Source organism: Aegilops tauschii, chromosome 4 (genome assembly GCF_002575655.3).
Source record: "Aegilops tauschii subsp. strangulata cultivar AL8/78 chromosome 4, Aet v6.0, whole genome shotgun sequence".
In the NCBI taxonomy this organism is placed as follows: Eukaryota; Viridiplantae; Streptophyta; class Magnoliopsida; order Poales; family Poaceae; genus Aegilops; species Aegilops tauschii.
The window spans coordinates 111,489,667-111,561,755 of NC_053038.3; the positions used below are offsets into that span (position 1 = coordinate 111,489,667).

Here is a 72,089-nt window from a genome sequence, read left to right on the forward strand (position 1 = left end):
CTGGCCACTGGCCTATACGCACTAACCAACTACGCGGGAACAGTTATGGGCACTCGATGTCGTGGTATCAGCTGAAGCCTTCTTAACGTCAGCGACTGAGCGGCGCGCGCCGGATTGGACCGTAAGCCTGCACTTGTATTAAGGGGGCTAGGTCTGCTTCCGGTCGCGTTCGCAACATGCAGGTGTGCAATGGGCGATGGGCCCAGACCCCTGCACCATAGGATTTAGATCGGCGTGCTGACCTCTCTGTTGTGCCTAGGTGGGGCTGCGACGTGTTGATCTTCCGAGGCCGGGCATGACCCAGGAAAGTGTGTCCGGCCAAAGGGGATCGAGCGTGTTGGGTAATGTGGTGCACCCCTGCATGGAAGTTTATCTATTCGAATAGCCATGATCCTCGGCAACAGGACAACCCAGAGTTGTACCTTGACCTTATGACAACTAGAACCGGATACTTAATAAAACACACCCTTCCAAGTGCCAGATATAACCCGGTGATCGCTCTCACACAGGGCGACGAGGGGAGGATCGCCGGGTAGGATTATGCTATGCGATGATACTTGGTGAACTTACCATCTACTCTCTTCTACATGCTGCAAGATGGAGGCTGCCAGAAGCGTAGTCTTCGACATGACTAGCTATCCCCCTCTTATTCTGGCATTCTGCAGTTCAGTCCACCGATATGGCCCCTTTACAAATATACCCATGCATATGTAGTGTTGATCCTTGCTTGCGAGTACTTTGGATGAGTACTCACGGTTGCTTTACTCCCCCTTTTCCCCCTTTTCCCTTCTTCCTGGTTGTCGCAACCAGATGCTGGAGACCAGGAGCCAGACGCCACAGAACGACGACGACTCCTACTACACTGGAGGTGCCTACTACTACGTGCAGGCCGTCGCCGATGATTAGGAGTAGTTTAGGACGATCCCGGGCAGGAGGCCTGCGCCTCTTTCGATCTGTATACCGGTTTGTGCTAGCCTTCTTAAGGCAAACTTGTTTAACTTATGTCTGTACTCAGATATTGTTGCTTCCGCTGACTCGTCTATGATCGAGCTCTTGTATTCGAGCCCTCGAGGCCCCTGGCTTGTAATATGATGCTTGTATGACTTATTTTATTTTTAGAGTTGTGTTGTGATACCTTCCTGTGAGTCCCTGATCTTGATCGTACACATTTGCGTGCATGAATAGTGTATGATTGAATCGGGGGCGTCACAAAAACTGAGGGAAATACTTACGCTACTTTGCTGCATCACCCTTTCCTCTTCAAGGGAAAACTAACGCATGCTCCAGAGGTAGCACTATCGCATAGCGATAAAGTAAAGCGATTACATGGAGCTTGCATCTTATGCAATAAAGAGACAACCATAAGGCTTCTGCCAGTTGCCGATAACTTTAACAAAACATGATCATCTCATACAACAATTTATATCTCATCACATCTTGACCATATCACATCACAACATGCCCTGCAAAAACAAGTTAGACGTCCTCTACTTTGTTGTGGTAAGATTTGCGTGGCTGCTATGGGCTTAGCAAGAACCCTTCTTACCTACGCATCAAAACCACAATGATTTTTCGTCAAGTGTGTTGTTTTAACCTTCAACAAGGACCGGGCGTAGTCACACTCGAGTCAACTAAAGTTGGAGAAACAGACACCCACTAGCCACTTGTGTGCGAAGCACGTCGGTAGAACCAGTCTCGCGTAAGCGTACGCGTAATGTCGATCTGAGCTGCTTCATCCAACAATACCGCCGAATCAAAGTATGACATGCTGGTAAGCAGTATGACTATTATCGCCCACAACTCTTTGTGTTCTACTCGTGCATATAACATCTATGCATAAACCTGGCTCTGATGCCAGTGTTGGGAAACGCAGTATTTCAAAAAAAAATCCTACGATCACGCAAGAGCTATCTAGGAGATGCATAGCAACGGGCGGGGAGAGTGTGTCCACGTACCCACGTAGACTGAAAGCGGAAGCGTTTAGTAACACGGTTGATGTAGTCGAACTTCTTCGTGATCCAACCGATCCAAGTACCGAACGTACGGCACCTTGCTACCTCTTGAGCACTGCGTTGGTTTTCCCTTGAAGAGGAAAGGGTGATGCAGCAAAGTAGCGTAAGTATTTCCCTCAGTTTTTGAGAACCAAGGTATCAATCCAGTAGGAGGCCACGCACGAGTCCCTCGCACCTACACAAACAAATAAATCCTCGCAACCAACGCAACAAAGGGGTTGTAAATCCCTTCACGGTCACTTACGAGAGTGAGATCTGATAGATATGATAAGATAATATTTTTGGTATTTTTATGATAAAGATGCAAAGCAAAATAAAAGGCAATAAAAATAGCTAAGTGTTGGATGATTAATATGATGGAAAATAGACCCGAGGGCCATAGGTTTCACTAGTGGCTTCTCTCAAGAGCATAAGTATTTACGGTGGGTGAACAAATTACTGTTGAGCAATTGACAGAATTGAGCATAGTTATGAGAATATCTAGGTATGATCATGTATATAGGCATCACGTCCGAGACAAGTAGACCGACTCCTGTCTGCATCTACTACTATTACTCCACACACCGACCGCTCTCCAGCATGCATCTAGAGTATTAAGTTCGTAAGAATAGAGTAACGCTTTAAGCAAGATGACATGATGTAGAGGGATAAACTCATGCAATATGATATAAACCCCATCTTGTTATCCTCGATGGCAATAATAAAATACGTGCCATGCTGCCCCTACTGTCACTGGGAAAGGACACCGCAAGATTGAACCCAAAGCTAAGCACTTCTCCCATTGCAAGAAAGATCAATCTAGTAGGCCAAACCAAACTGATAATTCGAAGAGACTTGCAAAGATAACCAATCATACATAAAAGAATTCAGAAAAGATTCAAATATTGTTCATAGATAAACTTGATCATAAACTCACAATTCATCGGTCTCAACAAACACACCGCAAAAGAAGATTACATCGAATAGATCTCCACAATAGAGGGGGAGAACATTGTATTGAGATCCAAAAAGAGAGAAGAAGCCATCTAGCTAATAACTATGGACCCGAAGGTCTGAGATAACCTACTCACACATCATCGGAGAGGCTATGGTGTTGATGTAGAAGCCCTCCGTGATCGATGCCCCCTCTAGCAGAGCTCCGGAACAGGCCCCAAGATGGGATCTCACGGGTACAGAAGGTTGTGGCGGTGGAATTAGGTTTTTGGCTCCGTATCTGGTAGTTTGGGGGTACGTAGGTATATATAGGAGGAAGGAGTACGTCGGTGGAGCAACAGGGGGCCCACGAGGGTGGAGGGCGCGCCCCCTATCTCGTGCCCTCCTGGTTGATGTCTTAACATAGGGTCCAAGTCCTCTGGATCACGTTCGTTCCGAAAATCACATTCCCGAAGGTTTCATTCCATTTGGACTCCGTTTGATATTCTTTTTTCTGCGAAACTCTGAAATAGGCAAAAAAACAGCAATTCTGGGCTGGGCCTCCGGTTAATAGGTTAGTCCCAAAAATAATATAAAAGTGTATAATAAAGCCCAATAATGTCCAAGACAGAATATAATATAGCATGGAACAATCAAAAATTATAGATACGTTGAAGACGTATTAAGCATCCCCAAGCTTAATTCCTGCTCGTCCTCGAGTAGGTAAATGATAAAAATAGAATTTTTGATGTGGAATGCTACTTGGCATAATTTCAATGTAATTATTCTTAATTGTGGTATGAATATTCAGATCCGAAAGATTCAAGATAAAAGTTCAATATTGACATAAGAATAATAATACTTCAAGCATACTAACTAAGCAATTATGTTTTCTCAAAATAACATGGCCAAAGAAAGTTCATCCCTACAAAATCATATAGTTTAGTCATGCTCCATTTTCGTCACACAAGAATGCTCTCATCATGCACAACCCCGATGACAAGCCAAGCAATTGTTTCATACTTTAGTAATCTCAAACCTTTTCAACTTTCACGCAATACATGAGCGTGAGCCATGGATATAGCACTATGGGTGGAATAGAATATAATGATGGGGGTTATGTGGAGAAGACAAAAAGGGAGAAAGTCTCACATCAACGAGGCTAATCAATGAGCTATGGAGATGCCCATCGGTTGATGTTAATGCAAGGAGTAGGGATTGCCATGCAACGGATGCACTAGAGCTATAAATATATGAAAGCTCAACAAAAGAAACTAAGTGGGTGTGCATCCAACTTGCTTGCTCACGAAGACCTAGGGCACTTGAGGAGGCCCATTGTTGGAATATACAAGCCAAGTTCTATAATGAAAAATTCCCACTAGTATATGAAAGTGACAAAACAAGAGACTCTCTATCATGAAGATCATGGTGCTACTTTGAAGCACAAGTGTGGAAAAAGGATAGTAGCATTGCCCCTTTTTTTTGGGCCTTCCTTTTTTTTATTTGGCCTTTCTCTTTTTTTTATTGGGACAATGCTCTATTAATGATGATCATCACACTTCTATTTATTTACAACTCAAAGATTACAACTCGATACTAGAACAAAATATGACTCTATATGAGTGCCTCCGGCGGTGTACCGGGATGGGCAATGAATCAAGAGTGACATGTATGAAAATTATGCATGGTGGCTTTGCCACAAATACGATGTCAACTACATGATCACGCAAGGCAATACGACAATGATGAAGCATGTCATAATAAACGGAACGGTGGAAAGTTGCATGGCAATATATCTCGGAATGGCTATGGAAATGCCATAATAGGTAGGTATGGTGGCTATTTTGAGGAAGATATAAGGAGGTTTATGTGTGAAAGAGTGTATCATATCACGGGGTTTGGATGCACCGACGAAGTTTGCACCAAATCTCAATGTGAGAAAGGGCAATGCACGGTACCGAAGAGGCTAGCAATGATGGAAAGGTGAGAGTGCGTATAATCCATGGACTCAACATTAGTCATAAAGAACTCACATACTTATTGCAAAAATCTACAAGTCATCAAAAACCAAGCACTACGCGCATGCTCCTAGGGGGTAGATTGGTAGGAAAAGACCATCGCTCGTCCCCGACCGCCACTCATAAGGAAGACACTCAAAGAACACCTCATGTTTCAAATTTGTTACATAACATTTACCATACGTGCATGCTAGGGGACTTGCAAGCTTCAACACAAGTATTTCTCAAATTCACAACTACTCAACTAGCACAACTTTGATATCACTACCTCCATGTCTCAAAAAAATCATCAAGCATCAAACTTCTCTTAGTATTCAATGCACTCATAGGAAAGTTTTTACTAGTCTTGAATACCTAGCATATTAGGATTATTTAAGCAAATTACCATGATGTTTAAGGCTCTCAAAATAATCTAAGTGAAGAATGAGAGAATAATAGATTCTATAAAACAAATCCACCACTGTGCTCTAAAAGATATAAGTGAAGTACTAGAGCAAAAACTATATAACTCAAAGGATATAAGTGAAGCACATAGAGTATTCTAATAATTTCCGAATCAAGTGTGTCTCTCTCAAAAGGTGTGTACAGCAAAGATGATTGTGGTAAACTAAAAAATAAAGACTCAAATCATACAAGACGCTCCAAGCAAAACACATATCATGTGGTGAATAAAAATATAGCTCCAAGTAAAGTTACCGATGGAAGTAGACGAAAGAGGGGATGCCTTCCGGGGCATCCCCAAGCTTTGGCTTTTAGGTGTCCTTAGATTATCTTGGGGTTCCAAGGGCATCCCCAAGATTAGGCTCTTGCCACTCCTTGTTCCATAATCCATCAAATCTTTCACCCAAAACTTGAAAACTTCACAACACAAAACTCAGCAGAAAATCTCGTGAGCTCCATTAGCGAAAGAAAACAAAAGACCACTTCAAGGTACTGTAATGAACTCATTATTTATTTATATTGGTGTTAAACCTACTTTATTCTAATTTCTCTATGGTTAATAAACTATTTTACTAGCCATAGATTCATCAAAATAAGCAAACAACACACGAAAAACAGAATCTGTCAGAAACAGAACAGTCTATAGTAATCTGTAACTAACGCAAACTTCTGGAACTCCAAAAATTCAGAAAAAATAGGACGACCTAGACAATCTGTTTATTGATCAGCAGCAATTGGAATCAGTATTTTATCACGTTCTGGTGATTTGTAACAATTGTTTTCGTGAACAGAAAGTTTCTGGAATTTACAGCAAGATCAAATAACTATCATCCAAGAAGATCCTATAGGTTTAACTTGGCACAAACACTAATTAAAACATAAAAAGACATCTAACCAGAGGCTAGAACAAATATTTATTCCTAAACAGAAGCAAAAAGCAAAAAAACTAAAAATAAAATTGGGTTGCCTCCCAACAAGCGCTATCGTTTAACGCCCTTAGCTAGGCATAATAGCAAGGATAGATCTAGGTATTGCCATCTTTGGTAGGCAATTCTTCAATGAGGCATATATCATCCTTAGAAGTTTCTTTCTTTTTATTAATTATCAAATTTTTAGATACAAGATCAAAAAATTCATTTGTAGCAAATGGTTCCTTAATAATAGCAAAAAGATTGGGATGAATACTTATAGATTTGAGATCTGCAGTTTCCTTACTAGAGGATTCACCCTTATTTTTAGGAACATACATAAGCTTGGAAATTTTAGTTGGAGGACTTGCAGTATTCTTTACGGAAGAAAAAGCGGTTCCCAAGTTGGTAATGATATTTTCGATTTTATCGATTCTAGTGGAATCCTGATTTATTTTCTCATTAACTATGGGTTCCTTCTCCTTAATTTTTTCAAAGTGACTCCTACTTTAGATCCATATTGGGTAATTCAGTTGTGAATCTTTTTATCCAAATTTTCAATTAACTCTGCGGTAGCAACTTTATTTTCAATAATTTCAAGTCTTTGCATTACATGCTCCAAAGTTAACATAGTTCCATTAACCAAAAGAGGGGGTGAGCCAAACAAATCTATAATAGCATTATAAGAATCAAAAGTATGGCTACCCAAGAAATTCCCTCCGGTAATGGTATCAAGGATATATCTGTACCAAGGAGTAACGCCTACATAAAAATTGTGGAGAAGAACGGAAGTGGATTGCTTCCTGGTGGATCTATTTTGAGCATTGCAAATTCTATACCAAGCGTCTTTTAGATTTTCTCCCTCCCTTTGCTTAAAATTAAGAACTTCATTCTCGGGAGACAATGGAGAAGAAAGAGGACTAGCCATAACGACCAAGCGAGCGGTAAAGAGGCGAACGGAAAAGAGAGGGCGAATAAAACGACAAAGGTGAAGTGGGGGAGAGGAAAACGAGAGGCAAATGGCAAATAATGTAATGCGGGAGATAAGGGTTTGTGATGGGTACTTGGTATGTTGACTTTTGTGTAGACTCCTCGGCAACGGTGCCAGAAATGGCTCGTTGTCGGAAGTCCAAATCTTGACTTGACCTTGCGTAAGCCTCCCCGGCAATGGCGCCATAAATCCTTCTTGCTACCTCTTGAGCACTGCGTTGGTTTTCCCTTGAAGAGGAAAGGGTGATGCAGCAAAGTAGCGTAAGTATTTCCCTCAGTTTTTGAGAACCAAGGTATCAATCCAGTAGGAGGCCACGCACGAGTCCCTCGCACCTACACAAACAAATAAATCCTCGCAACCAACGCAATAAAGGGGTTGTCAATCCCTTCACGGTCACTTATGAGAGTGAGATCTGATAGATATGATAAGATAATATTTTTGGTATTTTTATGATAAAGATGCAAAGTAAAATAAAAGGCGATAAAAATAGCTAAGTGTTGGAAGATTAATATGATGGAAAATTGACCCGAGGGCCATAGGTTTCACTAGTGGCTTCTCTCAAGAGCATAAGTATTTACGGTGGGTGAACAAATTACTGTTGAGCAATTGACAGAATTGAGCATAGTTATGAGAATATCTAGGTATGATCATGTATATAGGCATCACGTCCGAGGCAAGTAGACCGACTCCTGCCTGCATCTACTACTATTACTCCACACATCGACCGCTATCCAGCATGCATCTAGAGTATTAAGTTCATAAGAACAGAGTAACGCTTTAAGCAAGATGACATGATGTAGAGGGATAAACTCATGCAATATGATATAAACCCCATCTTGTTATCCTCGATGGCAACAATACAATATGTGCCTTGCTGCCCCTACTGTCACTGAAAAAGGACACCACAAGATTGAACCCAAAGCTAAGCACTTCTCCCATTGCAAGAAAGATCTATCTAGTAGGCCAAACCAAACTGATAATTCGAAGAGACTTGCAAAGATAACCAATCATACATAAAAGAATTCAGAAAAGATTCAAATATTGTTCATAGATAAACTTGATCATATACCCACAATTCATCGGTCTCAACAAACACACCGCAAAAGAAGATTACATCGAATAGATCTCCACAAGAGAGGGGGAGAACATTGTATTGAGATCCAAAAAGAGAGAAGAAGCCATCTAGCTAATAACTATGGACCCGAAGGTCTGAGATAACCTACTCACACATCATCGGAGAGGCTATGGTGTTGATGTAGAAGCCCTCCGTGATCGATGCCCCCTCCGGCAGAGCTCCGGAACAGGCCCCAAGATGGGATCTCACGGGTACAGAAGGTTGTGGCGGTGGAATTAGGTTTTTGGCTCCGTATCTGGTAGTTTGGGGGTACGTAGGTATATATAGGAGGAAGGAGTACGTCGGTGGAGCAACAGGGGGCCCACGAGGGTGGAGGGCGCGCCCAGGGGGGTAGGCGCGCCCCCTATCTCGTGCCCTCCTGGTTGATGTCTTAACATAGGGTCCAAGTCCTCTGGATCACGTTCGTTCCGAAAATCACATTCCCGAAGGTTTCATTCCATTTGGACTCCATTTGATATTCTTTTTCTGCGAAACTCTGAAATAGGCAAAAAAATAGCAATTCTGGGCTGGGCCTCCGGTTAATAGGTTAGTCCCAAAAATAATATAAAAGTGTATAATAAAGCCCAATAATGTCCAAGACAGAATATAATATAGCATGGAACAATCAAAAATCATAGATACGTTGGAGACATATCACACCTCCGCGTTCAGCACACATTCAGCTCGATGATGTCCCTCATGCTCTTGATCCAGTTGAGGACGAGGGTGAGTTCCGTCAGCACGACGGCGTGACGATGGTGATGATGATGTTACCGGCACAGGGCTTCGCCTAAGCATTACGACGATATGATCGAGGTGTGTAACTGTGGAGGGGGGCACCGCACACGGCTAGAAGATCAACTTGTGTGTCTTTGGGGTGCCCCCCTGCCCTCGTATATAAAGGAGGGGAGGAGGAGGCCGGCCAACAAGGGGCACGCCAGGCAGAGGGGAGTCCTACTAGGACTCCAGTCCTAGTAGGATTCGGCCCCACCCTTTTTCCTTCTACCGGAGGGGGAAAAGGGGAAGGAGAGGGAGTAGGAGAAGGAAAGGGAGGTGTGTAGGACCGAAAGTATGTCTAGAGGGGGGGTGATTAGACTACTTGACTAAATAAAAATCTAGCCTTTTCCCAATTTTAGTTCTTGGCAGATTTTAGCAACTTAGGACAAGTCAAGCAATCAACCTACACATGCAATTCTAAGAGTATAGCAGCGGAATGTAAAACAATTGCATATGAAGGTAAAGGGGAGAAGTTTGAGGGAGCAAACGCAATGTTGACACGGAGATTTTTTTTATCCGTGGTTCCGATAGGTGGTGCTATCATACATCCATGTTGATGGAGACTTCAACCCACGAAGGGTAATGGTTGCGCGAGTCCACGGAGGGCTCCACCCACGAAGGGTCCACGAAGAAGCAACCTTGTTTATCCCAACATGGCCGTCGCCCACGAAGGACTTGCCTCACTAGGGTAGATCTTCACGAAGTAGGCGATCTCCTTGCCCTTAAAAACTCCTTGGTTCAACTCCACAATCTTGACGGAGGCTCCCAAGTGACACCTAGCCAATCTAGGAGACACCACTCTCCAAGAAGTAACAAATGGTGTGTTGATGATGAACTCCTTGCTCTTGTGCTTCAAATGATAGTCTCCCCAACACTCAAGTCTCTCTCACAGGATTTGGATTTGGTGGAAAGAAGATTTGAGTGGAAAGCAACTTGGGGAAGGCTAGCTATCAAGATTTATGTGGTTGGAATGGAATATCTTGACCTCAACACAAGTGTAGGTGGTTCTCTCTCAGAAAATATGTGTTGGAAGTGTAGGCATGTTCTGATGGCTCTCTCCAAGAATGAAGAGTGGGTGGAGGGGTATATATAGCCTCCACACAAAATCTAACCGTTACACACAAATCACCAAACTCGGTGGGACCGATTCAAAGAACTCGGTCAGACCGATTTGGTTCATAATGTGACCGTTAGGTGTTTCGGTGGGACCGACACATCAACTCGGTGGGACCGATATCATTAGGGTTAGGGCATAACATAATCTCGGTGAGACCGATTACACAAACTCGGTGAGACCGATTTTGGTAATAGACTAACAAAGAGTTGGTCAGGCAAACTCGGTGGGACCGATTTGCTCATCTCGGTTGGACCGAAACATTACGAAAAGGAAACAGAATGTTTGCATTGCAATCTCGGTGGGAACGATCGCTCATCTCGGTTTGACCGAAATGTTACGAAGGGAAATAGATAGATTACAATCCCATCTCGGTGAGACCGAGATCCCTATCGGTGAGACCGAAAAGACTAGGGTTTCTGGCAGTGGCTATGTCAACTGAACTCGGTGGCTCCGGATATGAGATTTCGGTGGGGCCGAGTTGGACTTTTGGTTTGGGACATATGTGGATGTGAGAAAGTAGTGGAGGGTTTTGGAGCATATCACTAAGCAGTTTGAGCAAGAGCCTCATTAAGCAACACCTCATCCCTTCTTAATAGTATTGGCTTTTCCTATGGACTCAATGTGATCTTGGATCACTAAAATAGAAAATGTAGAGTCTTGTGCTTTGAGCTTGAGCCAATCCTTTGTCCTTAGCATTTTGAAGGGTCCACTTTCTAATCCATGCCATGCCAATCATTGAGCTTTCCTGAAATATTCATCTTGGAATAGCATTAGCTCAATGAGCTATATGTTGTTAGGAATTACCAAAACCACCCAGGGATATTTGCACTTTCAAGGTGGCGCCCCCTTCCCAAGTCCAATCAGGCCTCCTCCCTTGTGGGGGCGCACCAGCCCCTTGTGTGCTGGTTAGCCTCCCTCCTATGGCCCATAAGGCCCATATCTTTCCTCGGGGGGTTCCGGTAACCTCCCGGTACTCCGGAAAAATGCCCGAATCACTCGGAACCATTTCGATGTCCGAATGCAACCTTCCAATATATGAATCTTTACCTCTCGACCATTTCGAGACTCCTCTTCATGTCCGTGATCTCATCCGGGACTCCGAACAAACTTCGGTACATCAAATCACATAACTCATAATACAAATCGTCATCGAACGTTAAGCGTGCGGACCCTACGGGTTCGAGAACTATGTAGACATAACCGAGACACATCTCCGGTCAATAACCAATTGCGGAACCTGGATGCTCATATTAGATCCTACATATTCTACGAAGATCTTTATCGGTCAAACTGCATAACAACATATGTTGTTCCCTTTGTCATCGGTATGTTACTTGCCCGAGATTCGATCGTCGGTATCATCATACCTAGTTCAATCTCATTACCGGCAAGTCTCTTTACTCGTTCCGTAATGCATCATCCCGTAACTAACTCATTAGTCACATTGCTTGCAAGGCTTATAGTGATGTGCATTACCGAGAGGGCCCAAAGATACCTCTCCGACAATCGGAGTGACAAATCCTAATCTCGATCTATGCCAACTCAACAAAACACCATCGGAGACACCTATAGAGCATCTTTATAATCACCCGGTTACGTTGTGACGTTTGATAGCACACTAACTGTTCCTCCGGTATTCGGGAGTTGCATAATCTCATAGTCAGAGGAACATGTATAAGTCATGAAGAAAGCAATAGCAATAAACTTAACAATCATGATGCTAAGCTAACGGATGGGTCTTGTCCATCACATAATTCTCTAATGATGTGATCCCGTTCATCAAATGACAACACATGTCTATGGTTAGGAAACTTAACCATCTTTAATTAACGAGCTAGTCTAGTAGAGGCATACTAGGGACACTCTGTTTTGTCTATGTATTCACACATGTACTAAGTTTCCAGTTAATACAATTCTAGCATGAATAATAGACATTTATCATGATATAAGGAAATATAAATAACAACTTTATTATTGCCTCTAGGGCAAATTTCCTTCACAACGATGAGCTGACACGTGCATTATCCGGCGAATGAGAATTTTACACGTGGAAAATCCCCATTGGTCGGGGCTGTTAACGGGTTATCGGATCCAAACCGGAACCCGATAGCTTAACGGCGACCCGTTACGGTGGATGCCACGTGTCGGTTACCCTTGATGAAAGCACTTCTATGACGCGCGATTTATCATCATGGAAGTGGACACTTCCGTGATGATAATTTTGGTAATGTCATGGAACACTTATATGACAACACATATATGACTATCTTGATTCTGTCATAAAATCGTCATGGATGTACATGCATGACAGAAAACATGACCTACTATGACAAACACGTATCATCACGGAAGTGTATTTTTTTTGTAGTGCATGCAGAGCACACATTTAAAAAAAAACAGAATAGATAAATCCCGAACGTTCGGAATTTAAGCATGTCATCCAGAACGTTTTTTGATGGCAACTTTAGTTGCTGCGAGGTGGCAACTTTAGTTGTTAACACATGGCAACTTCGTTCCAGTTCGATATTTTGTCAGAAAATTGCCATGTTTGTCAACATCGCCTTTAACTAAAGTTGCCATGAAAAGAGTTCGGATTAGCATGCTTAAATTCCGAACGTCCAGGACTTATTGAGGTCCTAAAAATGGAACTCACCAGAAAGAATCCTGAAACAACATTGTACTTGCCCATCACAGCAAAAAGATGGAAATCTATGAGTCCTTCTGAGCCAAAGTTGGTTTGGTCTTGTGGGCAGTAATGTAACCATCCTTCAGTTGCTCCTTCTGATGAGAAGATAGACTGGGCTTCTTCATCCTGGCATAATTGGAGCTAGGCACTTCACGTACTCCATATTCTTCTTCGGAGGAGGATGATCCTGTTGTGCAAAGACAAGAGAACAACTAAATGCTAGCATCCCCGCTTGCTCGAAAAAAAGGAAAGGAAATATTTAAAACAACCATTACACTAACAATGGGAGTAACTGATGAAATGTATAGTCACAAAGAGATGCATCCTCATTATCCTCATAGGAAATGATATGATACCAAACACAATAGCTCAACTTGAACTGTATTATTACTTAATTTTATCAGTGGCTATAATGGTGGCAAACCGGTGGCTCGATTTATTAGCAGCCTTAGATTAACATGTGAAACAATACCACTTTGTCATGACAGTAGCTAAACAGTAGCACAACACCAATCGAGATGACAAAGCTAAATCATATGGATGAAATCCGTGGGCCGGTACCAACCTTTGTCAGGAGGCTTATTGTGTAGAGCATGCAGATGAAGCACTTCTCCGGAACCATCCATTATTATCTACTGTGGTTGCCATGCTTACTATAAACTCCTTGATTAGCTTAATGTTTCCAACATCTTCTTGTGCAGTTCCACTAAAATATATGTTATCTTCAAACAAGATCCATGTTTGCACAAGTAGAGATAATTACATATTACATTAAGAGTGGCGTCAAATCACAGTGGCAAAACAGTTGTTCGTTCCAGCCATAGCAATAAATTAAGATGCAAAACTATATCATTACTTGTGTCATCACAGTTCCAGTGCTTCATTACAGCACCGGGAGTTGATTTTTGTTCTTTTTCCGCTTGTTCTTCCCCTTCATCACTTGGTTCAATAACAGACAAGCTTCTCCTTCAATGTGAGATTTGGCATGTCAATTGGAGAGCACAAGTATAGCACTAAACAACAACATTACTTTTCTGATCACAGTAGCAAAATATAGGCCAACAGTTGCGAAATATCATTATCTTACCTCAATGGGATATTACGGTGCACATACAGATTGGAAGTATGGTCTCCTTTTGTGCAGTTCACTAAAATCAAGCAACATTATGGTATAAGTAGCACAACATATGAAAGCATACTACAGAATCATGTGGAAGTAGGCCAGTACTGACCTCTCATGACGCGGAATTCAAACAACTCACAAGAAGAAGATCTGAAACAAATTTGCCAACACGGATAGGAAGTCCAATCTCCTCTTGTGCAGTTCCACTAAGATCAAGCAATGTTGGTGGTGTGACATTTTGGTTGAACTGCACATAACACTCTTAAAACAAAAGTGTTTTGTGCAGTGCAACAAAAGGTCGCAATAGCAACGAGGTGAAGTAGATAACCCTGTTTACACAGAGGTGCAAAGAAAACAATTACTGGTCAATAACGGGGGATGACACAGAAGCCCACAAAAAGAAGCATCTAACTTTCTAAATGGGAAAGAAAGCAAGACAGTAGCATTTCTCAAACAGTGGCATTGATTCATATTAACAGAGAGATTATATTAACAATAAAATTTGTTAAACATGTAATTTGCTTTTAACTGTGGCATTGCATCAATTTTCCAGCGGCATTCTTAGATTAACAACAGCTAAAGAGTTATACGGGACAATGGATGCAACAGCTAAAGGGGTGATGCACAACCTGTTGCAACAAAGAACAAACAACCAAGGAGCATATTTGTGTTGGTCCCAGTTTTGTTATCTTTAGACGCCTTTCCCTATATGAGGGCAGCAAATCTAGTCCTGCTCAAACTCTACAGCCTTGTCCCCCACCCACAGAAAGATTAGTTCGTTACAGATGTGTGTACTGTGTTTGTAATTGTTTTCCCTTTTCGACCAACGTAGGTGTTGGATAGCCAGTCTGTACTACTTTCCCCCTTCCTTTCCTCTTTGAACCATGTCCTAAATTCATGCTATACAACTTTCGCCACTACTTTCCTGTTTGATCCAACACCTAGATTCAAGTGCAGAAGCGAAAAAAATCCACATTCGGCTAGAGCAATGCCTGTGGATTAAGTAAATTATACCTTAAGGTTCTAGGGATGTGGCTCAGTGGGCGGCCGGAGGCCGATCTACCCACACTATGTACGTCAGCGAGGAAGAAGGGGTCGGAGGCTCTCCCGCGCCGCCGCTGGGTGAAAGAGAACAGCGGTACCGGTAGTGGATTCCCTCCCTCGCCGACGGTGACAACATTAAGCCTCCTTCCCTTCCCCATTGGACGGGATGCTGCCGGCTCTTTGACCAGCAATGAGGGGAGAGAGGCCAACGCAGTCTTGTTTAGATCTCAAGAGGGTGAGAGTGTGAAGAGAGCAACTGCAAGCACTGAGGCTCTAGCGTGTGTGTGTGTGTGTGTGTCTATATATATATATATAGATACACACACACACGCTAGAGCCTCAGCGCTTGCAGTATATAAGGACGCCCATATGGGACACCTAGGTGCCTGGGCACCTTGCCTAGAAACCGTTGGATTGCATTGAGATGTGTGCATGTGTGACTAGTATTAACAATAATTGAAAATTCTTAACTCTTTTATTAGGAAAGAATTATTGCTAATTATTGCTTTATATGGACACTTAATGCCCAGACTAGGAAAGATAAAGAAATCACCAATTAATGGTCCGTTAAGGCCATGCATACTCCATGACACGTGCCCTTCTTTCTCTCTTATTCATGCATTACTTTCTTTTTTACATAATAAAATACGAAGTCATATATACAGTTATATACTTAGGTATATCATCGTCTTGGGTATATAAGGTATGGTTGTCTTTTGTCTCCATGGAAAAATACCCATGTATGTACGGGTATAAAACGTGTGTGTCCTTGAGCACGTCTCCTTTCAAAGTATATCATTTTGGGGGTATGTGTCCAATACCATTAATGGGTATGTCTTCAAGCATATACTTTATATCCAAAAAAGAATATATTATTATTTTTGGGTATGTCACCACTAAAACTACAAAATTTTCGGGGTATGTCTTGAAGGCAATACGTGCATTAAAAACCCAGATGTTGGTACATTATATTAGGTATATGTACGTAAACATACCGGGTCTGGATGTCTACATGGTATGTATATGTCCAAAAAGGTAAAAAATAATTAGGATATCGTTTTAGATTATCTTGTCACCTTACATCGAATAGGAAAACTAGTCTTCAAAAAGTGCGTCCCATCAATAAAATAAATAATGCCCAGACTAGTATATGTACCTTGAAAGTACATCATTAGAAAATACAAGTGTTAATTCAAAAAAATATGAGTGTTGGACACATGAATTACGTTAGTAGGTATATACATCAGTAGGGTAGGTATATACATCAGTAGGTATATATCAGCAGATATATACATAACCCAAAATATCTTAGGTATATACATCAGTAGGTATATACATAACCCAAAATATTTGAGGTATATACATCAGTAGGTCTATATCACTAGATATATACACAACCGGAAATAAATGTCTAATACCTTGAATAAATCAGTAGGTATATACATACATAACCTAAAATATCTTAGGTGTGTATACGTACTCGAGATATTTTGGAACTGAATGTTGCTTAGAAAAAAAATATAATATTACTTTTTTTGAAACCAATCAAAGTGCATGCAAACAAAAATTGAAAACATCTATTTCAAGGAGGAACATCATGCACGGATAGATATGTCATGCACCATGGGCCTAGGTGCCCCAAACATTATATATATAATATTCTGTTACTAGGCTGGATTATTCTGTTACTAGTAACAAGTAACGGAATAATATTCTGTTACCCTCGCGCAGGGAGGCGATCCGTCTGTCCAAAGCCCACCGGACCTTTGCATCTGGTCAACCCCCCGACCTTCTCCATCCCGAGCGCCCACCACCTCCACCTTCCCGCGCGGCGCCAGTCGCCACCTCCCTCCCCCGCGCCGCCGGACGCCGCCTCCCTCCCCCACGCCGCCGGACACCGCCTCCCTCCCCCGCGCCGCCGGACGCCACCTCCCTCCCCCGCGCCGCCGGACGCCGGCTCCCTCCCCCACGCCGCCGGACGCCCCCTCCCTCCCCGGGCCGCCGGACGCCGCCTCCCTCCCCCACGCCGTCGGACGCCGCCTCTCTTCCCCGCCTCGTCGGACGCCGGCGCCACCACGACCACCCTCCCCGACGCGCCGTAGCCACGACCACCCTCCCCGGCGCGCCGCCGCCACACCCCCCTCCCCCAGCGTGCCGCCTCCACAACCTCCCTCCCCAGCGCGCGCCGTCCGGCCCTCTTCCCCACTGCGTGCAGGCAGTTCAACGTGCGACCACAGGCCGTTCAATGTCTCCGTCGTGGACACGCCCCTCTACCTACTTCTGGTTGCCTCTCATCCCGGTGTGGCCAAGGCGTTGGGTTCGCCGCCGCTGCGACCAGCAGTCCAACCCGGCCGCCCCAGTCCGTTCACTCGTCGCAGCTCCCAGGTCCCTGCCCACCCCCCTTCTTTGTTCTTCACTGCATAAGCTTTTGCTGAGTGCATGCCATGTGTTTGCTAAAATGTCTCAGTGCACTCGCCTACTAGTTTTGATATGTTCATGTTCGTTTGTAGCTAATGTCAAATCTGGTTTTGCTGGGGACAAAGAAGTGAGCAAAAGGAGAAATTGATCAATTGCAAATTGTGCAGCGGTGGTTTTCCTATGCACATGTTGACACAACGTATCATCAAAATGGGTATGATCAAAATGCCTCTCATAGGATTTGCTATAACTGTGTACACCTTTGTAGGCTTTTTCAGTTGCTAGCAAAAATAGATTTGTAGCAATTCAACATAAAAAGTGAAATCAGTTAGTTGATGGAAAATAATTCTCTTAGATATGTATACACTGCAGTAGCAGTTCGGTTCAAAAAATTCTACAGTTCGTTAAACAAAAAATAGAAACACATACTGTGGTTTAGGGCCTAGACCATAAAAACTTCAGTAACTAAAACAGTTCAAAAAATGGTTACAATAGTAGTTCAGAGTTCAAATATAGTTACCATCAGATAATTGGAATTTTTCAGATGTTGAGAGGGAGAAATGCACTGCTCAGTTCAGAAAATAGCTGAATGAAAGGACTATAGCTTTCCGTATGCTTGTTTTGTGTTCTTGCATCAAGTGACACCAAACCTGTTTGATGGAATATTCACAAGGAATGATCACAGACAAGTGAGACACTTAGTTCAGAATCTAATTTTGGATCAGTGCAATTCTTATTTTCCATGTGTTCTGCATTTTAGGTGGCGGAGAACCAGTAAGTGCTACTACTGGTGTACGCGAAGTTCAAGGATTTTCCCATGCTCGAGCATCCACTGGCTCCGACCTTCACCCGTTTCCGCACGCCTGGGATCCACAACCTCCGACCTCACACGTGGACCCCGGCTGGCTTCTCTGTCCCGAGTGTCGCTGCCGGCCTCCCTGCAGCATGGCTTCGGTTCCCTCCTACGGATGCGTCTGCGCCAACCATCTGTACGAGGCTACCCTCTTCCTTCGCTGGACTACTCCTTCCATCGGCAACCCCCCTAGAAAACCTCATGTCTCATATTTGTTCTTATTTTCTTGCAGGATGCATCAAAAAGCCCGATTCACAAATTCATCTTCTATATGCTTTTCAGTTCATCGACTTCCCATTGGTAAGTCCAATTTATTTTGTGTTTCAATCTTCTTCCTATAGCACCTGTGCTTGATAATGATGTTGTACACAAAATGGCTTATGAGATATCTGGATAATGTGTATACAAATGATTTTTGGTTAATATTTTGTATGATTCATTTGGCAAAAAATATTCTTCTTCTTTGTGGAGTTTTATACAACACTTCTGTCATCATAGCCTTTTCATGTCTGTACATCTACATGGAAGGGTTCGCCTACAAACTATGGTTCACTTGGGTTAAAAAAGTATATTTTACACACAAAAAATGCTTGAAGTTCAATTACTAATGCTTAGTAAGTACACTCTGTTTCGGGGAGTGCACATCTTGCTTAGAAAACATGGGTAAGTTCATGAAAGAGAAAAATCATATGTTGAAAATCTAGGAAAAGCGGTAATCCATAGGCCCATGCCGCAGTGCTGATGCATACATGCATGCTACCCGCAGTTTTACTAGTTGTTTGTTGATTCCACTGTGTGTTTTTAGATGCTAAGTGCCAGTGCCATGGTTGATGGTGGTATACATAAAAACAATGAATTCTTGCAGTGTAGCTGAACTAGAGCATCACAGGCTAATTAATTGTAGTTTCTTGTTGCGCAATGACAGTTTTGTTCAGTTCAACTACTTGTCGGTCATAAGTCCAATTTCATCTGTATTTCCATGTTCTTCCTATAGCATAAGATGATTGGCATTACTGTGACACTGATCAAGCCAACTGCGTTTATTTAGTGATTAAGGTCATTTGGAAAAAAAAACTTTTACACTTCATGTGATGCCTTTACAATCAAGACATTTTTGTGTTAATGTTTGAAAAGAGAAGATTTTTTCCCATGAATTCTATTTTTTGTTAGCATGGCTAGTGACATTGGAGAGAAAGTGGTACAAATCTTATTTTCCTGGAGGTTCATTGTGTTGCTGCCAAGAAGTACATTCTCTAAATTAGTCTGATGTAATTGGTTAATGAAAAGAAAATAATAGTTCAAATTTGCATTATACAAAAAAATTCATACAAAAAACAGTGACGTATTGTTGTAAATTAGAAAACAGTAGTCAGTATTTTTTTTTATAAAAAAGTTCACCGCGTAAAAAAATGCAACAGTAGTTCAACACAATATCAAGGACGGTGTGAGTTGGGTATGGTTACAAACGAAAGATATGTGTCGAAAAGTTCGCTTCATCTACAAACGTAAGTTTAAAAAATTGTCGTAGAGCTAGTTCAAAAGATTGTCAAAAGGCAGAATGGTTGTGCTAGTTCAATTTTTTAGTCCATCTTCTGTATGCTATTCAGTACATCTAATTCCAAATCGTAAGTACAATTGCCTTTATGTTTTCCATCTTCATATAACACAAAATAGGCACTGGAGGATAAGGTGAGAATATATACTAATGAAATGCTTGGTGGCGTTGTCCACGTTTTGATTTTAAACCACTAGCTTTTTTATACACGAGGGCTTATCCTGGGAGAGCCCTATATTGCCATGAGCACTACTGCTACAAACTTTAATCCCCCATTGTCCGGCCCTATATTTTATCCTCGGTTCTTAGAAAAGCATGGAAACAATTCTCTGTGTGTTAGAGTATCAGTTCATGTGGAGAAGAACATGTTTCCTATATGAAAAAAATAATATATATTATTATCAGTTCAATATGTATTTTGTCATTATTTCATATAGAACAACCGTAAAAAATATTTTGATGTATGTTAGAGAGAGATCAACTTTATATTATATGGTAGCTCACTCATTGCATGGTTGCACAGCAGTTTGGCATCAAAATTCACATCAGTTTAGGGGTGCCCGCATCACGGTCTCACTGTGCTACCGCAATCTCTCCTTGATACGCCACCGGACGAGCCCCTCCTCACACTTTGGCAAGTTGTCACTTCTTGCTCCTGTGCCTGGATCCCATGTGAGCGCTGATGGTAGTCCTCTGTGTGCGTCAATGGCACTTTCTCACAGCAATCTCTCTCTTTGTTTGCTCCTACTATTAGAATGCATAGATGTGGTATTCTTCTAACCGAGTAGTTGGGAAGATGTGAAAAGAACATGCTCTTTAGGTGTTTGTGACTATTCCTGTGAGCACCAATGTATTTAAATTTTTATTTTGTGCTTCCGTGTATGTTTTTGGGCAGCACAAGTACATCATCATAGTAAGTACAAATGCGGTCTTATGGAACTCGGATAGTTGTTGGATGCTATTCCAAATGCCAATGATCATGCAAAATGGTTGTTGCTAGAATCTAGATGATATTTAATGTAGATACCATAGTTTCACCGTATTTTTGGTTCTAATTATTGCTGCATACCTCTTTAAAAGAATGTTCCGTACATGTTTGTGATCATTGCTTGTAGGTATTCATGTGGACTTTAAATAATGACTATTCTTGTAGGAGGTTTGAAGATTATCGTGGAGCAAGTTCAAGAGATCAGTTTCGTGAAAATAAATGTGATCTTTTGGTCAGGATTTTGCATGATCCATAGCCATCGGTGGCAACAGGGAGTAGTTCGAGGCCTCCTGCGTGAGTCGTCCATCGTCTTCTATGCGTGAGCTTGTTGTCTCTACACATCTAGCATTAGAGTATCTCCTCCCCTTGCCGCACACACATGCCGGGCGGTCGAGCTAGTGTTGTTTGTGATATTGGTCGTGACTCTTGCGTTCTCATTGGACAAAGAATTTGTTCTGTAACTATGTATTTGCAGGACCTTTAGCAAATATTGTTGTGTTCTGAGTATTCTGATGTTGGCCAAAATGGTGAGCATTTAAACATCAGCCCGAATTAATAAAACCGATAAGTTCTACTTTAAATAAATGGGTGAACCTAGATGCAACAAAGCTCTGCCATTAGCCGTGGGGATTATCAGTTCATGTGTATTGTGTTCTTTTTGTCGGTTAATGTATTTTCTTGTTTGTCAGGTTGTGTGCAAGTTTGTTATCAGTTGATGTGTATGTGTATTGGTGATCACTGCTATTGCTGCTAGCTATCAATCAGACTGTGGTATTACTTCGGTTGCTCCATGTAATTAGCCCCTTTGTTGGGTGAATCTCCTACTACTTGCTAGCTTTGAATTGTAAAAACATAATAAGTTCACAATTTTAAAAGTTGTAAGTTCAACACGACGTCCTAGATAAGTTTTAGGAAAAAGCTGAAACACAAAGAAAACCCAAAGAAATTCAAATGGTAACGTTCAAGTCGTGGGATGAAAGAGGTCCAGAACAACGTTGAAAATGTTAGAGTTGACACACAATATTTTTCTTTAAATAAAATGTCATTCAGTTCAACGATATAAAACCATGCAACTTCGGGGACGATAATATCGTAAACCATTGAAAAGTTACAAGGAAAACCAGTGGAAAAGCATAACAAAGTAAGTAAGTTTATGTGTGAAAAACATACATACCGATATCGCAAAAACAGAGTAAAGTCTAGTATGTGAAAAACACGCTCAGTACAAAACCATACGGGCATCCGTTCAAGTACTCTTTTTTTGAACCATTCGAAACTACTGTCAAAAATACCCCAATACAAACACATAAATACATCAGTCTTATTCAAAATTATTCTTAAACGGTTGCAAAGTAGAGAAAACGTTCAACTTGACTAAGTTTCGCATTTTCGATAGCTATCCAACGGTATATTATTTGCCCCATTTCAACAAACTTTAAAAAAAAATCGCGTTCAAAATCAAATTTGGCCGTATTCGAATTCGTTTTTAGACCGTAAGGAATTAGAAAAACTTTTATATACGAAAAAGTTGTGCATTTTCCATAGCTTTCCGACGCCGTATCATTTGCGTCAATCCGACAAACCGTTTGAAAAAAACGCGAAAATACGTTTCGTCCATAATTTCACTGTTTTTCAAATTACTTTTAAATTGTATATAATTTGAAAAAAACAGTAGATATATGGAAGATGCAGATTTTTACCAGCTTTCCAACGCCATCTTATTTGCTCAATTCCGACAAACCGTTTGAAAATTGAGTCCAAAATACGATTTGCGTTTTCGGTTAAAAAAACGTTTTTTTTTTCAAAACTGCTCTTAACCCGTGATGATTTGGCAAAAAAATTATATATATTTGTAATGTAGATGTCAAGAGCTTTCCAACGATATATTACACGCCCCATTCTGACGAAAAGAAGATCAGTTCGATGAGATGAAAATCATGAGTACAACCGCCTGAAACCATCAGTTCAAGTAGGGTAAAATAATAATATTCTATTACGCGAAACAGAATAGCCCAGATGTATATATATATATAGTGGTTATCTTTTTCTCTCCATAAAAATTGTTTTAAATTATGCACGAAACGGAACTCTTCAATTAATTTCTCCCTCCGTCATAGTTTACAGGGCACGCATCAACAATCTCTCATACCAAGGTGATTAGCGATTAGACTGAAAAACAGCATCGGGAGTTATACCATGGCGCTCAATTACTGGAGAAATTAATGCGTACACACATGGGACGAGACTTTGCTTGCTCCGCTCGCGTGCTCCCATATGTGCTCCCCTACGCTTATTTTTCATCCGACGGCCAGACAAAATCTCCTCCACACCTCTTTTTCAGCCAAGAAATAACACTAAATCTTCCGTATTTCCCTCTCAGCCGGTAGTACTTGACTAACCACCATATTTCCATCTTCGAGAGCTAACCAGCGCAAGGTCGACGTACACATCGACGACCACGACGTGCATAGCGATGTGGCCAGTACAACATGTGGCACCGGCGCACAGGCGTTCCTCATGTTGATGCCGGAGGTGACACGAGCTGACTCGTGCAAGGACGGCATGCGCATCCATGACCAGGCCGTGCACAACGGCGTGCCTGGTGCACGAAGGCGGCATCGGCGGTCCTTGCGTGACGATGGAGATGAGTCGAGCTGACCTGCGCAAGTATGGCATACACGTTTACCGTGGCATGGACGGAACAACTAGCGGCACCGACGTTCGTCGCGTCGATGCCGAGGTGACTCCGACTGTCGTGTGTGCTACAACGTCAATAGAGGTTGCGTCGCAATCGACATGGATGGCGGCATGTAGCGACCAGACCTCAAATGGCCTGTGCTGCTGTGCACCAGTGTCATCCCTGGATCAGTAATGCTGACACGCACAATACAAATGGAGGATTTATAACAGAGTAGCAATCACACACTTATTACATCGAATATCTCCAAAGAGAATAAGTATGATAAACATGGCTTAAGGCCATCTAAAAACGATAACAACGGAAGACTTGGAAGATAAGTGAGTCCATCACTCCAGCGGCATCACTGAGTATAAGACCACGACTTAAGGCACCTTACTCGTCGTCTGAAAAGTCTGCAACATGAAACGTTGCAGCCCGAAAACGGGTCAGCACATAGAATATGCTGGCAAGGTAACACATAGAGAGCAATGAACAATAATAATGCTATACTACATGCATATATGGCTGGTGGATGGCTCTATGGTTACAGTTTTTGCGAAAAGCCAATTTTATCCTACTACAAAGGAATAAATTTTATTTAACTATCATGGTGGTTGAAACATTGAGAAGGTACCTCCAACTCAATCCCAATTAAGTGTCATCATTAACCCAACAAAATTAATTATAAGTATCACGGTGATGAGATTCAAATGATAATCCAGGTACTAGATACTCAAGTTGTCCATAACCGGGGACACGGCTAACCATGATTAGTTTGTACACTCTGCAGAGGTTTGTGCACTTTTCCCCACAAGACTCGATCGCCTCCGCTTGATTCTCGCACTGCATGATGTTTGAGAAACGGATGACCGAGACACAGTCTTTCAGAAACAATCACTCTTTACTCTGGATGGACCGGTACACCTACTTTCCCCTACATCTGCTAGTCCACCTCTTCAAGAGATCCTGTAACCTACTCAGCTATGCTAGAGCCCATAATAGCTTGTGGCTGCACACGGAAGTTTCTAGCATGAATAATCTTATGATCCCTTTGAGCCTGGGTGGCGGACCTTATACATACAGGCAACACTGGGTTCTCCAGATGCCTCAATCCACCCAGATGTGAGTTTTAGTTGCCACCTTAAGTTGAACCATTAATAAACATCTCACATCTGTCATGAATATCACTCAAACCCAATCCACATCTACGAGCATAGCATGGCAATATAATAGCAACGTAGAAGTAACTCCCAAGGGTTTTGATAGTAAACAGGTAATAGGTACTACCTCAACTACTTCCCAATACCCACAATTTATTAGATCCTAATCATGCAAGTGTTTGAGGAAATAGATCTAATGCAATTAAAACTGGGTATGAACGGGGTATGATCAAAGTGTTACTTGCCTTGCTGATGATCCGCAAAACCTAGCGAGTCGAAGTAACAAGCGGCACACTCCGGGTACTCTATCGCAAACAAACAAGCATACAATCAGTACTCGTCTAATGCACAGGTAAAACTCGAATGAAAGATCCAACCAGAAAGTTCAACTTGAGAACTCCGGTTTGCACAAAGAATCAACTCGAAAGAAGCAACGAAAGTCAAACGGCGAAAGAAAGAAACTTCGTTTGCTAATCTGGATCTAGGTCAAATTTTCCTGTAGCAAAAACTTGTTTAAGTAGGTTAAACGGAAAGAGAATTTCGAGACGAAACTCTAGGCGCTTGAATCGCCTGATTCCGATAAACGAGCGAGAAGTTAAACAGAATCGAAGATTCGATCAGAAATCGAATCTGAGATAATCACAGAAAAATCCGACGAAAAAGAAAAACGGACGAACGGTTAAAGAACGGACGTTCGTTAACAGAGAAAAACCGACGAACGCGTTCGTTAAAACGAACGGTTCGGTAAACGCTCGTAAAATAATAAAACCGAAAAAAAACCGATCTAGGTTTTTTTTTTTAAACGAAGGGTTTTTTTGTTTTTTTTTACAGAAAACCGGCAACGACGGAAACGGGCGGCGGCAGTACCTCGACGGGCGGGCTCCGGCGAGGGGCTTGGCGGCGGGGCTCGTGGCTCAGGGAGGGGGGGGCGGCGGCGGCGGCGAGGCAAGATGCGGCGGCGGTGAGGCGAGATGCGGGCGGCGGCGGGGCTACTCCGGCGGCGGCGGTGAGAGGAAAAAGGAGTGGGGGGTATATAAAGAGGGGGGGGGGGGTCCGGCGGCTTGGGGGAGGGGCAACCCGAGGCGGCGGCGGCTCGTGTCCATGGCGGACACGGCGACGGCGGCGATCCCGTGCGGGAAGAGGAGAGGCGCGAGGCGGGCCGTCGGCTAGGCCTTTGGCCCAGTCGGCGCGCGGGCGTTTTTTTTAAATAAGTTCCGCGGAAAATAATACGTAGAAAAATAAATAAAAATCAAAAACATATGAAATAAATTTTCCCCGTCTAGTTAGAAAATCTAGAATAGGGTGAACATTTTTTAAATCAAAATAAATATTTTGAAAACATGCAATATTTTTAATGCAATAAATATTGCAAATAAATTCCAAATAATGATTTTAACATTTTTCCTCCAGTATTTCAATTGTTTTGGAGAAGTCATGTTTTCTCCTCTCGTTTGTTTAAAATGAAATAATTTTCCGGAGAGAAAATTTATTAAAACCAAAATCCTCGTCTTATTATTTGATGAAAATCAAATATGGAAATTCGAGAAAATCCCCAACTCTCTCCGAGGGTCCTTGAGTTGCTTAGGATTTATCGAGGATTTGTAAAAATGCAATAAAACATGATATGCAATGATGATCTATGTATAACATACCAAATTGAAAATTTGGGATGTTATACGGCAGCTTCACCACCACCAAGTCTCAAACAACACCATGGCTTGACGGCGTCTCAAACGGGCTTTTTCGCGGGAGAACCCGCCGCGGACTGCGATCCTGGCCAGCAGGGCCGATCCCGAAGTCTATCTCACCGTGCCCGACGAGGAACTCTGCCCACGGACGAATCTAGTCGGCGGCGGCAGGCCTCCAGAGCGCGAGGCCGTGATTTTGCAGCGACAAGGCCTGGCAGCGCGAGGTCGTCATTCGGCGGAGAGAAGTCGGTAGCGAAGATATACCACGGGTAAAGAAGAATTGGCTAGCAGCGGGAGGCGATAGACTAGCGTGGCGGTGGCGCGTCCATTCGAGCGGCCGGCCGCGCGAAGGAGAAGGCGAGAGAAGAAAATACATATAGACGAGGAAACACTGATGAAAATACGGGACTTTCTTTTGTGTTTTCTTTGGCCTGAAAAAAGACATAGGGGTGGGAGTTGGTTTGGCCCGTTGGATGAGGAATAAGCGAAAGGGAGCACGGATGGGAGCACTTGAGCGGGAGCAGGCAAGCCTCGTCCACACACATGCATGGAATGCTTTCAGTCCAGTACACACATGCATGCATTTATTTCACCCACGTACACACCTGCATGGAGAAAAATTGTGGGTTTGATAGCGGTTACGATGCCCTAATTAATTGGGCATTAAACCAAACGCGCCTAAAATTCCTCCGGTGGTGGAAATGCATAAGAATTGAAGCGCTCCCTATAAACTGTGACGGAGGGCAATGCTAATGCGCGAAGAAAATTTAACGCTCGAAGGAGTCAATTCACAATTAATGCTCCACACCTCCCGGTTGCACTTACTATCGTTCACGTGTGGTACACGGCCCTCCGAAGTGAACAACAACTGAAACTGCATGCGACGTGGAGGCATTGCCATTGTTGTGCGACTCGGTACCCGGACAATCCATGGCAAGGCGCAGTCGCAGGCGGCCGGAATGCTCCAAATTCGGCAGCCGCGTGCGTCAAATACCGCGACCGCAGATATAGCAGTTGACCGTCGGCGCATGAACCTGTGTGTGCAAGTGTGTGTTTATTTTTAACAACGTGTGTGTGTTAGAGAGAGCGATACATCAACCTACAAAGAGAATGTGTGTAGTACTATGATTTAGCCGTGAGAGTTGATGCATCCTCTCGTTTCCGGGCATTCGGTTGGGACAGCAGCCACGCCCGCTCCTGACCACTCTGGCCCACCCAAACCCCCTCCATCAGCCGCACGCTTGCCGCCCGAAACGGTCAGTGCCACTCCAGAGAATCGGTGCCGCATTCATGCCTGGGCAGAGCGGACACTACTTCTCACTGGCGCCTGCGTTGAAGGGAGAAGCGGATTCAACAAAGAGTGATGGTTGCTTCGTCCGTCTCACTGGGGCCTGCGTTGAAGGGAGCGCTCAACCATAACGCATTCACCTGATTTAAGCTCCGAAACCTCAAGTATGCTCAGCCATGATGCATTCTCTAGGGACAATAGAGCGCTCAGCCAGTGACACATAAAACACTCAAACACAAACCCACGTCTACCATCACACCATCACATATAAAACAACCAATACCAAAACATGACAACACGAGATACACAAACCCAACCAAACCAAACATATATCGTGGCATAAAAACCACACATGCATAGCAGAACATAAGATGACGATAATCAAAAGTGCAACTTGCCTTGATGAAGTACTCTTCACACTTCGGACAACTACAGGAGAGGCTCGGTGGCTGCCGGACTGTGAGCAGAAGACGCACGGTGGCTCGGACGTCGACGGTGGAGACGTCTGCGGTGGTTCCCCGAGCTCGGAAGGACTGTACTGGAGACGGACGTTACTGTAGACATTGAATTCGTTCTCTTCTGCGACGGTCCCGTCCTCTAGTGGTGATGACGTGCGGCTGAAGTCACAGTGACGGCGAGGGCTTCGGATCGAGCTCTATTGAGTCGTTCTAGGGGTTCCTGCGCGAAGTAGGATGCCAGAATGGCATATGAGATCCTGGAGAAGAGAATAGGTGCAAGAGGAGATGCTGGGAACCTTCAGAGGCGATGAAATCGACCGGCGGGGTGCTCCTGCAGCGGCGGACTCCGGCGAGATTGGATCCGGGCGAAACGGGCATGGGAAGACAAAATTTTGCCAAAAATCGGTAGAGAAGAAGATGGGGAATAGTTATAGAGTGGATTCCGTGGCCTAGGGGCAAAGACTGGCCGAATCGGCGATGATTTGGATCGGGAACAGAGGAGAATTCGTGGACGAACAGGAGTTCGTTGTGAGGAAAGAGACGACCTGGCGGGCCCCAAGCGTCAGCGGCACAGGAGGGAAAGAAGAAAAACAAAGTTGCGGGGTGAGCTGCGCTTGGGCTGCGGTCTGCGCCGAAATGGGCCGCGTGCTGCTGGGCTGCGCGCGCGCACGAAGAAAAGAAAAAGCTGGGCGCTGGTTTGCTACTGCACTGGCGCACGCGCGAAGAATAGATGGGTTGCGCCCGAATGGACAATAAACTCTGGCAAACAAAATACATAGGAAAAAAAATATGTTTTGGCTAAACTGAAATATCAAACCACTTCATAAAAATACAACAAAAGATATTAAAATATTATTACTATTATAGAAAACAGTGAACATTTTTCCAGTCCAAAACATATGAAATAAAATACACATAACACTCTTATAAAATTTATTTTGGCTTTATAAATGTTTCATAAAATATTTGTGAACTCTATAGAAACATCCAAATAAAATAAAAAATAAAGCTTTTCCCTTTTTTATATTTAAGTCATATTTCCTTCTCTCATATTGTTTTCTTTGTTGAGTTGGATTTGTTTCAAATTTTAAAATCCAAATAAGATTCAATTAGATATAAAAAATGAGTATTTGGGAAAGTCATTTTATTCCCTCTCATTTGAATATTAAATAAAACTGCAAAAGTTTCCAAACCGTATCAAAAAATAGCCTAAAAGCAAACAACACAAGCAAGTTTAAATAGATTCTATTAACATTCCAAATTTCAAAATTTGGGATGTTACAGCACTCTTAATGACTGTGTCCACACGTTGCTTTTTCACTCTAACGTGCCTCCTTGGTTTTGGCCCGATGCACTTGCCACCGCCTCCCTTCTCATCAACATCCGCCGGTGTCGCCCCCCGCTGGAATTATGCTCCTCACCAGCTCCTCTTCGGTGCGCCCCAATCATCTGATGGCCTTCGCATCTTCGAGTGTCTCTGTTATCCTAGAACTGCGTCCGCCACTCCCCACAAACTCGCTCCACGGTCGGTTCCTTGCATTTTTCTCGGCTACCCTCCCAACACCAAAGGTTACCGGTGCTATGATCCAGTGTCGCACCGCGTTTATACATCACGACACGTGTACTTTGATGAGATGGTGTTCCCTTTCCAGCAGGGTACCACCCTCCGCCGAGCTGCCTACGGGTCCTCCCACGGCGCCCCTGCCTTGGCGCAGCACTCGGCCGCGGCTCGCCCTTGCCACCACACTTGGCGGGCCGCCCCCTTCGCCGAGTGCCGCCCCGGTCTCGCCCTCGAGCCCGGCGCCTTATGCCTCGGCAGCCCCCTCGGATGCCTCTGGCAGCACCCCCTCGGGTGCACCCTCGGTCGCCTCTTCTAGTGGCGCCCCCTCGGGAGCGCCCTCGGCCGCCTCGGGAGTGACCTCCTCTGGCTCGGCCCCCTCGGGTGTGCCCCCGGCTCGGTCGCCTTGGGTGCGACCTCCTCTGGCTCGGCTGCTACGGGCCCTTCGGCCGCTTCGACCTCGGGGTCCTCTGAGAATGGCTCGACTTCATCATCGCCTGTATCCCCTCCGGCTCATCTAGAGGGTGATGTACCCTCCTTCGGTGTGTTCACCCAGGCTCGCACTGGGACGTTCCGGCCTAGCACGCGCTACACCTCTGACGAGTACGTGTGTGCTGCATCCACCTCGGCACCGTCTCCGCTACCTCCCTTCACTCGTGTAGCCCTTCGGAATCCGAACTGGCTTGCTGCGATGCGTGAGGAATTCCACGCCCTGCAGCGCAACAATACGTGGCAGCTGGTTCCGCGGCCTCCCCACGCTAATGTCATCACTGGCAAGTGGTTGTTCCGCCACAAGACTCGCCCCGACGGCCCCCTTGAGCGCTATAAGGCAGGGTGAGTGGTGTGAGGCTTTCGACAGCGTGCTGGCATGGACTTCACCGACACCTTCGCCCTGGTTGTTAAACCGGGCACGATTCGCGCTATTCTCCAGCTGGCTGTTTCTCGAGCCTGGCCAGTTCACCAGCTCGATGTTTCCAATGCTTTCCTGCATGGTCACCTCGATGAGCAGGTTTTGTCAGCAGCCCACCGGCTTCGTCGACACCGCATGCCCGGACCATGTGTGCTTGCTTTTCGGTTCTCTTTATGGGTTGAAGCAGGTGAAGGAAATATGCCCTAGAGGCAATAATAAAGTTATTATTTATTTCCTTATATCATGATAAATGTTTATTATTCATGCTAGAATTGTATTAACCGGAAACTTGATACATGTGTGAATACATAGACAAACAGAGTGTCACTAGTATGCCTCTACTTGACTAGCTCGTTGATCAAAGATGGTTATGTTTCCTAGCCATAGACATGAGTTGTCATTTGATTAACGGGATCACATCATTAGGAGAATGATGTGATTGACTTGACCCATTCCGTTAGCTTAGCACTCGATCGTTTAGTATGTTGCTATTGCTTTCTTCATGACTTATACATGTTCCTATGACTATGAGATTATGCAACTCCCGTTTACTGGAGGAACACTTTGTGTGCTACCAAACATCACAACGTAACTGGGTGATTATAAAGGTGCTCTACAGGTGTCTCCAAAGGTACTTGTTGGGTTGGCGTATTTCGAGATTAGGATTTGTCACTTCGATTGTCGGAGAGGTATCTCTGGGCCCACTCAGTAATGCACATCACTATAAGCCTTGCAAGCATTGTAACTAATGAGTTAGTTGCGGGATGATGTATTACGGAACGAGTAAAGAGACTTGACGGTAACGAGATTGAACTAGGTATTGAGATACCGGCGATCGAATCTCGGGCAAGTAACATACCGATGACAAAGGGAACAACGTATGTTGTTATGCGGTTTGACCGATAAAGATCTTCGTAGAATATGTGGGAACCAATATGAGCATCCAGGTTCCGCTATTGGTTATTGACCGGAGAGGTGTCTCGGTCATGTCTACATAGTTCTCGAACCCGTAGGGTCCGCACGCTTAAAGTTACGATGACAGTTATATTATGAGTTTATATGTTTTGATGTACCGAAGGTTGTTCGGAGTCCCGGATGTGATCACGGACATGACGAGGAGTCTCGAAATGGTCGAGACATAAAGATTGATATATTGGAAGCCTATGTTTGGACATCGGAAGTGTTCCGGGTGAAATCGGGAATTTTCCGGAGTACCGGGAGGTTACCGGAACCCCCCGGTAACTTAATGGGCCTTAGTGGGCCTAGGTGGAAGAGAGGAGAGGAGGCCAGGGCAGGGCCACGCCCTCCTTCCCCCCTAGTCTGAATAGGACAAGGAGAAGGGGGCGACGCCCCCCCTTCCTTCCTCCCCTCCACCTCTTCCCCCTTCCACTCCTAGTCCAACATGGAAAAGGGGGGAGTCCTACTCCCGGTAGGAGTAGGACTCCTCCTGGCGCGCCTCTACCTCCTAGGCCGGCGGCCTCCCCCTTGCTCCTTTATATACGGGGGCAGGGGGGCACCTCTAGACACACAATTGATCAACGATCTTTTAGCCGTGTGCGGTGCCCCCCTCCACCATATCACACCTCGATAATATCGTAGCGGAGCTTAGGCGAAGCCCTGCGTCGGTAGAACATCATCATCGTCACCACGCCGTCGTGCTGACGAAACTCTCCCTCAACACTCGGCTGGATCGGAGTTCGAGGGACGTCATCGAACTGAACGTGTGCTGAACTCGGAGGTGCCGTGCGTTCGGTACTTGATCGGTCGGATCGTGAAGACGTACGACTACATCAACCGCGTTGTGTTAACGCTTCCGCTTTCGGTCTACGAGGGTACATGGACAACACTCCCCCCCTCTCGTTGCTATGCATCACCATGATCTTGCGTGTGCGTAGAATTTTTTTGAAATTACTACGTTCCCCAACAGCAGGCACCTTGGGCTTGGTACCAGCGTATTGCGGCCTTCCTTCAGCATCTGGGGTTTCGGTCCACTCGGTCCAACGCTTCCCTGTTCATCTATCATCAGGGCGCCGCCACTATGTACCTCCTCCTGTACGTTGATGACATCATCCTGACTGCGTCCTCGCCAGCGCTCTTTCAGCAGATCACAGCTCGTCTCAGCACCGAGTTCGCCCTTAAACTCTTATAGTGAAGCCTGACTTTAGGGAAATCTTCAGTCTTCTTGAAACAAAAGAAGGGAGGCTTGATTATCTGGAGAGGGAGCATGAGAAGGAGATGTTGAAGCACGTGTTGTGAACCATATTTACTCATGTTGTACAACTACATTTGCTTCCATTGTAGAACCTTATTTGCTTGTGTCGTGAACCTTATTTGCTTGTGTTGTGAACCTTATTTGCTTATACAATCATATTTGTTTGGTGTGAACTATATATTTGCTTGTGTTTTTGAGTTGTACCTATGTTGTGAGAAATATTTTTCTATATTGTTGATGATGAATGTGTTAACATTATTATTTCTTGTGTAGATGGATGCAACGATGGAATAATGGCCAGAAAGGGACAAGAGGGACTGGAACTTCTTGCTAAACTTGCAAAGCAGGCTGCTATAATGGGAAACCTAGGTAACCTCTATGTTCAGCGGTACTTGAACAAAACATACAAAGATGCTAAGAAAACTGGACTAGAATGGGTCATGGAGTGTTATGGTCGGCCCAGATACTTCTATAAAATGTTTCGGATGAATCCTGAAGTTTTCATGGCACTTCATGATTTGCTTGTTTCTACATATGGTTTGACGTCAACTAGTAATGTTTCATCAATTGAGTCACTGTCCATGTTCTTATGGATTATTGGAGGCCCTGAAGCATTTGCTCAAGCAGAAAACCATTTTGTACGCTCACTTTGGATAGTTCACACAAAGTTTAAGGAAGTCTTGTTATGTTTGCGCAAGTTAGCGAAAGATATCATCAAACCGAGAGATCCTACATTTAGCTATGAGCATGAAAAGATTAGAGAAGTACATTTCTGGCCTCATTTCAAAGGCGCTATTGGTGCCATAGATGGATCGCATGTGCCAGTGACAGTGCCTACAGATGTCGGCATGGTTTTACATCCCAGAATGTGCTTGCACTATTGACTTTGACATGAGGTTTACCTTTGTGGTTGCGGGTTGGCCGGGCTCTGCCCATGACTCAAGGATCCTGAATCATGCATTAGCACACTTCTCTTCATTTCTTGTACCTCCCAAAGGTATAACATAACAAAAGATGTCATCATTCATTATCTTCTTATGTGAGACGCTCACTTGGTGATTTGGTGTTCATTTTCAGGGAAATACTATCTTGTGGACTATGGGTATGCAAACCGAATAGGATATTTTGCTCCTTTTAAGGGGAGTACGTATCATCTACCGGAATTCCGTCTTCATCGGCACCGTCCACCTCAAGGGAAGTATGAGTTGTTCAACTTTTCACATTCGTCCCTTCTCAATGTCGTTGAGCGTGCTTTTGGGGTGCTCAAGCAGAAATGGCGCATATTGAAAGGGGTCCCAAGTTATTACTTGCATGGCATTGCACAACTTCATTCGTGATAGCAAGTGGAGTGACAATTTTTTTGATAAATGTGATGCCGATGATGAGTATGTACCTCCAGTGCTACGACAAGAAGTAGCACCAAGACAAACGGATCTTGTTGAAGAGGAGGAGAACAAAGTGGATACTATTCGTAGTAGGATAGCCGATGCTTGTCTTCCGATAGCAACATAGGTTAGCTATCTTGATGGAGGTCATCATCATGTGAACCGTATGTATATTCTATGGTGCATGCCTTTTGTAATATTATTATGGGGTCAATATCTATTTGTATGTAATATGTAATATGCAACATGAAAGTATAATCGTTGAATTCGTATGTGTTAGCTGTGAATCATCTAAATTATCATAAATTTTCTTTGCAAAATGGTCGTTCTATTGCCTACCAATGTACATATCACTATTTTACGGTCAAGTTGCACATAAAAATATTGAATCATTGCCCAGGGCATTACAGACAATTCATAGTCAAATCTGTAGTTTCACAGCTGTTTCAACCAAACGGCTTCCAGCTTTTCCAAAGTTCACGACAGCTTTTCACAGCTCACAGAGCTCACAACAGCTTTTACAGAATCTGCAGCTCAACCAAACACGGCCTTAGTAATTTCGTAAACTCTATTTGTTTTCATGTGTAAAATGTCTTGATGAATGAGGCAAATATATGTTTATCATAAAAATATGTGCATGCCTCTGCCTCATGGTAAAATTTACCTCAACAAAGACACAACCTTATTTTGCATATAGTAGCAAGAGAAACCACTTGCTGATATGAAAACCAGCATGCTTGGGGGGCATAGCATTACACCAAAAGCATATAACATGTGCCTCCCTTATTGGCACAACATAGAAAGGTGGAAGGTACACGGAGTGTGAAACACTTCGGGGCTAGTTTGAAACAGGTGGACACACGTAAACCCCGATCGCCTCCATGTATTTCTCAGCGCACACAAAGAAACCCACGATGCTGCTATTATCCCGCACCAGAACACAGAAACGAGTACTCTGTGGTTCTCCAAAGAGCCCGTATGTGCGGACATTTGTGGCTGGGATGAGTTGCATGTCAAGGGTTGCAACTGGGAGAAAAAAGGGTCTGAGTCAGTTGCATGTTGAGGCTGGACTTGTAACTGTGACAAAAAATGGCCGGACCCAGTTGCGTGTTGATGGTGGACTTGCAACTAGCACAAAGGGATCGGGAGGGTGAGTTGCGTGTTGAGGGTGGACTTGCAACTAGGAGAAAAAGGGTTCATGGCCAGTTGCATGTTGAGGGTGGACTTGTAATTGTGGCAAAAAAATGGGTGGGCCCACATGCGTGTCGACAATGGACTTACAACTTGGACAAAAGGCTCGGGGTAAGTTGCGTGAAAAGGGTGGGCTTGCAACTGGGAGGAAAAAACGGGTTCAGAGCTACTTATGTGTTGGGGATGGACTTGTAACTATGAAAAAAGAAGAAGGTCCGTGAGTTGCGTGTCAAGCGTGGAATTACAACTGAGACAAAAAGGGTCTAGGACCAGCTACATGTGGAGTGTGGACTTGTAACTGTGGCAAAAAATGGTCGGGCCCAGTTGTGTGTCAGTTGTGGTTTTGCAACTGGACAAAGGGCCCGGGAACAGGGGCGGTTGCATGTCGGGGGTAAACTTACAACTAGGAGTCCGAGGCCAATTGCATGTTGAGGATGGACTTGCAACTAGGGCCAGAAAAAAGTCTGGGGCAACTGCGTATGGGGGTGTACTTGTAACTATGATTAAAAAGGTAGAGGGCAAGTTGTTTGTCAAGAGTGGAGTTGCAACTGCGACAAAAAGGGGTAGAGATTTAGTTGTGTGTCGATGGTCGAGGGCTAGTTTTGAGCGCACTAAAAAAAGAACTTTAGATAAGCTATCTATTAAACTAAGAAAAAGCCAATTCCCCATACCATCTTTAAAACTAGCTTGCTTTTGCTAGAATCTATCAATTGAACAAAAACTGATGCTAGTAAAATGTACATGAACAGAAAAAGGTCATTCTCCAGTAACTACACATCCACTTCTAAAAAACAAAACATGAAGCTGAAAAACCCCATGTTTTAAAAAGATCCGCAACACATAAAAACAACAAAAAATTCTGCAACTCTACTCCGTATCCATGATACAAGTAACTCTAAAAACAGCACCCAACCATCAAAAACAAGATACATTTTCTACTGGGCAGCGACTAGAAACACAACTTCTCCCTTCAACTAATACAACCCAGGCCAGTGGAAACAAATACACGCAAAATGGCCCAACAAAAGAAACGGACCCACAAGTACACACCAGGGGGCATTGCGCGACGTGGCGCGGGACGCGTGTGACAAAGTGATGCGGGATCACGTTTGCCCGAATTTTACAGTGATTTAGATCAAACGGTCCACAACTTAGATGAGACATTGTAAATCTCAATTAGATGAGATTTAGTAATTCCGTAAACTCTGTTTGTTCTCATGTGTGAGATGTCTTGATGAATGAGGCAAATATATGTTTATCATAAAAATATTTGCATGCCTCTGCCTCATTATTTATTTTCCAATAAAGTACAATATGGCAAGCGTGGTAAAATTTACCTCGACAAAGACACAACCTTATTTTGCATATAGTAGCAAGAGAAACTTCTTGCTGATATGAAAACCATCACACTTGGGGGGGGGGGGGGGGGGCATAGCATTACACCAAAAGTATATAACCTACTTTATTGGCACAACATAGAAAGGTGGAAGGCACACCGAGTGTGAAGCACTTCGGGACTAGTTTGAAATAGGTGGACACACGTAAACCCCGAGCGCCTCCACGTATTTCCTAGCGCACACGAAGAAACCCACGATGCTGCTTTTGTCCTGCACGGGAACACTGAAACGAGTACACTGCGGTTCTCCAAAGGGCCCGTACGTGCGGACATTTGTGGTAATGGTTAGTGATGTTATGGCATTGTACTCGACATTGGCTGCTCCAAATACACCAATCGTTCCAGAGACTTCTGTCACAATCTCCGATGGACCAAGTTTAATCTGCATGGGGGAAAAGAGATCACCAAATTATTAAATCTACATGCATGAAATACATTATGAGTGCTCGAAAATGCATGCATAAAGGAAAAATGTTTAAAGCATGAACCCACCGTGTCCTTGTTGTCCCCGCATGGCCCACCCCATGGGCCAACGTTATGTTGTCCACCAGCTTGGTCGACGAAGGAAAATGCAAGTGAATCAATGACAACTCCATGGCGAATGGTCACACACTCTAGACGTTGTGGTGTCGTGGGAACGTCAAGAAATTCTCCACTTATTTTACCCCATGGGCCGATCTTGGTGACAGAGCTCTGCCGTGGTGTCCTTGAGCACGGTGTTTCCTATTGTAATAATCATGATTATATATATGCATGGTATAAGCTAGGTTTGTGTTGATAAAACCAAGTTTTAAATTTGACTAAAAGAGAGCAAGGACATATACATTTCAAGGAACTCACCGGTGCTTTTGAGAAGGACAGACACAAAGCACGAACATGAAGCTCCCTGACATTTGCCTGGGCCGACCAGGTCTTGTTAAAGGTTATGACACCTTGTGCATATGCAAACTCTCCCGTCCCACCAACAATTGCCCATTCACCTTCGTTTCCTCGAAAATCTCCCATCACCTTGAAGCTGGAACCCATAAACCTATACCAAGTATATGTAGTTGACAAATTAATCGAGGCGGATTTTGTGGTGACAGAGTTCAAACTATTTTAGTCGGCTTTTATTTCGTGTGCAAACTAAATATGTTTGCATCAACTGTATTAGAAACTTAACATGCTAGGAAATAAAACTAAATAATACTAACTTAAAAGCTTTCATTAATACACACACTAAATGTACACTCACTGGCCATTTCATTCGAAAAGAAAGTCGAACCTTCGGTCCACAAACACCATGTTGAAACAAATGAACCAATTTTCTTTGGTCATACCAGCACCAATGTGCAAACCTTGAGCGTGCGCAACAAGGTTTGCATTGGTGCAAGTGCCATCATATATGGTCCAGTCATTAGCAGCAAGGGCACCGAAACACGCGGGGAGCTTTGGATCCACTATGACAGTCTGGTTAGCATTTGGTTTTCCTTGGGTGTGCTGGTAGGCGTACAGGTGGAGAAGAACCTCCGTTCGCTGGATACTCTCTTGGCTAACAGGAGCTGTTTGGTAATAGGAAGGGTTAGGCCCAGTAGCAGGCGTGGTGGTGGTGGCTAAGGTAGGCTGAGGAGACATGGTGGCTATAGGCAGGATTGTGTGTGTATGTGTGTCTGTTGATGTCCTGGGTTGATGGAGGGAAGAGCCTATTTATAGATGTACGAGGCAGATGACGTTGATAGATATATCCTGACACAAGTGGTTGATACATGCATGGCCCTCAAAATCAATTTATCCAACAAGGACGCTTATCACGAACCATCTCGGGCAGCATCGCTTGGTCCATATTGGACGATTGCGTTCGATATCGGAAACGCCTAGTATTTGGCTATTTGCACCGGAGTTCATGTTTTCCTTTTACTCCCTCAGTTCCATATTAAGTTGTCGATGATTGCGTTTGTTATTGGAAACGCCTACTATTTGGCTATTTGCACCAGAGTAGATTTTTAGACAATAATAGAAGCACGCCGCTATGTTGCGCTGACGCTGAAAACAGCATGGAAGAATTTGAAGTTGGATATAATTATGTGTTGGAACGGTAGATCGATTCATTTGAATTTTGTACATGTCTTCTGTTGTGCAGGTTTGTTCAGAATACGGTCCTAAATTGAATTTGAGCGATTTAAGCCAAAATGTTTTTGCTCATAAGCTTAAGCTGCACCAGCCCACACCGCGCGTGCTCTAAGGTGGTCCCTCGTTCATCGCTTTCATATCAGGGTCGTGTTTCACGTTACATTCGTCTAGATACACGGTGTCCTTTCTGCAAAGTTTGACACGCACACGGCTAGCAGGCAATGACATGCATGTTCTTGTCTAATCGTGGTGTCGTTACTGTAGTCTGTACCGTCCATTTGCATCCAACGGCACTGTCAAGTTCCTCCCTGATGTCTTCTGTCTCGCTTCATGCACGTCGGCGCGCAACAAACAAGGCCCGGCCGCATCCCATTCGTGAATCACGTACTACTACCGACAACGTGTGATGCTTTCGCCTTTGTTCTATGTATTTCTGTATAGCCATTGGCTTCTTCTATCAATGGAAGCCCGTGCATTCGTGAATCACGTATAGTTTTGTTGTTTTCTCCGAGCCGACAGCGGAAAGAAAAATGACTCGTGTAGAGAAAACCTAATGAAACCTGGGAGCGCTCGGACGGTTCAGCTTGCAGTTGATGAACACCATTCATTGCAAGAAAACACTCGCGATAATAGACAAATGGTTGATCAATCAAACTTTAACATGTAAAAAAGCTGGTTACGCAAAACACTTCATGCCTCAGTTTCTGACTTCCAGTAACCACAATTGAGTACAGCAAATAATCAGAATGCATGTGTGGTAATAATTGTACTGATCATAGATGCCATCACTTGCTTAGCCGTGCGCACGTGAAGCAACCAGTACTAAATAAATAAAAAAGATTTTATTCATGGACAATGCCATTTTACTGGTTACCTGAATTCCAGGTTATTCACAGAAAATGCCTGAAGCGGGGGGGTTGGTATAACACAAGCCTGGCATAAGAATATGTTTTGAGCTCAGCTACATCTTTCTGGTCGGTCGTACGTCCGAGATGTAATAATATTATACAAAAAATCGGTCACGTGTCTTGGTAACATATATGAGGCAACTTATATCCACAGTGCAAATTGACTATTTGTATTTCTCACGCCTGCCTTGAGCTTTCATATCTGGCAGGCTTCAATGGGATTTGTACTCTCCTACCTAATCCTGGGGAGCCTCAAACCTCGAGGGGGTATCGATTCCCATCATACAGCAGAGTCCTGATATCAAAATGATCAGCAGCACTAGTCCCTGCAGATTGTAGGCAAGTGTGAGAAAATGGGAGCATTTTACAGGTCAAGGCCGCAACAACATACTCTCTCCGTTTCTAAATATAAGCCATTTTAGATATTTCAATACGGACTACATACGGATGTATATAGACGCATTTTAGAGTGTAGATTCACTCATTTTGCTGCGTATTTAGTCCATATTGAAATCTCTAAAGTCTTATATTTAGGAACGGAGGGAGTAGTTGGTAGCTGTAGTGAAGGTAATAGAGTTATATTTACTACTCCCTCCGTCCCAAAATTCTCGTCTTAGATTTGTCTAGATATGGATGTATCTAATACTAAAATGTGACTTGATACATCCGTATTTAGACAAATCTAAGACAAGAATTTTGAGACGGAGGGAGTACTAATAAACTGATACAAAATTTCAGGAAAATAAACAGCCAGAGCACAAGAAGTGACCTGTAACAAAACAGAGTCCAGGTAACTTACAACAAAAGTTCCTTCCAGAAGACTTGATTTTACTAGGCACTCCCCATCACATTTGCCTAGGCCAGATTTAGTAGTAGTGTTGGTCTTCTCTGCAAGATACCTGGCTAATGGTAGGTTGGAAGGGTTCTCCAGTAAACCATAGGGTTGGGAAGCATAAAGAACTGTATATCTGGCCTCAGACATTTTCAGCACAGAAACCAGCTCGGAAAGCAACTCCCCTGATGTAGGATAGAACAGAAGAATGTCAAGTTGAAGTTATACTACAGTTCAAGGTGGACAAACAAAACCTAGTTCACTTAATGTAACCTTCTGATTTTGCATTATCTAAATCCTTGAAACCGCCATTACAGAAGACAATTAGATCAGTCTTTCCCCTTGGATTGCTTCTCTTCCGTGACATCACTAAGTCCTGGAATGTATATGCTGTCAATATGAAATGAAGATAGAAGAAAGGAAAGAAGTTCTCTTAGAGAAAGCTAAGATAACATACGCGAATAGAATCCATGCTTTGATGTTTCTTCAGATCTTCACCACTTACAGTACACGTGTCTGTGTATGTGATGTGGTTTCCGCGAAAATCATTGTCACAATTCTCAGCAAGTCCAGATAGCAATGAGCTCTCCAATTTGTCATTATCTGTCAAAGCAACATAAGGGAATGCCATGGAAAACTCTGAGCCTGTGAAGGAGAGCTGGTAAAAGAAGAATACAGATTATCAACAGTTAGTTTTTTTATGCATTGACAATACAAATAACAAAAAAGGGATAAAACACAAGAGTGCCAGTGCTTACCTTTAGTGTGTCAGCCAAAGATGGATCAGCTTGCTTATCTCTAGAGATGTCTGACGATTGTAGCTAAGGGAACAACATAAGTATGTCAGCACCAATATAAGAATGAGCATATTCCACACAAAATACTACGCTCAGTAACAATTTTGCCACACAGCTTAATACATGGAGGACAAGGAAACTTCATGGTCTCTTGGAATTGGTCAACACTGTTGATCAGATATATCTAGAAAAATGCATTTCAGCTTTTAGGTACATATGAGTTTTGCTTCAATAACAAACAGTGCATATTTTATAAACAGTAACAGACATGAGTTTCCAGTAGATAGTACCTTCGAGCCAAGAAAAACAACTGCAATGTCAACATTCTTATAAGAGCCCTCCCTTGAACACTACCAACAAAACCACAACGTCAGGAATTATTTAACTGTGTAAAACAAGGATTGGTGCTTGAATAGTTGGACAAGAACTCAAGTTTTGCAAATGGAGATATGTGAGGAAAACTCACCACCAAGTTTGACCAGCCACCTTCATCAAGAACAGATTTTGCTAGACTTGCCGGTGGCATTGTCTGATAGTGGACTACTCCTTTAGTCTCGTGGGAACTGAATTTGGAGGAAATAGCAGCATGAGATGTGATCTAAACCCAAACAGGGAGCATGTAATACTATAATCTTATTGAAAGAAATGTGCTCCACAAATGAACACGATATAATAAAATCGACTAGTGTTGTAACAGTTCATAACTCATAACACGTCATATAAGCGGTTGTCAGCAAAAGGTCAAGGTTGTATATATATCCAAAATGAGCTAGCGGTCACAGATGGTTCAGTTAATAAATAAGGAAACCAATGATTTTGCAGTGCTAATTAGGCAAATTAAATGCCAGTTTAACCCAGGTCCTTAACCGATGCCTATGCTTCACTCTCTATGTTTGTGCCAGGTTGCAGAAACTAAACTTTTTTTCTAAGCAAAGTAGTGGAGGAACATGCAGTTTTATAGAATCCCTGTTCCATGTGAATCTATAAATAGGAACTCACATTAAGGCATTTAAGTCCTAATTGAGCTAATTAAATCGCCCGATCACCTCACAGCGATGCTAAAGGACAGGTTCCTAATCGTGTGTAACCAAGCGCAATTCTCAGGACGGCCGACAAATCGAGCACCAGACATCCATCTAGACTGGACATAATGAGAAGATTGGGAGAAGCTCGATCAATCATACCCATAGTTCTCAGGCGCCCAGAGGAACGCCGAGGCTGTCACCGGAGCTGCCGCCGCAACGGCCAAGTGCGCTGCCACCAGCATCATGACCGCCACCGCCGCGAAGGCCGCCGAAGCAGCCATCTGACAGAACGGAATCCAAGCCAGAAAAAAAAGGTCAGAACAATTACGCAAAAATTACAACAACGGAAAAGAGGGGGTGAAGAAGAAGCGATCTGAAGTGCCCACCGCAGGGAACTCGATCAAGATGTTACCTTTGGAAGAGGGCGGGTGGCAAATATGAGGTTCGGGGGATTCGCGTCGCCTCTCTGTCCACTCGCGGTCGTGATCTCGATTCGAAGAGAAGAACACGGGGAGGAGCCAAGGCGCTCGTTGCCACGTGCTAAGCGGAACTAGATGATTAGTGGGTCAAATAGGCGGATGCGGGGACAACCTGTCAGAGTCGTGGAAGAGGTACATCAACAATTACTAAACGGGTGCTAATTCTACTCATTTTGAGATATTTTTCTTTTGATTGAGTTGGATACCCATTTTGAGATTTGAGAGCGATAATATCCGCAAGTAAGATGGGATAAGGTTCTCCGTGGTTAGCCCTCGCCTCGACGGTGCTTTTAGCGTCGTTGGAGGACGTGTGAAGGTATGTCTCTGCTACTCCAATTTTTGTTTTTTGCAAGTTTTTTGTTTTGCAGAAAAACCATACCGAACGAAGTCCAAACGTGATAAAATTTTATGGAGATATTTTTTTGAAATATATGTTATTTTTAGAAAAATAATCAACGCAAGACGGTGGCCGAGGCGTCCACAAAACAACAAGGCCCTGATGTCTTGTGGCCACCTTGTAAGTCGGTTGAAGCCCTTCTTTCGCCGCAAGAAAGACAATTTTCGGATAAAATTCCCATCAAAATTTCAACCCAACCGGAGTTATGGATTTCCGGGAATATAAAAAAGGTAAAGGGCTCCGAAAACAATTGCGAAAAACAGAAGACAACAGAGAGATCCGATCTAGGGGAGAGCTCCCTCTCTCCCCGGGGGCCAAGGAAGAAGAAGGAGGAGGAGGGGCCCTTCCCCCTCTCCTCCGGTGGCGCCGGGACGCCACCGGGACATCTCCTCCATCACCATCACCACCAACTTCTCCTCAGTTCTCATCTTCATCCTCGAGGCTGAGGGTATGCACTACTGGAATCAGGGAATTTGCCATCAGCCAGTTCTTTGTCGTCAGCTAGCTGACGGCAAAGAATGTCTTTGCCGTCTGCTTACAAAAAACAGATGGCAAAGAAATGGCTGATGGCAAAGATACTATTTGCCATCAGTCAGTTCTTTGCCGTCTGCTAGAGCTGGGGTGAGGTCTAGTGGACGACACTGCTGTAACGTCCCACCACCACCACCTTTTTGTCGTCTGCTAGCGGACAGCAAAGCATTTTTGCCATCCGTTAGCAGACGGCAAAAGAGGTTAATACCTAATGGCTAATAACGGCGCACCCCACGCCTCTCTCTCTCTTCTCTTTCTCCTCCTCGACCCAACTGCAACGAGCCCCACCGCCGACCACCGCCCCGCCACCGACCCCCACCACGCCCCCGCCGCCGCTGACCCCCCGCCCCCGACCCCCATCGAGCCCACGTCGCCCCGTCCCTGCCCTCCCTCCCCGCCGCCCTGCTCCCGACCCCCACCGCGCCCCCACCACCCCGGCAACGTCGCCCCGCCCCCGACCCTCACCGCACCTCCGCCGCCCCGGCAACGTCGCCCCGCCCCCGCCGCCCCGGCCACGACACCCCTCCCTTGCGGCGGCCGCCCAAGCCCCGCCGTGAGGAAGGCCGCGCCGCCGCCCCCTCCCATGTGGTGGACCTCCTCCACCGGGCCGCCCCCCTCCTCCACCGCCCCCCCTGCGGTGAGCTCCTCCTCCTCTTTTTTCTGTTTTTTAGTTATAGGTTTATGTTTAGTTTATATTTAGTTTTAGTTTTAGTTTTAGGTTTCCGTTTAGTTTAGTTTAGTTTTAGTTCTGAAAAAAGAAGAAGAAAATAAGAATAATTAGAAAAAGAGGAAGAAGAAGAGGAAAGAAGAAGAAGAAGAATAGTTTTAGTTTCAGTTTTAGTTTTAGGTTTCCATTTAGTTTAGTTTAGTTTAGTTTTAGTTCTGAAAAAAGAAGAAGAAAATAAGAATAATTAAAAAAGAGGAAGAAGAAGAATAAGAAGAAGAAGAAGAAAAGGAGAAGAGGCGAAGAAGAAGAAGAAAAAGAAGAGGAAAAAGGAAAACCGGGTCGAGGATCCTCCTCCTCGTCGTCCTCTTCTTCTTATTTTTCTTCTTCTTCTTCTTCTTCTTCTTCTTTTCTTTGCCTCCTACTCTATATGTTGGTTAGGGGTGCCTCGATGTCGACGGAACCCTGAATGACATCTATATAGGTTAGGGGTGCTAGCTGACTCATGACAAAAAATAAAAGCATAGAAAAAGAAACCAAAGACGAAACAATACGTAGTGAGAGGCTGTGCAACTAGAATGATATTCTATAACAGCTTTTTTTAATGAATTTGAGAGGACGATGGTGAAGAACTCGAAAGCCATTGGTGTCTTGCGGTCGTTTCCATACATTCTGCTATAGCCAATGGCCACAAAACACCAATGGCTTTCGAGTTCTTCGCCTTCATCCTCTCCAATTCATTAAAAAAAGCTGGTACAGAAAATCATCCTAGTTGCACAACCTCTCACTATGTACTATTTTGTCTTTCGTTTCTCTTTCTACGCTCTAATTTTCTATCATGAGTCAGTTTGGTTGTTTGAAGTTTCAAAATTGACAAACTAGATTAACTGATGAATATACATGCTGATGGACCTATCTTTACCTATTAACTGATGAATATACATTTTATTATTCATGTTGGTATTCAACTTTTTTATGTTGTACTAATTCCGTTTACTCTTCTGTCATGACAGGTGTTGAAAGATGGTGGGCGCGGGTCCAGAGCGTGGTGGGAGGGGTTCTTCCATTCCACCCGCACCTCTCCGGAGAGCGTTGTTAGACAGTTTGGGGACACCGGCAGGCGCTTCTTCGTCGGCGTCGTTGCCCACCGGGAGAGGAGATCGGGGAGGGATGAAGAGAGGTGGTAGATCAGGACGTGGCCGCGGGAGAGGTAGGCAGGCTCCTACGCCTTGCTCGCCATCACCCCTAGCTGAGTCACCCGAGCACACGACTTCTAGGGGGTACCCGTCTGAGGAGGAGGCTATGCAGACTCCGGTCCACGAGCCTCGGGTCGACGGGCCTTCGGCCCATGAGACTCCAGTCCATGAGCCTCGGGTCGACGCGCCTTCGGCCCATGAGACTTCGGGCCAGGACACTTCGGTCCAAGTGACTCCGGACCAGGCTACGTCCCAGGAGACGTCTGTATGGGGTACCTGGCAGGATCCGCCTGAGGGGCCGAGTGGCCATGCTGATGGTAGCGGGCATTAGATTTCTGATAGCAGTGAGGGCGAGGTGGTTGAGGGGGGCACTGTCTAAGAGCATGGTAGTACACGGCTCCCGTCCCTGCCGGCGACCCGCGAGCAGAGGTGGTTGATTTGGCCTAATGGGCAGAGGTAAGTGCATTTACTCTTTTTGTACCTTTTGCCATCATGTTTCTTCGAATATCTAATGCGTTGGCCTTGTCATACTGCAGTGGTTGGGACCACGCTCAGGATGTCCGCAGGCCCAACCAAGTCCTTGGTGTGATTTGCCGGCAAAACTTCCTGGGGTTTGTCACGTTGCCCAGTGAGGGTCAGCTTCCAGAGCTAGGATTGAGCTGGGAACACCACTTCGCCGCCCCGGCCCCGCCGGAGGAGATGATCGACGGTGTCTTGTGCCACACGAGGGCCGACATGGTGATCAGAACATTTTGGGTAATTTCTCCTTTACACAATTAAAAATCTTCGAATAAGCTTAGTTATTGTACTAATCAATGTTGTCTCGTTTGATTGCAGACCTTCTACAGGTGTGAGGAGGGATACGAGGAGGCATGTGGATGGGTTATCGATGCCGAGTGCAGGCGCCTACTACAAAACTTACGGCATGAGGCTCGGGTGCAGGCTATTCGAGACTACTTCGCCTCGCATGGTGTTTGGAAGCCCAATAAGAAGTGCCGCAGAAAGTTTCTGAACAAGGAGCAGTACATGACGGTAATTGCCTATATTCCTAAGGCCTTGTTCTTAGTTTCGTTGAATTGATTCGTAGGCATAGCGCTCAAGTTTCTCTTTACTAACTTAGGTGCCCCCGAGATGGTGTGCGGATAAGATGGATTGTTGGGAGGCGTTGGTGGATGAGTGGTGCTCAGACACATGGCTAGCCGTCCACAACAATGCCAAAGACCGGCGTGCCTAAATGAGAGGTATGCCACACCATCAAGGCAGCACCAACTTATATCAATACAGGTGGAACTGGGTATGTGGTTTGCTTCATGATTCATGCAATTCATTCTGTCATGCTAGCTTGAGCCCTTTAATTACTAATACTATGTTCCTCTCTTTTAGGCGGGATACAATATGGCACCGGTGCTAGAGGTGTTCGACCTTTATGCCATGGCCCATACTACCCCGTACAAGAAGGCCAAGGCATTCTCTGCGTCTGACCTCGATCATCCAGGGAACTTCACCAACATCTCCTCCCACAACAAGCTCGTGAGGTACAGAGATGTGGGGAAGGCGGGGAAAGGGGAGGACTTTAACCCAAGCGGGCAGTTTGATCCGGAGCTGGTGATGATATATGGTGGTGGGAGGTCCCATGGCTCGATAACCATTGGAGATGGACTTATACGTTGTCCTCACACTCTCCCGGAGATCACGACGCGCCAAACGAGCTCAGATCCTGAGATAAGGCCTCATCCACGGCCAATCGAGCTCGCCTTTGAGATTAGTTATACAGACTCAGATTTCTTTCAAGCATTACATTGTGTGTGCAGCCATTGATGATTACAATGCTAACGATGAGTGGTGTTGCAGGCTGCTCTTGAGAGAGAGAGAGAGAGAAATACAACCAAGGCGCTTATGGCGGAGAGGGACCGGCAGGCGGCGGAGAAGGAGCGGGACTTGGAGGAGAGGACGCCTAGGATGTTGGAGGAGGAGAGGCACGGAATGACATGCAGAACCGGGCCATGTACGAGCTCCTTGTGGTAAGTTTCTTCTGCATATTAGCCAAATCATGCACGTAATGTTCGTTTCATTACTAGCTAACATGACTGACTTGTCAAAACCAAATGTGCAGTCTGTGTCCAGAAGAGCGGTCAACCCCTCCGCCGATGCCAGTCATTGCTCCGGGGACCACGATGAGTTTCATTTGAATGGTCATTAGTTACTAGTCTTAACATTTCAGTGCCATCATGCTAACGAGACATTGGAAATGATCTTTGCTGCAGCATAACTCCAGACAAGCATCGCACGATCCTTCTCCAGATGGTGCCTGCACGAGCAACCCCGGTGCTTCACCTCCTTGATGACGGTAAGTTTTCTCTAGTGTTTTGCTTAACAAATGCATAATGACCTAGACTTAGCTTTATTTCCTCCAAATTGATCCATTTTAGCTAAGTTAGCTCATAAATGATCCATTTTACCTAGGTTAGCTCATAAATGATCCATTTTACCTAGGTTAGCTCCAAAATGATCCATTTTACCTAGGTTAGCTCCAAAATGATCCATTTTACCCAAGTTAGCTCTACAATGATCCATTTTATCTAAGTTAGCTCAAAAATGGCATAATTACTTAGGTTAGCACAAAAAAGACCTATGCTTACCTTATTTTCCTCCAAATTGACATAATAAGCTTAGTTAGCTCAAAAATGGCATAATTACCTATGTAAGCTCTAAAATGACACAAATAAGGAATAAGAAGAAGAAAAACAAGGAAGAGGAGAAAAAGAAAGAATAGAAAAAGAAAGAGAAGAAAAGGAAAGAATAAAAGAAGAAGAATGAGAAGGAAAAGGGTAAAAACCTTCTTCTTCTTCTAGTCTTCTTCTAACTTGCTTACTCCCATTTTTGCAGATTTGATTCACTTCATGGAAGCTGGCATTGATGGACTGCTAGTTTTAGTTTCTATTTTGATTTTGTGTTTATGAACAATGTATGTTGAATAACTCCGTGAAACTATGTATGTATGTTGATGAACTCCGTGAAACTATGTATGTATTGGACCTTTTAATACCCTATGTGTTCTGTTGCATTGATGGACTACTAGATGTTGGACACATGGGCTATGTTTGAGGTTGAAACTATACATATCATTTATGTCTTTTGAAAATGCAGGGATATAACAGAAAACAGGAAAAAAATAGTAACAATACAGGCTCTTTGCCGTCTGCCACCGACGGCAAAGGGCTCTTTGTCGTCTACCACGGACGGCACAGTGGCCACGTGGCAGCAACCTGTGCAACCTGGGAGCTGACCCGTTTGGTCACTTTACCATCCGTGGCAGACGGCAAAGACCTGCTGACATCACAAGGCAGACGGCAAAGCCTCCCGTTAGCCACCTAACGTGGCTAATGGTCGTTTTTTTGCCGTCCACAATCTTTGCCATCTGCCACCGATGGTAAAATGTCTTTGCCGTCTGCTGGGGGAAAGCAGACAGCAAAGAAGCTCTTTGCCAGAGTTTATAGCGCCAGTCATGTTTGCCGTCCGCGGCTGACGGCAAAGACCTTTGTCGTCCGCTGACTGGTCCTTTGCCGTCCGCCATGGCTGCTGGCAAAATAGTTGATTCCTGTAGTGATGTACTAGTAGCTATGTGTTCGATCTCTCTCTCTCTCTCTCTGGTGTTCTTGATTTGGCACGATCTTGATGTACCATGAGCTTTGTTAATATAGTTGGGTCATATGGTGTTCTTCCCTCCCCATCTTTGTTGTGATGAATTGAGTCTTGCCCTTTGAGGTTTCATTATTATCACATTGAATATTTTGGATTTGAGATCACTTGATGTATGTCTTGCATGTGGATACTCGTGGTGACAATGGGGTATTCTATTGAGTCACTTGATGTATGTTCTGATAATCAACTTGCGATTCCCTGGGGTGACATTGGGGTAATCTAGGCACATAGGTTGATACACGTTTTCATCCTACTTTCTGTGATAGAAACTTTGGGGTGATCTTTGAAGTTCTTTGTGTTGGATTGAGTATTATGAATCTGAAATTGTTTGATGCATATCGAATAGTTGACTCAAGGATACTTGTGATGACATTGAAGTATCTAGGTGACATTAGAGTTGATTGATGTATATCATATGGTGTTATTGTAGTACGAACTCTAGGGCTGTTTGTGACACTTACATTGTTAAGGAAATCGGTAACTGGTAGCTGCTCAGTCGGCTTGGGAGTAGCGATTAATCAGTGAATCGGCCTATTAACTAGATTAATCGGTCGACCATTAATCGGTAGATTAAATAGGAACCTACCAACATATATCTATTTTTTTAGGTATTATACAATACTCTCATGCTCTCAACTATGTAATATACCAAATATGTTATGATTTGGTCAAACACTAGCTATTGAGGAGCGTGAGGGGGATGGGAGGGGTTACGGGCCAAAAATTTGGGCTTTATTTGCCCCTACGTTAATGGGCCAGCAGTGATTAGTCGGCTTGAGAACCTATTAAATGGTCTCACAGACAAGTTAATCGGCCTGACAAGTTAACGCGATGAATATGTGCTATTTGATTCGGCCATCCTATGAGTAGCGATTAACTGGCCCGTTAATTGGTTAATCGAATGAATTCTTGAACAATGGACACTTATAGGGATGGCTCAATAGATTGATCGGAAAGATAACTTTGAGGTGGTTCACTACCTACAACAATTTCATCTTCTGTTCTCCGCTATTGATAAGAAGTTTGGAGTGATTCTTTGTCGCACATTGAGGGATTGTTATATGATTCAATTATGTTAGCACTTCTGAGAGATTGCACTAGTGAAAGTATGAATCCTAGGCCTTGGTTTTAAGCATTGATATACCATTTTGCTCGTTGTTTGCAACTTGCTACCTTGTTGTTTTTATTATTTCAGATTACAAAAACCTATATCTACTATCCATACTACACTTGTATCACCATCTCTTTGCCGAACTAGTGCACCTATACAATTGACAACTGTATTGGGTGTGTTGGGGACACAAGAGATTTCTTGTAATTGATTGCAGGGCTGTTTGAGAGTGACCATCTTCATCCTACACCTCCCACTGATTGATAAACCTTAAGTCATCCACTGGAGGGAAATTTGCCAATGTCCTACAAAACTCCGTGCTTGGAGGCCTAACAGAGTCTACAAGAATAAAAGTTGCGTAGTAGACATCAGTTGTCAATCCCCTTATCTTGCTAGTTACAAGATTAAAAGCAAATAGATAGTGTTGGGGATATTCCCCATGACCATAACACGAACTTTTATGATTGAACCAGACTCCACACCATACAATTCAACATTTACTACTTGATACCTTAGCCGGCTCCGTTGGTCTGACCTCTTTGCAGTGCTTGAACTCGTATCGTTGCTAGAGGATGTGTGCTGATGGGTTCAATAATATGGCTATTTCACTCAAACATTAGAAGAAGAAGTTGGTGGAACTAAACGATCTCCGACCTATCATCTTGTGGAATCTTAATCATAAGGTTATTTCCAAATGCCTTATTAAAGGATCTCCAGCCCATCATCTTGTGCTACATGATACGTCTCCAACGTATCTATAATTTTTTATTGTTCCATGCTATTATATTATCTGTTTTGGATGTTTAATGGGCTTTAATATGCTCTTTTATTATTTTTGGGATTAACCGAAGGCCCAGTGCCAGTTTCTATTTTTTTGCCTGTTTTAGAGTTTCGCAGGGAAGGAATACCAAACGGAGTCCAAACGGAATGAAACCTTCGCGATGATCTTTCTTGGAACGAAAGCAATCAAGAAAACTTGGAGTGGAGGTCTGGAACTCCGCGAGGCAGCCACGAGGCAGGAGGGCGCGCCCAGGGGGTAGGCGCGCCCCCACCCTCGTGGGCCCCTCGTAGCTCCACCGACGTACTTCTTTCGCCTATATATACTCTTATACCCTAGATTGATCAGAGAGAGCCACGAAACAACTTTTCCACTGCCGCAACCTTCTGTACCCATGAGATCCCATCTTGGGGCCTTTTCCAGCGATCTGCCGGAGGGGGAATCAATCACGGAGGGCTTCTACATCAACACCATAGCCTCTCCGATGAAGCGTGAGTAGTTTACCACAGACCTTCGTGTTGGGGAACGTAGTAATTTCAAAAAAATTCCTACGCACACGCAAGATCATGGTGATGCATAGCAACGAGAGGGGAGAGTGTAGTCCACGTACTCTCGTAGACCGTAAGTGGAAGCATTATGAAACGCGGTTGATGTAGTCGTACGTCTTCACGATCGACCGATCCTAGTACCGAAAGTACGGCACCTCCGCGATCTGCACACGTTTGGCTCGGTGATGTCCCACGAACTCACGATCCAGCAGAGTGTCGAGGGAGAGTTTCGTCAGCACGACGACGTGATGACGGTGATCATGAAGCTACCGGCGCAGGGCTTCGCCTAAGCACTGCAACGATATGACCGAGGTGGATTATGGTGGAGGGGGCACCGCACACGGCTAAGAGATCAATGATCAACTTGTGTGTCTCTATGGGGTGCCCCCTCCCCCGTATATAAAGGAGGGGAGGAGGAGGCCGGCCAGCCCTAGGGGCACGCCAAGGGAGGGGAGGAGTCCTCCTCCTAGTAGGAGTAGGACTCGCCCTTTCCTAGTCCAACTAGGAGGAGGAAGGGGAAAGGAAGGAGAGGGAGAGAGGGAGGGAAAGAGGGGGTGCCGCCCCCCCTTCCTTATCCAATTCGGACTCCCAAGAGGGGGGAGTGGCCAGCCCTATGGCCCCTCCTCTCTCTCTCAAAGGCCCATGTTGGCCCATTAGTTCCCTCGGGGGTTCCGATAACCCCCCGACACTCCGATAATTATCCGGTGACCCCCGGAACTCATCCGGTGTCCGAATATAGTCATCCAATATATCAATCTTTATGTCTCGACCATTGCGAGACTCCTCGTCATGTCCGTGATCACATCCGGGACTCCGAACTATCTTCGGTACATCAAAACACATAAACTCATAATACCGATCGTCACTGAACGTTAAGCGTGCGGACCCTATGGGTTCGAGAACTATGTAGACATGACCGAGACACGTCTCCGGTCAATAACCAATAGCGGAACTTGGATGTTCATATTGGCTCCCACATATTCTACGAAGATCTTTATCGGTTAAACCGCATAACAACATACGTTGTTCCCTTTGTCATCGGTATGTTACTTGCCCTAGATTCGATCGTCGGTATCTCAATACCTAGTTCAATCTCATTACCGGCAAGTCTCTTTACTCGTTCCGTAATGCATCATCCCGCAACTAACTCCTTAGTCACATTGCTTGCAAGGCTTATAGTGATGTGCATTACCGAGAGGGCCCAGAGATACCTCTCCGACAATCGGAGTGACAAATCCTAATATCGATCTATGCCAACTCAACAAGTACCATCGGAGACACCTGTAGAGCACCTTTATAATCACCCAGTTACGTTGTGACGTTTGGTAGCACACAAAGTGTTCCTCCGGTATTCGGGAGTTGCATAATCTCATAGTTATAGGGACATGTATAAGTCATGAAGAAAGCAATAGCAATATACTAAATGATCAAGTGCTAAGCTAACGGAATGGGTTAAGTCAATCACATCATTCTCTAATGATGTGATCCCGTTAATCAAATGACAACTCATGTATATGGCTAGGAAACTTAACCATCTTTGATTCAACGAGCTAGTCAAGTAGAGGCATACTAGTGACACTCTGTTTGTCTATGTATTCACACATGTACTAAGTTTCCGGTTAATACAATTCTAGCATGAATAATAAACATTTACCATGATATAAGGAAATATAAATAACAACTTTATTATTGCCTCTAGGGCATATTTCCTTCAGTCTCCCACTTGCACTAGAGTCAATAATCTAGATTACACAGTAATGATTCTAACACCCATGGAGTCTTGGTGCTGATCATGTTTTGCTCGTGAGAGAGGCTTAGTCAATGGGTCTGCAACATTTAGATCCGTATGTATCTTGCAAATCTCTATGTCTCCCTCCTTGACTTGATCGCGGATGGAATTGAAGCGTCTCTTGATGTGCTTGGTTCTCTTGTGAAATCTGGATTCCTTTGCCAAGGCAATTGCACCAGTATTGTCACAAAAGATTTTCATTGGACCTGATGCACTAGGTATGACACCTAGATCGGATATGAACTCCTTCATTTGCTGCTTCCGAAGCAGCTACGTACTCCGCTTCACACGTAGATCCCGCCACAACGCTTTGCTTAGAACTGCACCAACTGACAGCTCCACCGTTCAATATAAACACGTATCCGGTTTGTGACTTAGAGTCATCCGGATCGGTGTCAAAGCTTGCATCGACATAACCATTTACGACGAGCTCTTTGTCACCTCCATAAATGATAAACATATCCTTAGTCCTTTTCAGGTATTTCAGGATGTTCTTGACCGCTGTCAAGTGATCCACTCCTGTATTACTTTGGTACCTCCCTGCTAAACTGATAGAAAGGCACACATCAGGTCTGGTACACAGCATTGCATACATGATAGAGCCTATGGCTGAAGCATAGGGAATACCTTTCATTTTCTCTCTATCTTCTGAAGTGGTCGGGCATTGAGTCTGACTCAACATCACACCTTGTAACACAGGCAAGAACCCTTTCTTTGCTTGATCCATTTTGAAATTTTTCAAAAATTTATCAAGGTATGTGCTTTGTGAAAGTCCAATTAAGCGTCTTGATCTATCTCTATAGATCTTGATGCCCAATATATAAGTAGCTTCACCGAGGTCTTTCATTAAAAACTCTTGTTCAAGTATCCTTTTATGCTATCCAGAAATTATATATCATTTCCAATCAACAATATGTCATCCACATATAATATTAGAAATGCTACAGAGCTCCCACTCACTTTCTTGTAAATACAGGCTTCTCCAAAAGTCTGTATAAAACCATATGCTTTAATCACACTATCAAAACGTTTATTCCAACTCCGAGATGCTTGCACCAGTCCATAAATGGATCGCTGGAGCTTGCACACTTTGTTAGCATCCTTTGGATCGATAAAACCTTCAGGTCGCATCATATACAACTCTTCTTCCAGAAATCCATTCAGGAATGCAGTCTTTACATCCATTTGCCAAATTTCATAATCATATAATGCAGCAATTGCTAACATGATTCGGACGGACTTAAGCATCGCTACGGGTGAGAAGGTCTCATCGTAGTCAACTCCTTGAACTTGTCGAAAACCTTTTGCAATAAGTCGAGCTTTGTAGACAGTAACATTACCGTCAACGTCAGTCTTCTTCTTGAAGATCCATTTATTCTCGATGGCTTGCCGATCAACGGGCAAGTCAACCAAAGTCCACACTTTGTTCTCATACATGGATTCCATCTCAGATTTCATGGCCTCAAGCCATTTCGCAGAATCTGGGCTCATCATCGCTTCCTCATAGTTCGTAGGTTTGTCATGGTCAAGTAACATGACTTCCAGAACAGGATTACCATACCACTCTGTTGCGGATCTTACTCTGGTTGACCTACGAGGTTTGGTAGTAACTTGATCTGAAGTTACATGATCATCATCATTAGGTTCCTCACTAATTGGTGTAGGAGTCACAGGAACAGATTTCTGTGATGAACTACTTTCCAATAAGGGAGCAGGTAAAGTTACCTCATCAAGTTCTACTTTCCTCCCACTCACTTCTTTCGAGAGAAACTCCTTCTCTAGAAAGGATCCATTCTTAGCAAGGAATGTCTTGCCTTCGGATCTATGATAGAAGGTGTACCCAACAGTCTCCTTTGGGTATCCTATGAAAACACATTTCTCCGATTTGGGTTCGAGCTTATCAGGTTGAAGCTTTTTCACATAAGCATCGCAGCCCCAAACTTTAAGAAACGACAACTTTGGTTTCTTGCCAAACCACAGTTCATAAGGTGTCGTCTCAACGGATTTAGATGATGCCCTATTTAACGTGAATGCAGCCGTCTCTAAAGCATAACCTCAAAATGATAGCGGTAAATCAGTAAGAGACATCATAGATCGCACCATATCTAGTAAAGTACGATTACGGCGTTCGGACACACCATTACGCTGTGGTGTTCCGGGTGGCGTGAGTTGCGAAACTATTCCGCATTGTTTCAAATGAAGACCAAACTCGTAACTCAAACATTCTCCTCCACAATCAGATCGTAGAAACTTTATTTTCTTGTTATGATATTTTCCACTTCACTCTGAAATTCTTTGAACTTTTCAAATGTTTCAGACTTATGTTTAATCAAGTAGATATACCCATATATGCTCAAATCATCTGTGAAGGTGAGAAAATAATGATACCCGCCGCGAGCCTCAACGTTCATCGGACCACATACATCAGTATGTATGATTTCCAACAAATTTGTTGTTCGCTCCATTGTTCTGGAGAACGGAGTTTTAGTCATCTTGCCCATAAGGCATGGTTCGCAAGTACCAAGTGATTCATAATCAAGTGATTCCAAAAGTCCATCAGAATGGAGTTTCTTCATGCGCTTTACACCAATATGACCCAAACGGCAGTGCCACAAATAAGTTGCACTATCATTATCAACTCTGCATCTTTTGGCTTCAATATTATGAATATGTGAGTCACTACTATCGAGATTCAAAAAAATAGACCACTCTTCAAGGGTGCATGACCATAAAAGATATTACTCATATAAATAGAACAACCATTATTCTCTGATTTAAATGAATAACCGTCTCGCATCAAACAAGATCCAGATATAATGTTCATGCTCAACACTGGCACCAAATAACTATTATTCAGGTCTAAAACTAATCCCGAAGGTAGATGTAGAGGTAGCGTGCCGACCGTGATCACATCGACTTTGGAACCATTTCCCACGCGCATCGTCACCTCGTCCTTAGCCAATCTTCGCTTAATCCGTAGTCCCTGTTTCGAGTTGCAAATATTAGCAACAGAACCGGTATCAAATACCCAGGTGCTACTGCGAGCATTAGTAAGGTACACATCAATAACATGTATATCACATATACCTTTGTTCACCTTGCCATCCTTCTTATCCGCCAAATACTTGGGGCAGTTCCGCTTCCAGTGACCAGTCCCTTTGCAGTAGAAGCACTCAGTCTCAGGCTTAGGTCCAGACTTGGGCTTCTTCACTTGAGCATCAACTTGCTTGCCATTCTTCTTGAAGTTCCCCTTCTTCCCTTTACCCTTTTTCTTGAAACTGGTGGTCTTGTTGACCATTAACACTTGATGCTCCTTCTTGATTTCTACCTCCGCAGCCTTTAGCATTGCGAAGAGCTCGGGAATTGTCTTATCCATCCCTTGCATGTTATAGTTCATCACGAAGCTCTTGTAGCTTGGCGGCAGTGATTGAAGAATTCTGTCAATGACACTATCATCAGGAAGATTAACTCCCAGTTGAATCAAGTGATTGTTATACCCAGACATTTTGAGTATATGCTCACTGACAGAACTATTCTCCTCCATCTTGCAGCTGTAGAACTTATTGGAGACTTCATATCTCTCAATCCGGGCATTTGCTTGAAATATTAACTTCAACTCCTGGAACATCTCATATTCTCCATGATGTTCAAAACGTCGTTGAAGTCCCGGTTCTAAGCCGTAAAACATGGCACACTGAACTATCGAGTAGTCATCACCTTTGCTCTGCCAGACGTTCATAACATCTGGCGTTGCTCCTGCAGCGGGTTTGGCAGCTAGCGGTGCTTCCAGGACGTAATTCTTCTATGTAGCAATGAGGATAATCCTCAAGTTACGGACCCAGTCCGTGTAGTTGCTACCATCATCTTTCAACTTAGCTTTCTCTAGGAACGCATTAAAATTCAACGGAACAACAACACGGGCCATCTATCTACAACAACATAGACATGCAAAATACTATCAGGTACTAAGTTCATGATAAATTAAAGTTCAATTAATCATATTACTAAAGAACTCCCACTTAGATAGACATCCCTCTAATCATCTAAGTGATCACGTGATCCATATCAACTAAACCATGTCCGATCACCATGTGAGATGGAGTAGTTTTCAATGGTGAACATCACTATGTTGATCATATCTACTATATGATTCATGCTCGACCTTTCAGTCTCAGTGTTCCGAGGCCATATCTGCATATGTTAGGCTCGTCAAGTTTAACCCGAGTATTCTGCGTGTGCAAAATTGGCTTGCACCCGTTGTATGTGAATGTAGAGCTTATCACACCCGATCATCACGTGGTGTCTCGGCACGACGAACTTTTGCAACGGTGCATACTTAGGAAGAACACTTGTACCTTGAAATTTAGTGAGAGGTCATCTTATAATGCTACCGTCGAACTAAGCAAAATAAGATGCATAAAGGATAAACATCACATGCAATCAATATAAGTGATATGATATGGCCATCATCATCTTATGCCTTTGATCTCCATCTCCAAAGCACCATCATGATCACCATCGTTACCGGCGCGACACCTTGATCTCCATCGTAGCGTCGTTGTCGTCTCGCCAACTATTGCTTCTACGACTATCGCTACCGCTTAGTGATAAAGTAAAGCAATTACATGGCGATTGCATTTCATACAATAAAGCGACAACCATATGGCTCCCGCCAGTTGCCGATAACTTCGTTACAAGACATGATCATCTCATACAATAAAATTTAGCATCATGTCTTGACCATATCACATCACAACATGCCCTGCAAAAACAAGTTAAACGTCCTCTACTTTGTTGTTGCAAGTTTTACGTGGCTGCTACTGGCTGAGCAAGAACCGTTCTTACCTACGCATCAAAACCACAACGATTTTTCGTCAAGTATGTGTTGTTTTAACCTTCAACAAAGACCGGGCGTAGCCACACTCGATTCAACTAAAGTTGGAGAAACTTACACCCGCCAGCCACCTGTGTGCGAAGCACGTCGGTAGAACCAGTCTCGCGTAAGCGTACGCGTAATGTCGGTCCGGGCCGCTTCATCCAACAATACCGCCGAACCAAAGTATGGCATGCTGGTAAGCAGTATGACTATTATCGCCCACAACTCACTTGCGTTCTACTCGTGCATATAACATCTACGCATAAACCTAGCTCTGATACCACTGTTGGGGAACGTAGTAATTTCAAAAAAAATCCTACGCACACGCAAGATCATGGTGATGCATAGCAACGAGAGGGGAGAGTGTAGTCCACGTTCCCTCATAGACTGTAAGCAGAAGCGTTATGACAAAGTGGTTGATGTAGTCGTACGTCTTCACATTTGACCGATCCTAGTACCGAAAGTACGGCACCTCCGTGATCTGCACATGTTCGGCTCGGTGACGTCCCACGAACTCACGATCCAGCAGAGTGTCGAGGGAGAGTTTCGTCAGCACGACGGCGTGATGACGGTGATGATGAAGCTACCGGCGCAGGGCTTCGCCTAAGCACTGCAACGATATGACCGAGGTGGATTATGGTGGAGGGGGCACATCGCACACGGCTAAGAGATCAATGATCAACTTGTGTGTCTCTATGGGGTGCCCCCTCCCCCGTATATAAAGGAGGGGAGGAGGAGGTCAGCCAGCCCTAGGGGCGCCAAGGGAGGGGAGGAGTCCTCCTCCTAGTAGGAGTAGGACTCCCCCTTTCCTTGTCCAACTAGGAGGAGGAAGGGGAAAGGAAGGAGAGGGAGATAGGGAGGGAAAGAGGGGACGCCTCCCCCCTTCCTTGTCCAATTCAGACTCCCAAGGGGGGGCGCGACCAGCCCTATGGCCCCTCCTCTCTCTCTCACAAGGCCCATGTTGGCCCATTAGTTCCCCCGGGGGTTTCGATAACCCCCCGGCACTCCGATAATTATCCGGTGACCCCCGGAACTCATCCGTTGTCCGAATATAGTCATCCGACATATCAATCTTTATGTCTCGACCATTTCGAGACTCCTCGTCATGTCTGTGATCACACCCGGGACTCCGAAATATCTTCGGTACACCAAAACACATAAACTCATAATACCGATCGTCACCGAACGTTAAGCGTGCGGACCCTACGGGTTCGAGAACTATGTAGACATGACCGAGACACGTCTCCGGTCAATAACCAATAGCGGAACCTAGATGTTCATATTGGCTCCCACATATTCTACGAAGATCTTTATCGGTCAAACCGCATAACAACATACGTTGTTCCCTTTGTCATCGGTATGTTACTTGCCCGAGATTCGATCGTCGGTATCTCAATACCTAGTTCAATCTCGTTACCGGCAAGTCTCTTTACTCGTTCCGTAATGCATCATCCCGCAACTAACTCCTTAGTCACATTGCTTGCAAGGCTTATAGTGATGTGCATTACCGAGAGGGCCCAGAGATACCTCTCCGACAATCGGAGTGACAAATCCTAATATCGATCTATGCCAACTCAACAAGTACCATCGGAGACACCTGTAGAGCACCTTTATAATCACCCAGTTATGTTGTGACGTTTGATAGCACACAAAGTGTTCCTCCGGTATTCGAGAGTTGCATAATCTCATAGTCATAGGAACATGTATAAGTCATGAAGAAAGCAATAGCAATATACTAAACGATCAAGTGCTAAGCTAACGGAATGGGTCAAGTCAATCACATCATTCTCTAATGATGTGATCCCGTTAATCAAATGACAACTCATGTCTATGGCTAGGAAACTTAACCATCTTTGATTCAACGAGCTAGTCAAGTAGAGGCATACTAGTGACACTCTGTTTGTCAATGTATTCACACATGTACTAAGTTTCCGGTTAATACAATTCTAGCATGAATAATAAACATTTATCATGATATAAGGAAATATAAATAACTACTTTATTATTGCCTCTAGGGCATATTTCCTTCACTTCGGGTCCATAGTTATTAGCTAGATGGCTGCTTCTCTCTCTTTGATTCTCAATACAAAGTTCTCCTTGATGTTCTTGGAGATCTATTCGATGTAATACTCTTTTGCGGTGTGTTTGCCGAGATCCGATGATTTGTGGATTTATGAACAAGATTATCTATGAATATTATTTGGTTCTTCTTTGAATTCTTATATGCATGATTTGATATCTTTGCAAGTATCTTCGAATTATCGGTTTAGTTTGGCCTACTAGATTGATCTTTCTTGCAATGGAAGAAGTGCTTAGCTTTGGGTTCAATCTTGCGGTGTCCTTTCCCAGTGACAGTAGGGGCAGCAAGGCACGTATTGTATTGTTGCCATCGAGGATAAAAAGACGGGGTTTATATCATATTGCTTGAGTTTATCCCTCTACATCATGTCATCTTGCTTAATGCGTTACTCTGTTCTTATGAACTTAATACTCTAGATGCATGCTGGATAGCGTTCGATGTGTGGAGTAATAGTAGTAGATGCAGAATCGTTTCGGTCTACTTGACACGGACGTGATGCCTATATTCATGATCATTGCCTTAGATATTCTCATAACTATGCGCTTTTCTATCAATTGCTCGGCAGTAATTTGTTCACCCACCGTAATACATGCTATCTTGGGAGAAGCCACTAGTGGAACCTATGGCCCCGGGTCTATTTTACATCATATTAGTTTCCCGTCAACTTGCCAATTTCTCTCGCCGTTCTTTTTATTTTGCAATCTTTACTTTCCAATCTATACAACAAAAATACCAAAAATATTTACTTTACTATCTTTATTAGATCTCACTTTTGCGAGTGACCGTGAAGGGATTGACAACCCCTTTTATCGCGTTGGTTGCAAGGTTCTTGATTGTTTGTGCAGGTACTAGGTGACTTGTGTGTTGTCTCCTACTGGATTGATACCTTGGTTCTCAAAAATTGAGGGAAATACTTACGCTACTTTGTTGCATCACCCTTTCCTCTTCAAGGGAAAACCAACGCATGCTCAAGAGGTAGCAAGAAGGATTTCTGGCGCCGTTGCCGGGGAGCTACGCCAAGTCAAGACATACCAAGTACCCATCATAAACTCTTCTCCCTCGCATTACATTATTTGACATTCGCCTCTCATTTTCCTTTCCCCCACTTCTAAAACGATTTTCGAAAACCTTTGCCTTTTCTTCGCCCTCCTTCCGTTTGATCTTGTGTTACCTTGTGCCTTCTTTTTGCTTGCATCTTCGCTTGCTAAAAGTTTATGGATCCTCATCCACTTGCTAATCTTTTTAAGAGATCCAATTATGATGAACCAATTTCTAGTGATGTGAGTGCACTAGATTACCTTTATGAGGTTTTGCTTGAAATTTGTGAATCTAAAAATTGTGATGAAGGAATTTATGAAGTGATTCATGATAACTCCTTGAATAAAAAGAATGATTGCAATGATTTTACTATAAATTCTATTGATGTCAATTGTGCTAATAGTATGCAAAACTCTAAGCTTGGGGATGCTAGTTTTGCTATGTCCACTACTTGTTGCAATGATCATGATTGGGGTGATTCTTCTTATGATCTTGAAAATTTATTTAAGCCCCATGATGAATATGAGATTGATAATAATGTTTGCAATAATACTGAAAGTGGGTTTGGAAGAGTGTCGACTTTAGATCCCACATATTTGGAGAATATTCAATCCTATCAAATTTTTGATAAAAGTGGGTTCGGAGAGGTCATGACTTTATTTTATGATAATCCCACTATTTCGGAAGAGTGTCAACTTTGCATGCATGTGGATCATGAAGAGAAAATTTTATGTGATAGATATATTGTTGAATTTGAGTATGATCCCACGTGTAATTATTATGAGAGAGGAAAATATGGTCGTAGAAATTTTCATGTTACTAAATTACCTCTCGTTATGTTGAGATTGCTATTGTTTCTTTCTTATTCCTTGCATATGCTAGATCTTGCTTGCCTTGCTAATTTGTTTTCCTATAAAATTCCTATGCATAGGAAGCATGTTAGACTTAGATTTGTTTGTCACGTGTTTTATGATGATCTCTTTGTGTTTCAATTGCTATCTTTCATGTGAGCATCATTAAAATTATCAATGCCTAGCTAGGGGCGTTAAACGATAGCGCTTGTTGGGAGGCAACCCAATTTTATTTTTGTTCTTTCATTTTTGCTCCTGTTTAGTAATAAATAATTCATCTATCCTCTGTTTAGATGTGGTTTTATGTTTTAATTAGTGTTTGTGCCAAGCAGAACCTTTGGGAAGACTTGGGTGAAGTCTTTGCGATCTTGCTGTAAAAAACAGAAACTTTTGCACTCACGAGATTAGCTGCCATTTTTTACTGAAAAGTGCTTTTAGGTTGATTATTTTTGAAGATGATTAATAGGAAAATTCCTCACGTCCACCAATTTATTTCAGAATTTTTGGAGTTACAGAAGTATTCAAACATATCAGATTGCTACAGACTGTTCTGTTTTGACAGATTCTATTTTTCGAGTGTTGTTTGCTTATTTTAATGAATTTATGAGTAGTATCGGGGTGTATGATGTTCGGGAACGTAGTAATTTCAAAAAAATTCCTACGCACACGCAAGATCATGGTGATGCATAGCAACGAGAGGGGAGAGTGTTGTCCACGTATCCTCGTAGACCGAAAACGGAAGCGTTATTACAACGCGGTTGATGTAGTCGTACGTCTTCACGATCCGACCGATCAAGTACCGAACGCACGGCACCTCCGAGTTCAGCACACGTTCATCTCGATGACGTCCCTCGAACTCCGATCCAGCCGAGTGTTGAGGGAGAGTTTCGTCAGCACGACGGCGTGGTGACGATGATGATGTTCTACCGACGCAGGGCTTCGCCTAAGCTTCGCAACGATATTATCAAGGTGTAATATGGTGGAGGGGGCCACCGCACACGGCTAAAATATCGTATATCAATTGTTGTGTCCATGGGGTGCCCCCTGCCCCCGTATATAAAGGAGCAAGGGGAAGGCGGCCGGCCAAGGGGAGAGGCGCGCCAAGGGGGGAGTCCTACTCCCACCGGGAGTAGGACTCCTCCTTTCCTTGTTGGAGTAGGAAAAGGGAAGGGAGAAGGAGAAAGAAGGAAGGGGGCGCCCCCCCTCCCTAGTCCAATTCGGACTAGTCCATGGGGAGGGGTGCGGCCTCCCTTTGGGACCTTTCTCTCCTTTCCCGTATGGCCCATTAAGGCCCAATACGAATTCCCGTAACTCTCCGGTACTCCGAAAAATACCCGAATCACTCGGAACCTTTCCGAAGTCCGAATATAGTCGTCCAATATATCGATCATTACGTCTCGGCCATTTCGAGACTCCTCGTCATGTCCCCGATCTCATCCGGGACTCTGAACTCCTTCGGTACATCAACATACATAAACTCATAATAAAACTGTGATCGTAACGTTAAGCGTGCGGACCCTACGGGTTCGAGAACTATGTAGACATGACCGAGACACCTCTCCGGTCAATAACCAATAGCGGAACCTGGATGCTCATATTGGTTCCCACATATTCTACGAAGATCTTTATCGGTCAGACCGCATAACAACATACGTTGTTCCCTTTGTCATCGGTATGTTACTTGCCCGAGATTCGATCGTCGGTATCTCGATACCTAGTTCAATCTCGTTACCAGCAAGTCTCTTTACTCGTTCCGTAATACATCATCTCGCAACTAACTCATTAGTCACAATGCTTGCAAGGCTTATAGTGATGTGTATTACTGAGTGGGCCTAGAGATACCTCTCCGACACTCGAAGTGACAAATCCTAATCTCGAAATACGCCAACCCAACAAGTACCTTTGGAGACACCTGTAGAGCACCTTTATAATCACCCAGTTACGTTGTGACGTTTGGTAGCACACAAAGTGTTCCTCCGGTAAATGGGAGTTGCATAATCTCATAGTCATAGGAACATGTATAAGTCATGAAGAAAGCAATAGCAACATACTAAACGATCGAGTGCTAAGCTAACGGAATGGGTCAAGTCAATCACGTCATTATCCTAATGAGGTGATCCCGTTAATCAAATGACAACTCATGTCTATGGCTAGGAAACATAACCATCTTTGATTAACGAGCTAGTCAAGTAGAGGCATACTAGTGACACTCTGTTTGTCTATGTATTCACACATGTATTATGTTTCCGGTTAATACAATTCTAGCATGAATAATAAACATTTATCATGATATAAGGAAATAAATAATACTTTATTATTGCCTCTAGGGCATATTTCCTTCAGTCTCCCACTTGCACTAGAGTCAATAATCTAGTTCACATTGCCATGTGATTTAACATCAATAATTCACATCACCATGTGATTAACACCCATAGTTCACATTGTCATGTGACCAACACCCAAAGGGTTTACTAGAGTCAATAATCTAGTTCACATCTCTATGTGATTAACACCCAAAGAGTACTAAGGTGTGATCATGTTGTGAGATAATTTTAGTCAACGGGTCTGTCACATTCAGATCCGTAAGTATTTTGCAAATTTCTATGTCTACAATGCTCTGCACGGAGCTACTCTTAGCTAATTGCTCCCACTTTCAATATGTATCTAGACCGAGACTTAGAGTCATCTAGATTAGTGTCAAACTTGCATCGACGTAACCCTTTACGACTAACCTTTTGTCACTTCCATAATCGAGAAACATATCCTTATTCCACTAAGGATAATTTTGACCGCTGTCCAGTGATCTACTCCTAGATCACTATTGTACTCCCTTGCCAAAATCAGTGTAGGGTATACAATAGATCTGGTACACAGCATGGCATACTTTATAGAACGTATGGCCAAGGCATAGGGAATGACTTTCATTCTCTTTCTATCTTCTGCCGTGGTCGGGCTTTGAGTCTTACTCAATTTCACACCTTGTAACACAGGCAAGAACTCTTTCTTTGACTGTTCTATTTTGAACTACTTCAAAATCTTGTTAAGGTATGTACTCATTGAAAAAACTTATCAAGCGTCTTGATCTATCTCTATAGATCTTGATGCTCAATGTGTAAGCAGCTTCACCGAGGTCTTTCTTTGAAAAACTCCTTTCAAACACTCCTTTATGCTTTGCAGAATAATTCTACATTATTTCCGATCAACAATATGTCATTCACATATATTTATCAGAAATGCTGTAGTGCTCCCACTCACTTTCTTGTAAATACAGGCTTCACCGCAAGTCTGTATAAAACTATATCCTTTGATCAACTTATCAAAGCGTATATTCCAACTCCGAGATGCTTGCACCAATCCATAGATGGATCGCTGGAACTTGCATATTTTGTTAGCACTTTTAGGATTGACAAAACCTTCTGGTTGCATCATATACAACTCTTCTTTTATAAATCCATTAAGGAATGCAGTTTTGTTTATCCATTTGCCAGATTTCATAAAATGCGGCAATTGCTAACATGATTCGGACAGACTTAAGCATAGATACGAGTGACAAACTCTCATCGTAGTCAACACCTTGAACTTGTCGAAAACCTTTTTGCGACAATTCTAGCTTTGTAGACAGTAACACTACTATCAGCGTCCGTCTTCCTCTTGAAGATCCATTTAATCTCAATGGCTCGCCGATCATTGGGCAAGTCAATCAAAGTCCATACTTTGTTCTCATATATGGATCTTATCTCATATTTCATGGCCTCAAGCCATTTCGCGGAATCTGGGCTCATCATCGCTTCCTCATAGTTCGTAGGTTTGTCATGGTAAAGTAACATGACCTCCAGAACAGGATTACCGTACCACTCTGGTGCGGATCTCACTCTGGTTTACCTACGAGGTTCGGTAGTAACTTGATTTGAAGTTACATGATCATCATCATTAGCTTCCTCACTAATTGGTGTAGTAGTCACAGGAACAGATTTCTGTGATGAACTACTTTCCAATATGGGAGCAGGTACAGTTACCTCATCAAGTTCTACTTTCCTCCCACTCACTTCTTTCGAGAGAAACTCCTTCTCTAGAAAGGATCCATTCTTAGCAACGAATGTCTTGCCTTCGGATCTGTGATAGAAGGTGTACCCAATTGTCTCCTTTGGGTATCCTATGAAGACACATTTCTCCGATTTGGGTTTGAGCTTATCAGGATGAAACCTTTTCACATAAGCATCGCAACCCCAAACTTTAAGAAACGACAACTTCGGTTTCTTGCTAAACCACAGTTCATTAGGCGTTGTCTTAACGGATTTTGATGGTGCCCTATTTAACGTGAATGCAGCTGTCTCTAATGCATAACCCCAAAACGATAGTGGTAGATCGGTAAGAGACATCATATATCGCACCATATCTAATAAAGTACGGTTACGATGTTCGGACACACCATTACACCGTGGTGTTCCAGGTGGCGTGAATTTGTGAAACTATTCCACATTGTTTTAATTGAAGACCAAACTCGTAACTCAAATATTTGTCTCCGCGATCAAATCATAGAAACCTTATTTTCTTGTCACGATGATTTTCTACTTCACTCTGAAATTCTTTGAACTTTTCAAATGCTTCAGACTTATGTTTCATCAAGTAGATATACCCATATCTGCTCAAATCATCTGTGAAGGTCAGAAAATAACGATATCCGTTACGAGTCTCAATATTCATCGGACCGTATACATCTGTATGTATGATTTCCAACAAATCTGTTGCTCTCTCCATAGTTCCGGAGAACGGCGTTTTAGTCATCTTGCCCATGAGGCACGGTTCGCAAGCATCAAGTGATTCATAATCAAGTGATTCCAAAATCCCATCAGTATGGAGTTTCTTCATGCGCTTTACACCAATATGACCTAAACGGTAGTGCCACAAATAAGTTGCACTATCATTATTAACTTTGCATCTTTTGGCTTCATTATTATGAATATGTGTATCACTGCGATCGAGATCCAACAAACCATTTTATTGGGTGTATGACCATAGAAGGTTTTATTCATGTAAACAAAACAACAATTATTCTCTAATTTAAATGAATAACCGTATTGCAACAAACATGATCAAATCATATTCATGCTCAACGCAAACACCAAATAACACTTATTTAGTTTCAACACTAATCCCGAAAGTATAAGGAGTGTGCGATGATGATCATATCAATCTTGGAACTACTTCCAACACACATCGTCACCTCGCCTTTTACTAGTCTCTGTTTATTCTGCAACTCCCGTTTCGAGTTACTACTCTTAGCAACATAACCAGTATCAAATACCGAGGGGTTGCTATAAACACTAGTAAAGTATACATCAATAACATGTATATCCAATATACCTTTGTTCACTTTGCCATCCTTCTTATCCACCAAATAGTTGGGGTAGTTCCGCTTCCAGTGACCAGTCCCTTTGCAGTAGAAGCACTTAGTCTCAGGCTTAGGACCAGACTTAGGCTTCTTCACTTGAGCAGCAACTTGCTTGCCGTTCTTCTTGAAGTTCCCCTTCTTCCCTTTGCCCTTTTCTTGAAACTAGTGGTCTCGTCAACCATCAACACTTGATGTTTTTCTTGATTTCTACCTTCGTCGATTTCAGTATCACGAAGAGCTCGGGAATTACTTTCGTCATCCCTTGCATACTATAGTTCATCACGAAGTTCTACTAACTTGGTGATGGTGACTAGAGAATTCTGTCAATCACTATTTTATCTGGAAGATTAACTCCCACTTGATTCAAGCGATTGTAGTACCCAGACAATCTGAGCACATGCTCACTGCTTGAGCTATTCTCCTCCATCTTTTAGCTATAGAACTTGTTGGAGACTTCATATCTCTCAACTCAGGTATTTGCTTGAAATATTAACTTCAACTCCTGGAACATCTCATATGGTCCATGACGTTCAAAACGTCTTTGAAGTCCCGATTCTAAGCCGTTAAGCATGGTGCACTAAACTATCAAGTAGTCATCATATTGAGCTAGCCAAACGTTCATAACGTCTGCATCTGCTCCTGCAATAGGTCTGTCACCTAGCGGTGCATCAAGGACATAATTCTTCTGTGCAGCAGTGAGGATAATCCTCAGATCACGGATCCAATCCGCATCTTTTCTACTAACATCTTTCAACATAATTTTTCTCTAGGAACATATCAAAAATAAACACAGGGAAGCAACAACGCGAGCTATTGATCTACAACATAATTTGCAAAATACTATCAGGACTAAGTTCATGATAAATTTAAGTTCAATTAATCATATTACTTAAGAACTCCCACTTAGATAGACATCCCTCTAATCCTCACGTGATCCATATCAACTAAACCATGTCCGATCATCACGTGAGATGGAGTAGTTTCAATGGTGAACATCACTATGTTGATCATATCTACTATATGATTCACGCTCGACCTTTCGGTCTCCGTGTTCCGAGGCCATATCTGCATATGCTAGGCTCGTCAAGTTTAACCTGAGTATTCCGCGTGTGCAACTGTTTTGCACCCGTTGTATTTGAACGTAGAGCCTATCACACCCGATCATCACGTGGTGTCTCAGCACGAAGAACTTTCGCAACGCTGCATACTCAGGGAGAACGCTTATACTTTGATAATTTAGTGAGGGATCATCTTATAATGCTACCGTCAATCAAAGCAAGATAAGATGCATAAAATATAAACATCACATGCAATCAATATAAGTGATATGATATGGCCATCATCATCTTGTGCTTGTGATCTCCATCTCCGAAGCACCGTCATGATCACCATCGTCACCGGTGCGACACCTTGGTCTCCATCGTAGCATCGTTGTCATCTTGCCAACTATTGCTTTTACGACTATCGCTACCGCTTAGTGATAAAGTAAAACAATTACATGGCGATTGCATTGCATACAATAAAGCGACAACCATATGGCTCCTGCCAATTGCCGATAACTCGGTTACAAAACATGATCATCTCATACAATAAAATATAGCATCATGTCTTGACCATATCACATCACAACATGCCCTGCAAAAACAAGTTAGACGTCCTCTACTTTGTTGTTGCAAGTTTTACGTGGCTGCTACGGGCTTAGCAAGAACCGTTCTTACCTACGCATCAAAACCACAACGATAGTTTGTCAAGTTGGTGTTGTTTTAACCTTCGCAAGGACCGGGCGTAGCCACACTCGGTTCAACTAAAGTGAGAGAGACAGACACCCGCCAGTCACCTTTAAGCAACGAGTGCTCTCAACGGTGAAACCAGTCTCGCGTAAGCGTACGCGTAATGTCGGTCCGGGCCGCTTCATCTCACAATACCGCCGAACCAAAGTATGACATGCTGGTAAGCAGTATGACTTATATCGCCCACAACTCAATTGTGTTCTACTCGTGCATAGCATCAACGCATAAAACCTGGCTCGGATGCCACTGTTAGGGAACGTAGTAATTTCAAAAAAAATCCTACGCACACGCAAGATCATGGTGATGCATAGCAACGAGAGGGGAGAGTGTTGTCCACGTACCCTCGTAGACCGAAAGCGGAAGCGTTATCACAACGCGGTTGATGTAGTCGTACGTCTTCACGATCCGACCGATCAAGTACCGAACGTACGGCACCTCCAAGTTCAGCACACGTTCAGCTCGATGACGTCCCTCGAACTCCGATCCAGCCGAGTGTTGAGGGAGAGTTTCGTCAGCACGACGGCGTGGTGACTATGATGATGTTCTACCGACGCAGGGCTTCGCCTAAGCACCGCTACGATATTATCGAGGTGTAATATGGTGGAGGGGGGCACCGCACACGGCTAAAAGATCGTTGATTAGCTCGTTATATTTCTAGAGGCAATAATAAATGGTTATTGTTATATTTCTTTGTTCATGGTAATTGTCTATTATTCATGCTATAATTGTATTGTCCGGAAATCGTAATACATGTGTGAATACATAGACCACAACCTGTCCCTAGTAAGCCTCTAGTTGACTAGCTCGTTGATCAACAGATAGTCATGGTTTCCTGACTATGGACATTGGATGTCATTGATAACGGGATCACATCATTAGGAGAATGATGTGATGGACAAGACCCAACTTAAGCATAGCATAAAAGATCGTGTAGTTTCGTTTGCTAGAGCTTTTCCAATGTCAAGTATCTTTTCCTTAGACCATGAGATCGTGCAACTCCCGGATACCGTAGGAGTGCTTTGGGTGTGCCAAACGTCACAACGTAACTGGGTGACTATAAAGGTGCATTACGGGTATCTCCGAAAGTGTCTGTTGGGTTGGCACGGATCGAGACTGGGATTTGTCACTCCGTGTGACGGAGAGGTATCTCTGGGCCCACTCGGTAATGCATCATCATAATGAGCTCAATGTGACTAAGGCGTTAGTCACGGGATCATGCATTGCGGTACGAGTAAAGAGACTTGCCGGTAACGAGATTGAACAAGGTATTGGGATACCGACGATCGAGTCTCGGGCAAGTAACATACTGTTTGACAAAGGGAATTGCATACGGATTGATTGAATCCTCGACACCGTGGTTCATCCGATGAGATCATCGTGGAGCATGTGGGAGCCAACATGGGTATCCATATCCCGCTGTTGGTTATTGACCGGAGAGGCGTCTCGGTCATGTCTGCATGTCTCCCGAACCCGTAGGGTCTACACACTTAAGGTCCGGTGACGCTAGGGTTGTAGAGATATATGTATGCGGAAACCCGAAAGTTTTTCAGAGTCCCGGATGAGATCCCGGACGTCACGAGGAGTTCCGGAATGGTCCGGAGGTAAAGATTTATATATGGAAGTCTTATTTTGGTCGCCGGAAAAGTTTCGCACTTTATCGGTATTGTACCGGGAGTGCCGAAAGGGGTCCGGGGGTCCACCAAGGGGGCCCACCAGCCCCGGGGGGCCACATGGGCTGTAAGGGGTGCGCCTTGGCCTATATGGGCCAAGGGCACCAGCCCCAAGAGGCCCATGCGCAAGAGATAAGAAAAAAAGGAGAGTCCTAAAGGGGGAAGGCACCTCCGAGGTGCCTTGGGGGGGGGAAGGACTCCCCTTTGGCCGCACCCTTCCTTGGAGGAAGGGGCAAGGCTGCGCCCCCCCTCTCCCTTGGCCCTATATATAGTGGGGGGAAGGGAGGGCAGCAAGATCTAAGCCTTGGGTGCCTCCCTCCTCCCCTGCAACACCTCTCTCTCTCTCTGGCAGAAGCTTGCGAAGCCCTGCCGGAGAGCCGCTACATCCACCACCACGCCGTCGTGCTGTTGGATCTCCATCAACCTCTCCTTCCCCCTTGCTGGATCAAGAAGGAGGAGACGTCGCTGCACCGTACGTGTGTTGAACGCGGAGGTGCCGTACGTTCGGCACTCGGTCATCGGTGATTTGGATCACGGCGAGTACGACTCCGTCATCCACGTTCATTGGAACGCTTCCGCTCGCGATCTACAAGGGTATGTAGATCCACTCCTTTCCCCTCGTTGCTAGTAGACTCCATAGATG

The 72,089-nt window shown here is 43.8% G+C and overlaps 3 protein-coding genes across 4 annotated transcripts; 1 reads left to right on the plus strand and 2 right to left on the minus strand.

Moving 5' to 3' along the window:
- Positions 1–16,147: 16,147 nt before the first annotated feature.
- On the plus strand, positions 16,148–21,542 carry LOC109763670 (uncharacterized). The gene is made up of 5 exons (XM_073497540.1): positions 16,148–16,158; positions 16,875–17,528; positions 18,322–18,550; positions 18,647–18,714; positions 21,123–21,542. Exons 1-5 carry the CDS (start codon positions 16,148–16,150, stop codon positions 21,211–21,213), a joined length of 1,053 nt encoding a protein of 350 aa, XP_073353641.1. The 3' UTR covers positions 21,214–21,542.
- Positions 21,543–36,741: 15,199 nt separating this feature from the next.
- On the minus strand, positions 36,742–38,540 carry LOC109763671 (uncharacterized). The gene is made up of 4 exons (XM_020322532.4): positions 38,148–38,540; positions 37,724–37,913; positions 37,376–37,606; positions 36,742–37,265 (listed from the first exon to the last, which is right to left on the minus strand). The coding sequence occupies exons 1-4, from the start codon at positions 38,495–38,497 to the stop codon at positions 37,005–37,007; spliced, it is 1,032 nt and encodes a 343-aa protein (XP_020178121.1). The 5' UTR covers positions 38,498–38,540; the 3' UTR covers positions 36,742–37,004.
- Positions 38,541–39,815: 1,275 nt separating this feature from the next.
- On the minus strand, positions 39,816–43,126 carry LOC109763666 (uncharacterized). 2 transcript variants are annotated; one of them, XM_020322526.4, is made up of 9 exons: positions 42,967–43,126; positions 42,714–42,835; positions 41,996–42,092; positions 41,820–41,879; positions 41,491–41,553; positions 41,190–41,390; positions 41,006–41,108; positions 40,700–40,917; positions 39,816–40,226 (listed from the first exon to the last, which is right to left on the minus strand). In XM_020322526.4, the coding sequence occupies exons 2-9, from the start codon at positions 42,833–42,835 to the stop codon at positions 40,137–40,139; spliced, it is 954 nt and encodes a 317-aa protein (XP_020178115.1). In that variant the 5' UTR covers positions 42,967–43,126; the 3' UTR covers positions 39,816–40,136. The 2 variants fall into 2 exon arrangements, with proteins under 2 accessions (XP_020178115.1, XP_045083402.1); XM_045227467.2 differs by having other exon boundaries at positions 40,670–40,917.
- Positions 43,127–72,089: the final 28,963 nt, after the last annotated feature.

Bases quoted from the DNA above. Each gene is read 5' to 3' on its own strand.
- LOC109763670 (XM_073497540.1), top strand. The intron at 18,551-18,646 runs GTACGAGGCTAC...ATTTTCTTGCAG, and splicing joins TGCGTCTGCGCCAACCATCT to GATGCATCAAAAAGCCCGAT. The intron at 18,715-21,122 runs GTAAGTCCAATT...CTATTCTTGTAG, and splicing joins AGTTCATCGACTTCCCATTG to GAGGTTTGAAGATTATCGTG.
- LOC109763671 (XM_020322532.4), bottom strand. From the start codon at position 38,497: ATGTCTCCTCAGCCTACCTTAGCCACCACCACCACGCCTGCTACTGGG. The intron at 37,914-38,147 runs GTTCGACTTTCT...TACTTGGTATAG, and splicing joins ATGGTGTTTGTGGACCGAAG to GTTTATGGGTTCCAGCTTCA. The intron at 37,266-37,375 runs GTGGGTTCATGC...TCCCCCATGCAG, and splicing joins GCGGGGACAACAAGGACACG to ATTAAACTTGGTCCATCGGA.
- LOC109763666 (XM_045227467.2), bottom strand. From the start codon at position 42,835: ATGGCTGCTTCGGCGGCCTTCGCGGCGGTGGCGGTCATGATGCTGGTG. The intron at 40,918-41,005 runs GTTACATTAAGT...ATCCTACATCAG, and splicing joins AGATAATGCAAAATCAGAAG to GGGAGTTGCTTTCCGAGCTG. The intron at 40,227-40,669 runs GTCACTTCTTGT...TACAATCTGCAG, and splicing joins TGGACTCTGTTTTGTTACAG to GGACTAGTGCTGCTGATCAT.